Source organism: Myotis yumanensis, unplaced genomic scaffold, assembly GCF_028538775.1.
Source record: "Myotis yumanensis isolate MYYU_CA2020_CCGP unplaced genomic scaffold, mMyoYum1.0.hap1 SCAF_24, whole genome shotgun sequence".
NCBI lineage: Eukaryota > Metazoa > Chordata > Mammalia > Chiroptera > Vespertilionidae > Myotis > Myotis yumanensis.
This window is the reverse complement of record NW_027223775.1, coordinates 10,201,763-10,269,536: the sequence shown is the minus strand read 5'-3', so window position 1 is coordinate 10,269,536 and position 67,774 is coordinate 10,201,763. Positions and strand designations below refer to the sequence as shown.

At 46.0% G+C, this 67,774-nt stretch overlaps 8 protein-coding genes and 2 pseudogenes across 8 annotated transcripts; all 10 read left to right on the top strand.

The window, feature by feature from the left end:
• The first annotated feature begins 8,064 nt into the window (after nt 1-8,064).
• Nucleotides 8,065-8,412, top strand: LOC139000507 (protein p13 MTCP-1 pseudogene; annotated as a pseudogene).
• A 4,491-nt stretch (nt 8,413-12,903) lies between these two features.
• LOC139000506 (protein p13 MTCP-1-like) lies at nt 12,904-13,242 on the top strand. The gene has a single exon (XM_070402663.1). The coding sequence runs from the start codon at nt 12,904-12,906 to the stop codon at nt 13,240-13,242; it is 339 nt and encodes a 112-aa protein (XP_070258764.1).
• Nucleotides 13,243-22,764: 9,522 nt separating this feature from the next.
• On the top strand, nt 22,765-23,103 carry LOC139000505 (protein p13 MTCP-1-like). Its single transcript, XM_070402662.1, has one exon. The coding sequence runs from the start codon at nt 22,765-22,767 to the stop codon at nt 23,101-23,103; it is 339 nt and encodes a 112-aa protein (XP_070258763.1).
• Nucleotides 23,104-27,745: 4,642 nt separating this feature from the next.
• LOC139000504 (protein p13 MTCP-1 pseudogene) lies at nt 27,746-28,093 on the top strand (annotated as a pseudogene).
• Nucleotides 28,094-33,067: 4,974 nt separating this feature from the next.
• LOC139000502 (T-cell leukemia/lymphoma protein 1A-like) lies at nt 33,068-33,406 on the top strand. Its single transcript, XM_070402661.1, has one exon. It carries the CDS (start codon nt 33,068-33,070, stop codon nt 33,404-33,406), a length of 339 nt encoding a protein of 112 aa, XP_070258762.1.
• A 4,461-nt stretch (nt 33,407-37,867) lies between these two features.
• On the top strand, nt 37,868-38,206 carry LOC139000501 (T-cell leukemia/lymphoma protein 1A-like). The gene has a single exon (XM_070402660.1). The coding sequence runs from the start codon at nt 37,868-37,870 to the stop codon at nt 38,204-38,206; it is 339 nt and encodes a 112-aa protein (XP_070258761.1).
• Nucleotides 38,207-49,677: 11,471 nt separating this feature from the next.
• On the top strand, nt 49,678-50,013 carry LOC139000500 (protein p13 MTCP-1-like). The gene has a single exon (XM_070402659.1). The coding sequence runs from the start codon at nt 49,678-49,680 to the stop codon at nt 50,011-50,013; it is 336 nt and encodes a 111-aa protein (XP_070258760.1).
• Nucleotides 50,014-54,535: 4,522 nt separating this feature from the next.
• LOC139000499 (T-cell leukemia/lymphoma protein 1A-like) lies at nt 54,536-54,874 on the top strand. Its single transcript, XM_070402658.1, has one exon. The coding sequence runs from the start codon at nt 54,536-54,538 to the stop codon at nt 54,872-54,874; it is 339 nt and encodes a 112-aa protein (XP_070258759.1).
• A 4,453-nt stretch (nt 54,875-59,327) lies between these two features.
• On the top strand, nt 59,328-59,666 carry LOC139000498 (protein p13 MTCP-1-like). The gene has a single exon (XM_070402657.1). It carries the CDS (start codon nt 59,328-59,330, stop codon nt 59,664-59,666), a length of 339 nt encoding a protein of 112 aa, XP_070258758.1.
• Nucleotides 59,667-64,560: 4,894 nt separating this feature from the next.
• On the top strand, nt 64,561-64,899 carry LOC139000497 (T-cell leukemia/lymphoma protein 1B-like). Its single transcript, XM_070402656.1, has one exon. It carries the CDS (start codon nt 64,561-64,563, stop codon nt 64,897-64,899), a length of 339 nt encoding a protein of 112 aa, XP_070258757.1.
• The last annotated feature ends 2,875 nt before the right edge of the window (nt 64,900-67,774 follow it).

The window sequence follows — 67,774 nt, the reverse complement described above, 5'->3', positions numbered from 1 at the left end:
ACACTGGTGCAGGAATTCTTGCACCGGTCCTTTAGTAAAAATATATTAAACAGAGAAAGACAAAGAAAAAAAAAGTGAAGCTTGAAAATCTAAGCCCAGCCCCAGTAGACAAGGCTTGAAGACATCACTGGAAATAGTTTTCATTTCAATGACCAGCGTTCTCATTGTTTGACTCCTGAGCTTCTTCAACCGATACTACCCGCTCCAAAAAAAGAATGAGTGATTGGGGGATTACTGGTGTTTTATGCTGATCATCTCTTTCCTTTGAGGAATTACGAGGGATGCCAGGGATCGTCTACTGAAGGCTTGAGCCGGTTCTGTGTATGGCTTTAGCATCTAGCTCTGGATGCATTTGGGTTTTTATTTGTGTTTAGCACTAAACAGCCCCAAACAAAGCCCAGCGATCATAAAATTCATCTAGCATCGCACCAGAGAGAGGAAGCTGGAGAGGGAGCTAGAGGGAGCCCCAGAAATCAATCTTAGGGCATCCATAGTTGCATTAAAGAGATCACTGAATGCTGATTAAATTCTCCTCTTGCAGGAAAGTGTTTGCAAATGCAAATTGACACCTTTAAGGCTGAGGAGTGGTTAGCGTGAGGGACGTGTTTTCAAGATACGTTTCTCTTATTCAAAATATTGCAATTCCGGCTCGGCCTTTGTGGCTCAGTGGTTGAGCATGAACCTATCAACCAGGAGGTCATGGTTCAATTCCCGGGCAAGGGCACATGCCCGGGTTGCAGATTCGATCGCCAGTACGGGGCATGTGGGAGGAGGACGATCCGTGATTCTCTCTCATCATGGGTGTTTTTCTCCCTCTCGATTTCCCTTCCTCTCTGAGTCAATAAAATCATTAAAACAAATATTAGCCTTTGTTGCATTCGGATGGCATGCACATTGTTTTAAAATAGTTTATTATTTTTTTGGTTTAACATACCAGGTGGGTAGTCATTCAAAGGCAACCTACCGCCTGAGTTGTATTGACTCAGTGGATAGAGCATCAGTCTTTTTTTCAAATATATTTTTATTGATTTAAGAGAGGAAGGGAGAGGGAGAGAGTTAGAATCATCCATGATGAGAGAATCATGGATCGGCTGCCTCCTGCAAGTCCCTCACCTGGGGATCTAGCCCACAACCTGGGCATGTGCCCTTGACCGGGAATCGAACCAGAGACCCTTCAGTTCGCAGGCCTACACTCTATCCACTGAGCCAAACCAGCTAAGGCCAATTTGACTTTGTTAAAGGGTGGAAACGCCTTGAAGAAGAATTAAGCATCTCAGCATTCATGTCACAGTGAGAATTACAACTCACCTCACCATTCTTTCCACATTGTTCCTGTAAATGCAGACTCTGACTAATTATGAAGCTTGTAGGTAAACAGCATGTTTGTATAAGAATCCTAGGAAGTAATTTTAGAAGATATAAACTCGGACCTTCCCAGTGCTGGGAGATTTGCTGACCTTCAACGTTAGAACCAGGAGGACAAAATCTTCAATGACGCACACTGGACTGACACCTGACCACTTGCAAGATCCTTATCAGATTGGACTGTGCCTGTAGTCACCTAGAGAACTTCTCAAGCCCCGCCCCCTGACCTCTTTGCTCTGTTTGGCCTCTCCCTCCCTCAGTGCAAGAAGAACAGGCATGAAAAAGATGGATGGGAGGAAGAGGAGGAAGGATTGAGGATGGAGTCTGACCTGAGGGAGGAATTTGGCCTTCATGGACTGAAGTGAGTTTAGCAGTGAAACCATACAGCTTTTGAGAAGAGTATGGCTGAGGTTTGGAGAAGTGAGAGATCATTCTATAAGTGATGTCATGAGACCTCAGGAATCCTCGGTGCTCTTTCACCTGTCACTTTGCTTACTGTTTTCCCGATCACCTGTCACAGTATCTGTCCGTCCCTGAATATTTTGGTCTTGCCTCTCTCACCAGCACTTGAGAAGCAAGACCGCTGTCAAGAAGCCCACTTGGATGTAGATGGTAGCTTTGGTCCTCTGCCAGATGATAAAGTTAAAGCATACTATTTGCATGGGGTGGGTTGTTCTATGGTTTGTGAGTTCCCTCTGAAATGATCAGAAAAATGGTGGTGGTGTCAGGACAAAAACAAAAGTTGAACCAACTACAAAGTTTTAATTAAGAAAAAAAGAAAAGGAAAGGAAAGAAAAGGGCCTAGCAGGCATGGCTCAGTTGTTTAGCTTAAACCTAGGAGCCAGGTGATGTCTATTCGATTCACAGTCATGGCATATGCCAGGGTTACAGTCTTGATTTCCAGTAGGGGGCATGCAGGAGGCAACCAATCCGTGAGTCTCTGTCATCATTGATCTTTCTCTTTCTCTTCCTCTCTCTTCTCTGAAATCAGTAAAACTATATGAAAGAAATGAAAGAATAGTCATGGCACAGTAAAGTAGAGCATTGAGTCAATCCCATATAATAAAAGGCTATATGCAAATTGACCAAATGGCAGAACGACAGGTTGCTATGACATGCACTGATCACCGGGGGCAGATACTCATGGCAGGAGCTGTCCACCCGTGGTCAGTGCACTCCCAAAGGGGGAGCTCCGCTCAGCCAAAAGCCAGGTGAACAGCTGTCGAGCACAGGTGTTGGTAGGAGCATCCACGGCAGCACTAAACTGGCCTAAGCGGTCAGTTGGAAATCCCTCAAGGGATCCCAGACTGGGAGCAGCCCCAGGGTTGGCTGAGTGCATAGATTTTTGTGCACTGAAACTCTAGTAATATTATAACTATGTATGGTGTCAGATGGGTATGAGACTAAATGCATGATTTCTTAGTCCATTATATAATGTCTAAACATTGGGGTGTACCCCTGAAATGAACCTAATGTTCTATGTTAACTGTCATTTAAAAATATTTTTAAAAATCCATAGGAACATGTTACCTTCATAGAGTGATATTTTACATTAAGTACGTTTAGTACAGTTTGTTCAAGAAGAAAGATCTAAAGCTAAAAAAGAAAGAAAAGTTGAGATTTATAAATTGGAACCAAAGGCCACCACAAACACAACCGTAAAAACCATAAAGATAAAAGCTGAGGTAAAATGCGTTTGGAGACCCGATCCCCTCTCTTTCGATTCCAGGACCGAAGTAGCGAGAGGCTCTGAGAAGCTGTGGCTGATTCTCCTTGGACCAAGGAGGGGTCATGGCTGAGCTCTCATTGAAGGTGCACCTCACCTAGCACCCCATCTGCCTGAGGCGTGGGCCCTGGGTGTATGAGGACGAGGACCAGCGCACGTGGCTGCATCACTTCATGGAGTTAGGAGGTGTACTGCAAGTACTGTTGTGCCAGGAAGACATCCCCATTGCACATATAGCAATCACCCAAAGCTGGCTCACCTCGAGCATCATACCTTTGATGTGGACACTCCACCCTGGAGGCCAGTATGTGGACCACATTTGCCGGTACTGGTGAATCGTGCACCACGTCAAGGTGGATGGAGTGGAGGAAATGATCCTTGAGCTGATGGACGACTCGTAGACACGTGATAGGGTCCCTGGCTCTTCTGAACCTGAGCCCCAGTCCTGCTGGCCTGCTGGTGGGACGTGTATAGTTCTGTTCACCTTTTTACTAAGCTATCTTGTTCTATCTGCCACCCGCTGTGTGCAAGGGCACATTGATGTCTCTCTCTCTCTCTCTTCTCTCTATCACTCTTTCTTCTTCTTGTTCTTATTCTTCTTGTTGATGTTGTTGTTGTTGTTGTTGTTGTTCTTCCTCTTCTTCTTCTTCTTCTTCTTCTTCTTCTTCTTCTTCTTCTTCTTCTTCTTCTTCTTCTTCTCCTCCTCCTCCTCCTCCTCCTCCTCCTCCTCTTCCTCCTCCTCCTCCTCCTCCTCTCTCTCTCTTTCTCTCTGTGTCTTTGTTTCCCTGTATCTCTCTGTCTCTCTCCCTCTCTCTCAAATCAATAAAAGCATTTTGAGCCAAGCTGGAGTTTCTCAGTGGTTGAGGGAAGACTTATGAACCTGCAGGTCATGGTTCAATTCCTGGTCAGGGCACAGACTAGAATTAACCAATGAGCCCTAGCTTGTTTGGCTCAATGGATAGACGGTTGGACTGCGGACTCTGGAAGGTCCCAGGTTCGATTCTGTTCAAGGGCACACACTCTGGTTGTGGGCTCGTTCCGCAATACAGGATGTGCAGGAGGCTCCTGATGTATGATTCTCTCTCATCATTGATGTTTCTCACTCGCTTCCTGTATGAAATCAATCCTATATAATAAAAGCCCAATATGCTAAGTGTCCAGTTGACCAGTCATCTGTTCAATCAATCAAATCATAATATGCAAATGATATACTTAGGTTGCTCAACTGCTCACTATGACATGAATTGACCACCAGGAGTCAAGACATTCAGACAGGTAGGTGAGCATGCTGCTGAGTTCTGGCAGATCGGGACTGAGTGAAACATGCTGGACACACCCTCGAGCCCTCCCATCGTCCCTCCCCAGCTGGCCAACCTGATGGGGCACCGGTGGGTTGCCTTGGCCTGGCCTGTGCCCTCTCACAATCTGGGACCCCTCGGGCGATGTCAGAGAGCCAGTTTCGGGAAATCCCCCCAGGGCAGGCCGAGGCACCACACTGGTGCATGAATTCGTGCACTGGGCCTCTAGTAAGAATATATTAAACAGAAAAAGACAAAGAAAAATACCTTAAGCCTGAAAATATTCGCCCAGCCCCAATAGAGAAGGCTCAAAGACATCCCTGGAAATAGTTTTCATTTCAATGACCAGCATTCTCATTGTTTGACTCCTGAGGTTCATCAACTGATACTACCCTCGCCAAAAAAACAACCAATGTTAGGGTGATTATGGGTGTTTTATGCTGATCATCTCTTTCCTTTGAGGAATTACCAGAGATGCCAGGGCTCCTCTCCTGAAAGCTCGAGCCGGCTCTGTGTGTGGCTTTAAAATTAAATCTACATCTGTGTGCATTTGGGTTTTTAATTGTGTTTAGCACTAAACAGCCCCAAACAAATCCCTGTGATCATAAAATTCATGTAGCATCGCACCAGAGAGATGCGGCTGGAAAGGGAGCTGGAGGGAGCCCCAGAAATCAATTTCAGGGCATCCATGGTTGCATTAAAGAGATCACTGACTGCTGATTAAATTTTCCTCTTGCAGGAGAGTGTTTGCAAATGCACATTGCGACCTTTAATGCTGAGGACTGGGGAGCGTGAGGGATGTGTTTCTAAGTTGCGTTTCTCATATTCAAAATATTGCACTTCCGGCCGGGCCAGCGTGGCTCAGTGGTTGAGCATAGACCTATCAACCAGGATGGCATCGTTCAATTCCCGGTCACGGGCACATGCCCAGGTTGTGGGCTTGATTGCCAGTAGGGGGGATGGGGGAGGTGGCCGATCCATGATTCTCTCTCATCATGGATGTTTCTCTCCCACTCGATTTCCCTTCCTCTCTGAGTCGATAAAATCATTTAAAAAATATTAGCAATTGTTGCTTTCAGATGGCATCACATTGTTTTAAAAGAGTTTATTATTATTTTTGGTATCACATACCAGGTGGGTAGTCATTTAAACTTGACCTAGCACCTGAACTGGTTTGGCTCAGGGGATAGAGCGCCGGCCTTTTTTTTCAAATATATTTTCATTGATTTCAGAGTTGAAGGGAGGTGGAGAGAGTTAGAAACATCCATGATGACAGAATCATGGATAGGCTGCCTCCTGCATGTCCCTCACTGGGGATCAAGCCCACAACTTGGGCATGTGCCCTTGACCGAGAATCAAACCAGGGATCCTTCAGTTCACAGGCCGACACTCTATCCATTGAGCCAAACCATCTAGGGCCTATTTGACTTTTTCAAAGGGAAGAAAAGCCTTGAAGAAGAATGAAGCATCTCAGCATTCATGTCACAGTAATTACAGGAATTCATGTAATTCATGGGAATTACAACTCACCTCACTATTCTTTCCACATTGTTCCTGTAAATGCAGACTCTGACTAAAAATGAATCATGTAGATAAACAGCATGTTTGTATAAGAATCCTAGGAACTAATTTTAGAAGATATGAACTCTGACCATCCCAGTTCTGAGAGATTTGATGACCTTCAACATTAGAATCAGGAGGACAAAGTCTAGGATGATGCACACTGGACCATCACCTGACCCTTTGCAAGATCCTTATCAGATTGGATTGTGCCTGTCGTCACATAGAGAACTTCTCACGCCCCACCACCTGATCTCTTCGCTCAGTTTGACCTCTCCCTCTTTATAAAAGCCTCTGCCTGCACTGAGATGTGCAGATGGGTTTTGGGACGTGCTTCCCCCATCTACTCAAATTTCAGCACCTGAATAGACCTCTATCCTTCCTCACCACCACCTGTCTCACGGGACTGGTTTCTGGGGTGTGAGTCAGGGGAACCTGTTTTTTTCTGGACACATTCTTGATACATGGACTCCCTGGAACAGGTGAATCATGGCCATGCTCTTTCTTCTGCAGGTGACAGTGGGAAGAAGAGACCGGTCACAGAGGAAAGGAGCAAAGAACGGTGCTTTGCCTTCCGAGAAAGAAGAACAGGTAAGGAAATGAGTTATGGGAGGAGGAGGACGAAGGATTGGGGATGGAGTTTCATATGAGGGAGGAATTTGGACTTGGTGGACTGAAGTGAGCTTAGCAGCAAAACCATACAGCTCTTTCCAAGGACATGGCTGAGGTTTGGGGAAGGGAGAGATCATTCTATAAGTGATGTCATGAGACTTCAGGAATCCTACTTGCTATTTCATCTGTCACTTTGCTTTCTGTTTTCCCGACCAGCTATCCCAGGTATCTCTTTGTCCCTGAACATTTTGGTCTTGCCTCTCTCACCAGCACATAAGAAGGAAGACCACTGTTAAGAAGCCCACCTGGACACAGAAGTTAGCTTTGTTCCTCTGCAAGCTGTTAAAGGTAAAGCATATTATTTGCATGGGGTGGGTTGTTCTATGGTTCGTGAGTTCCCTATGAGATGATCAGAAAGAAGATGTTGTTGTCAGGACAAAAAGAAAAGTTGAACCAACTAAAAAGATTTAATTAAGAAAAAAAGAAAAGAAATGAAAAGAGCCTAGCTGGCCTGGCTCCGTTGTTTAGCTTAAAACTAGGAACCAGGAGATGTCGATTCGATTCCCAGTCATGGCACATGCCCGGGTTACAGCCTTGATCCCCAGTAGGGGGCATGCAGGAGGCAACCAATCCATGATTCTCTGTCATCATTGATCTTTCTCTTTCTCTCCCTCTCCCTTCCTCTCTGAAATAAGTAAAACTTTATGAAAAAAATGAAAGAATAGTCATGGCACAGTAAAGTAGAGCATTAGTCAATCAATATAACAAATGGCTAATACGGCAGATCGACTGATCTCTATAAACCCACTGACTACCAGGGGCAGATGCTCATGGCAGGAGCTGTCCACAGGTGGTCAGTGCACTCCCACAAGGGGAGCACCGTGCAGCCAAACCCCAGGCTCACAGCTGCCAATGACAGGGGGGTGGTGGGAGCCTCCACGGCAGCACTACAGCTGTCCTAAGCCGTCAGTTGGACATCCTCCTGGGGTCCCGGACTGCGAGAGGCCACAGCGCTGACTGAGGGACGCCCCCCAAGTGCATGAATTTTGTACACTGAGCCTCTAGTAATATTATAATAACTGTGTATGGTGTCAGATGGCTATGAGATTAATTGCACGATTTCTTAGTACATTATATAATATCTAATCATTGGGGAGTACCCCTGAAATGAACCTAAGGTCGTATGTCAACTGTCATTTAAAAAATATTTTAAAAATTCTATAGGACAATGTTACCTTCACAGAGTCACATTATACTTCAAGTATGTTTTGTACAGTTTGTTCTAGAAGGGAGATCTAAAGCCAAAAAAGAAAGAAAAGTTGAGATTTATAAATTTTCAAAATAAGCCAAAGGCAACCACAAACACAACCTTAAAAACCATAAAGATAAAAGCCGAGGTCAAATGTGTTTGGAGTCCCGATCCCCTGTCTTTTGATACCAGGACCAAAGTGGCAAGAGGCTCTGAGAAGCTGTGGCTGTTGCTCCTTGGACCACGGAGGTGTCATGGCCGAGCTCCCATCGAAGGTGCACCTCACCTCGCACCCCATCTGCCTGAGGATCCGTGGGCCCTCGGTGTATGAGGATGAGAACCAGCGCACATGGCTGCATCTCTTCTTGGACACAGAAGGTGTCCTGCAAGTACGGTTGCGCCAGGAAGACATTCCCAGTGGGCATATCACACGCACCACCAGTCTGCTGACCTCGAGCACCATGCCTTGGATGTGGAACCTCCACCCTGGCAACAAGTACATGGACGGCTTGTACCAGTTCTGGCGCATCGTGCACCACGTCAAGGAGAATGGCGTGGAGGAAATGATCCTTGAGTTGATGGAAGGCTCGGAGGACATGTGATGGGGTCCCTGGCTCTTGTCAACCTGAGCCCCAGACCTGCTGGCCTGCCGATGGGATGTGTATAGTTATGTTCACCTTTTTAATAAGCTCTTTTATTCTATCTGCCGCCCCCCGGGTGCGAGGGCACATTGATGTCTCTCTCTCTCTCTCTCTCTCGCTTTACCTCTCTCTCTCCTCTCTCTCTTTCTTCATGTTCTTGTTGTTATTGTTGTTGTTGTTGTTGTTGTTCTTCTTCTTCTTCTTCTTCTTCTTCTTCTCCTCCTCCTCCTCTTCCTCCTAATCTTTTCTTTCTCTCTCTCTGTCTCTCTCCTTCTCTCAAATCAATAAAAGCATTTTCATCCAAGCTGGTCTTTCTCAGTGGTTGAGAAAGGACCTCTGACCCTGAGGTCACGGTTCGATTCCTGGTCAGGGCACAGGCAAGAATTAACCAATGAGCCTTAGCATGTTTGGCTCAGTGGATAGAGGGTTGGACTGTGGACTCTGGAAGGTCCCATGTTCGATTCTGATCAAGGGCACATGCTCTGGTTGTGGGCTCGATCCCCAGTAGGGGCCGTGCAGGAGGCACACGATGTATGATTCTCTCTCATCATTGATGTTTCCTGCTCCCTTCCTGTATGAAATCAATCCTGTATAATAAAAGCGTAATATGCTAAGTGTCCAGTCGAATGGTCATTTGTTCAACCAATCTAAGCATAATATGCAAATGATATAATAAGTTTTCTCAACTGCTCACTATGACATGCATTGATCACCAGGGAGAAGACATTCAGATTGGTAGGTCAGCTTGCTGCTGGGGTCTGGATGGTCTGGACTGAGTGAGACATACTGGACACACCCTGGAGCCCTCCAATGGTCCTGCCCCAGTTGGCCTACCTCTCACATCCCACTCAGGCCCCGATCGTGCACCGGTGGGGTCCCTTGGCCTGGTCTGTGCCCTCTAGCAATGTGGGACCCCTTCAGAGGATGTCAGAGAGCCAGTTTTGGCCGATCCCCGCAGGCCAGGCCAAGGCACCACACTGGTGCACAAATTCGTGCACCGGTCCTCTAGTAAAAATATATTAAACAGAAAAAGAAAAAGAAAAAGATTTTAAGCTGGAAAATATTAGCCCAGTCCCAGTAGACAAGGCTCCAAGAGATCACTGATAATAGTTTTCATTTCAATGACCAGCGTTCTCATTGCTTGATCTCCTGAGGTTCATCAACGAATACTACCCTCTCTAAAAAGAGAACGAATGTTTGGGGGTTTAGGGGTGTCTTATGCTGATGATCTCTTTCCTTTGAAGAATTACCAGGGATGCCAGAGCTGGTCTCCTGAAGGCTAGAACCGGCTCTGTGTGTGGCTTTAGTGTCCAGCTCTGGATGTATTTGGGTTTTTAATTGTGTTTAGCACTAAACAGCCCCAAACAAAGCCCAGCAATCATAAAATTCATCTAGCATCGCACCAGAGAGGCAGCTGGAGAGGGAGCCAGGGGGATCCCCAGAAATCAGTTTCAGGGCATCCATGGTTGCACTAAAGAGATCACTGACTGCTGATTAAATTCTCCTCTTGCAGGAAAGTGTTTGCAAATGCAAATTGACACCTTTAAGGCTGAAGAATCTGGAGCGTGATGTACTTGTTTCCAAGTTGCTTTCTCATATTTCAAATATTGCACTTCCGGCCCGGCCGGTGTGGCTCAGTGGTTGAGCATCGCCCTATCAACCAGGAGGTCATCGTTCGATTCCGGGTCAAGGGCACATGCCCGGGTTTTGGGCTCGATCGCCAGTAGGTGGCGAGCGGGAGGCAGCTTATCCGTGATTCTCTCTCATCATGGATGTTTCTCTCCCTCTCAATTTCCCTTCCTCTCTGAGTCAATAAAATCATTAAAAAAATATTAATCAATTGTTGCATTCAGATTAAATGCACATTGTTTTAAAATAGTTTTTTTTTTTTTTTTTTTGGTATCACATACCAGGTGGGTAGTCATTTAAAGACGACCTAGCGCCCGAACAGGTTTGGCTCAGGGGATAGAGTGTCGGCCTTTTTTTTCAAATATATTTTCATTGATTTCAGAGAGGAAGGGAGAGGGAGAACGTTACAAGCATCAATGATGAGAGAATCATGGATCTGCTGCCTTCAGCAAGTCCCTCACTTGTAATCAAGCCCACAACTTGGGCATGTGCCCTTGACTGGGAATCAAACCTGGAACCCTTCAGCACTCTATCCACTGAGCCAAACAGGCTACGGTCTATTTGACTTTTTCAAAGGATGGAAACGCCTTGAAGAAGAACAAAGCATCTCAGCATTCATGTCACAGTAATTACATGAATTCATGGAATACTTGGGAATTATGACTCACCTCACCATTCTTTCCACATTGTTCCTGTAAATGCAGACTCTGACTAATAATGAATCATGTAGATAAACAGCCTGTTTGTATAAGAATCTTAGGAACTAATTTTAAAAGATATGAACTCTAACATTCCAAGTTCTGGGAGATTTGTTGACCTTCAACCTTAGAACCAGGAGGACAAATTCTAGGATGACAAACACTGGACCATCACCTGACCACTTGCAAGGTCCTTATCAGATTGGTCTGTGTCTCTGGGCACGTAGAGAACTTCTCAAGCCCCGCCCCCTGACCTCTTTGCTCTGTTTGGCCTCTCCCTCCTTATAAAAGCCTCTGCATGCACTGAGATGTGCAGATGGGTTTTGGGATGAGCTTCCCCGATCTTCTCAGGTTGCCAGCACCTGAATAAACCTCTTATCTTTCTCACCACCATCTGTCTCACGGGACTGGTTTCTGGGGTGTGAGTCAGTGGTATCTTGTTTTTTCTGGACACATTCCTGGTACATGGACTCCTGGGAATATGTGTATCATGGTCATGTTCTTTCTTCTGCAGGTGACAGCGCGAAGCAGAGACCAGTAACAGAGGAAAGGAGCGAAGAATGGTGCTTTGCCTTCAGGGGAAGAAGAACAGATAAGAAAAAGATGGATGGGAGGAGGAAGAGGAAGGATTGGGGATGGAGTCTGATCTGAGGGAGGAATTTGGACTTTGTGGCCTGAAGTGAGTTTAGCAGCAAAACCACAAAGCTGTTGTCAAGAGCATTGCTGAGGTTTGGGGAAGGTAGAGATCATTCTATAACTGATGTTATGAGACCTCAGGAATCCTACTTGCTGTTTCACCTGTCACTTTGCTTCCTGTTTGTCCGTTCAGGTACTATTGGTTTCTGTCTCTCCCTGAATATTTTGGTCTTGCCTCTCTCACCAGCACCTGAGAAGCAAGACCGCTGGTAAGAAGCCCAACTGGACACTGACGTTAGCTTTGTTCCTCTGCCAGCTGTTAAAGGTAAAGCATATTATTTACACGGGGTGGGCTGTTCTATGGTTTGTGAGTTCTCTCTGAGATGATCCGATAGAAGGTGGTGTTGCCAGGACAAAAAGAAAAGTTGAACCAACTAAAAAGTTTTCATTAAGAAAAAAAGAAAAGAAATGAAAAGAACCCGGCTGGCATGGCTCAGATGGTTAGCTTAATCCTAGAAACCAGGAGATGTCGATTAGATTTCCAGTCATGGCAAAAGCCCGGGTTACAGTCTTGATCCCCAGTAGAGGGCATGCTGGAGTCAACCAATCCATGATTCTCTGTCATCATTGATCTTTCTCTTTCTCTCCCTCTCCCTTCCTCCCTGAAATCAGTAAAATTATATGAAAAAAATGAAAGAATAGTCATGGCACAGTAAAGTAGAGCATTGAGTCAATCCTATATAATAAAAGGCTAATATGCAAATCGACCAAATGGCAGAACAACTGGTCGCTATGACACACACTGACCACCGGGGGCAGATACTCATGGCAGAAGCTGTCCACTGGTGGTCAATGCACTCCCACAGGGGGAGCACCGCTCAGCCAAAAGTCAGGCTCACAGCTAACAAGCACAAGGGTTGGTGGGAGCCTCCACGGCAGCACTAAAGCGGGCCAAAGCCGTCAGTTGGACATCCCTCAAGGGGTCCCAGATTGGGAGAAGCTGCAGGGTTGGCTGAGGTAGCCCCCTGAGTGCATAGATTTTGTGCACTTAGCCTCTAGTAATATTATAACTGTGTATGATGTCAGGTGGGTATGAGATTAATTGCATGATTCTTAGAACATTATCTAATGTCTAATGATTGGAGTGTACCCCTGAAATGAACCTAATGTTCTATGTTAACTGTCATTTAAAAAATGATTTAAAATTCCATAGGACCATGTTACCTTCATAGAGTCATATTAAACATGAAGTACGTTTTGTACATGTAGTTTGAGAAGAGAGATCTAAAACTAAAAAGAAAAAAAGTTGAGATATATAAATTTGCAAAGTAAACCAAAGACATCCACAAACACAACTGTAAAAACCATAAAGATAAAAGCCGAGGTGAAATGCGTTTGGAGATACCATCTTCTGTCTTTCGATACCAGGACGGAAGTAGCGAGAGGCTCTGAGAACTTTAGCTCTTGCTCCTTGTACCACTGAGGGGTCATGGCCGAGCTCCCATCGAATGTGCACCTCACCTCGCCCCCCATCTGCCTGAGGATCCGTGGGCCCTCGGTGTATGAGGACGAGAACCAGCGCACGTGGCTGCATGTCGTCATGGACACAGGAGGTGACCTGCAAGTACGGTTGTGTCAGGAAGACATTCCCACTGGGAATATCGCACTCACCACAAGCCCGCTGACCTCGAGCTCCATGCCTTTGCTGTGGACGCTCCTCCTTGGCAGCCTGTACGTGGACTCCATGGGCCGGTTCTGGCGCATCGTGCACCATGTCAAGGAGGATGACATGGAGGAAATGATCCTTGAGCTGATGGACCACTCATAGGTCAAGTGATGGGGTCACTGGCTCTTGTCAACCTGAGCCCCAGTCCTGCTGGCCTGCCGATGGGATATGTATAGTTCTGTTCACCTTCTTAATAAGCTCTGTTGTTGTACCTGCCCCCCCTGGGTGCAAGGGCACATTGATCTCTCTCTCTCTCTGTCTCTCTCTTTCTATATCTCGCTCTCTTTCTTCTTCTTCTTGTTCTTGTTCTTCTCCTTTCTCTTTGTCTCTCTGTCCTTCTGTCTCTCTCTGTCTCTCTCCCTCTCTCTCAAATCAAGAAAACCATTTTGATCCCAGCTGGTGTTTCTCAGTGGTTGAGGGTCAACCTATGAACCCGGAGGTCACGGTTCGATTCCTGGTCAGGGCACAGACAAGAATTAACCAATGAGCCCTCGCTTGCTTGGCTCAGTGGATAGAGGGTTGGACTGTGGACTCTGGAAGGTCCCAGGTTCGATTCTGCTCTAGGGCACATACTCTGGTTGTGGGCTCCATCACCAGTAGGGGGTGTGCAGGAGGCAACCGATGTATGATTCTCTCTCATCATTGAAGTTTTTCGCTCCCTTCCTGTATGAAATCAATGCTATATAATAAAACCGTAATATGCTAAGTGTCCAGTCAACTGTTCATCTGTTCAACCAATCAAAGCATAATATGCAAATGATATACAGAGGTTACTCAACTGCTCACTATGACATGCATTGACCACCAGGGACCAGACATTCAGACTGGTAGGTCAGCTTGCTGCTGGGTTCTGGCTGGTCTGGACTGAGTGAGACATGCTGGACACACCCTAGAGCCCTCCCATGGTCCTGCCCCAGCTGGCCAACCTCCGACATCCCACCCCAGCGCCGATCATGCAACGGTGGGATCCCTTGGCCTGGCCTGTGCCCTCTTGTTATCTGGGACCCCTCGAGGGATGTCAGAGAGCCGGTTTCGGCCGATCCCCGCAGGCCAGGCCAAGGCACCACACTGGTGCATGAATTCGTGCACCGGCCCTCTAGTAAAAATATATTAAACAGAAAAAGACAAAGAAAAAGACCTTAAGCCTGAATATATTAGCCAAGGCCCGGTAGACAAGGTTCGAAGACATCACTGGAAATACTTTTCATTTCAATGACCAGCGTTCTCATTGTTTGAACTCCTGAGGTTCGTCAACAGATACTACCCTCTCCAAATAAAAAACAAAACAAACAAAAAAAAAACATGAATGTTTGGGGGATTACAGGTGTTTTATGCTGATCATCTCTTTCCAGTCAGGAATTCCGAGGAAGCCAGGCCTCATCTCCTGAAGGCTCGAACCGGCTCTGTGTGTGGCTTTAGCGTCTAGCTTTGGATGCATTTGGGTTTTTAATTGTGTTTAGCACTAAAGAGCCCCAAACAAAGCCCAGCAATTATAAAATTAATGTACCATCGCACCAGAGATAGGCGGGTCCAGAGGAAGCCTGGGGGAGCCCCAGAAATCAATTTCAGGGCATCCATGGTTGCATTAAAGAGATCACTGACTGCTGATTAAATTTTCCTCTTGCAGGAAAGTGTTTGCAAATGCAAATTGACACCTTTAAGGCTGAGGACTGGGGAGCGTGAGGGACGTTTTTCCAAGTTGCATTTCTCATATTCAAATTATTGCACTTCTGGCCCAGTCGGCGTGGCTCAGTGGTTTAGCATCGACCTATCAACCAGGAGGTCATGGTTCGATTCCCGGTCAAGGGCCCAAGCCAGTGCTCATAGCCAGTAGGGGGCGTGTGGGATGTGGCCAATCCCTGATTCTCTTTCATCATGGATGTTTCTCCCTCTCAATTTCCCTTCCTACCTGAGTCAATAAAATAATTTAAAAAAATATTAGTAATTGTTGCATTCAGATGGCATGAACATTGTTTTAAAATAGTTTATTATTTGTTTGGTTTAACATCCCAGGTGGGTAGTCATTTAAAGATGACCTAGTGCCCGAGAAGGTTTTGGCTCAGTGGGTAGTGGGTTGGCCTTTTTTTTCAAATATATTTTTATTGATCTCAGAGAGGAAGAAGAGGGAGAGAGTTAGAAACAGCCATGATGAGAGAATCATGGATCGGCTGCCTCCTGAAAGTCCCTCATTGGGGATCAAACCCACAACATGGGCATGTGCCCTTGATCAGGAATCGAACCTGGGACCCTTCTGTTTGCCTGCCAACACTCTATCCACTTAGCCAACCTGGCCAGGGCCAATTTAACTTTTATAAATGGGTGCAAATGCCTTGAAGAAGAACGAAGCATCTCAGCATTCATGTCACAGTGGCAATTACAACTCACCTCACCATCCTTACCACATTTTTCCTGTAAATGCATACTCTGACTAATAATGACGCTTGTAGGTAAACAGCATCTTTGTATAAGAATCCTAGGAACTAATTTTAGAAGTTATGAACTCTGACCTTCCCAGTTCTGGGAGATTTGTTGACCTTCAACCTTAGAACCAGGAGGAGAGAGGCTAGGATGACTCACACTGGACCAACACCTGACCACTTGCAATATCCTAATCAGATTAGACTGTGCCTGTCAGCACGTAGAGAAATTCTCAAGCCATGCCTGCTGACCTCTTTTCTCCGTTTGGCCTCTCCCTCCTTATAAAAGCCTCTGCCTGCATTGAGATCTTCAGATGGGTTTTGGGACAACCATCCTCCATCTTCTCAGTGTGCCAGCACCTGAATAAACCTCTTTCCTTCCTCACCACCACATATCTCAAAGGACTGGATTCTGGGGTGTGAGTCAGGGGAAACGATTTTCTGGACACATTCCCGGTACATGGACTCCCTGGAACAGGTGTATCATGGTCATCTTCTTTCTTCTGCAGGTGACAGGGGGAAGCAGAGAAGGGTCACAGAGGAAAGGAGCAAAGAATGGTGCTTTGCCTTTAGAGCAAGAAGAACAGGTAAGAAAAACGTGGATGGGAGGAGAAGGAGCAGGAGGAGGAGGAAGGTTTGAGGATGGAGTCTGATCTGAGGGAGGAATTTGGACTTTGTGGACTGAAGTGAGATTAGCAACAAAACCATACAGCTCTTCCCAAGACTGTGACAGTGGTTTCAGCAGAGGGTAGATCATTCGACAAGCGACATGATGAGACCTCAGGAATCCTACTTTCTGTTTCACCTGTCTCTTTGCTTCCTGTTTGCTCAATCAGCTATCCCAGGTCTCTGTCTTTTCCTGAATGTTTTGGTCTTGCCTCTCTCACCAGCACCTTTGAAGCAAGACCGCTGTTAAGAAGCCCACCCGATGCTGACGTTAGCTTTGTTCCTCTACCAGCTGTGAAAGGTAAAGCATAGTATTTGCATATAATTTGCATGGGGTGAGTTGTTCTATGGTTTGTGAGTTCCCTCTGAGATGATCAGAAAGAAGTTGGTGGTGTCAGGAGAAAAAGAAAAGTTGAACAAACTACAAAGATTTAATTTAGAAAAAAAGAAAAGAAAAGAAGAGGAAAGAAAACAAAAGAATAGAATAGAATAGAATAGAATAGAATAGAATAGAATAGAATAGAATAGAAAAGAGTCTGGCTGGCATGGCTCAGTTGTGAACTTGAACCTGGGAACAAGGAGATGTCGATTTGATTCCCAGTCATGGCACATGCCCGGGTTACAGTCATGATCCCCTGTAGGGGGCATGCAGGAGGGAACCAATCAGTGATTCTCTGTCATCATTGAACATTTTTTCTCTCCCTCTCCCTTCTTCTCTGAAATCAGTAAAACTATGTGAAAAAAACGAAAGAATAGTCATGGAACATTAAAGAAGTGCATTGAGTCAATGCAATTCTATATAATAAAAGGCTAATATGCAAATCGAACAAATGGCAGAACAACTGGTTGCTATGACACACACTGACCACCAGGAGCAGATGCTCATGCCAGGAGCTTTCCATCGGTGGTGAGAGCACTCCCACAGGGGGATCACCGCTCAGCCAAAAGCCAGGCTCACAGCTGCAGAGCACAGAGGGATATGGGAGCCTCTACAGCAGTACTAAAGCGGGACTAATCCATCAGTTGGACATCCCTCAAGGGGAACCAGACTGGAGAGGCCCCAGGGTTGGTTGAGGGACCCCCCAGAGTGCATAAATTTTGTGCACTTAGCCTCTAGTAATATGATAACTGTGTATGGTGTCAGATGGGTATGAGATTAATTGCATGATTTCTTAGTCCATTATATATTGTCTAATCATTGGGGTGTACCCCTGAAATGAACCTAATGTTCTATGTTAACTGTCATGTAAAAAATGTTTTTAAAATTCCATAGGACCCTGTTACCTTCATAGAATCATATTTTACATGAAGTACGTTTTGTACAGGTTGTTTGAGAAGAGAGATCTAAAGCTAAAGAGAAAGAAAAGTTGAGATTTATAAATTTGCAAAATAAACCAAAGGCAACCACAAACACAACAGTAGAAAGCATAAAGAGAAAAGCCGAGGTAAAATGCATTTGAAGAACCCATCCTCTGTCTTTCGATACCAGGAACGAAGTAGTGAGAGGCTCTGAGAAGCTGTGGCTGTTGCTCCTTGGACCACGGAGGGGTCATGGCCAAGCTCCGGTCAAAGGTGCACCTCACCTCTCACCCTATCTGCCTGAGGATCCGTGGGCCCTTGGTGTATGAGGATGAGAACCAGCACACGTGTGTGCATATTGTCATGGACACAGGAGGTGTCCTGCAAGTACAGATGTGGCAGTACGACATCCAAAGTGGGTCTTTCGCACTCAACACAAGCAGCTGACCTCGAGCACCATGCCTTTGAGGTGGACGCTCCTCCCTGGCAGCTCCAGCCTGTACGTGGACTCCAGGGGCCGGTTCTGGCTCATCGTGCACCATATCAAGGAGGATGACATGGAGGAAATGATTCTTCAGTTGATGGACAACTCTTAGGACACGTGATGGGGTCCCTGGCTCTTGCCAACCTGAGCCTCAGTCCTGCTGGCCCGCTGGTGGGACGTGTATAGTTCTGTGCACCTTTTTACTAAGCTCTGTTGTTCTATCTGCTACCCATGGGTGCGAGGGCACATTGATGTCTCTCTCTCTCTCTCTCTCTCTCTCTCTCTCTCTCTCTTTCTTCTTGTTCTTGTTCTTATTCTTCTCCTTTCTCCCTCTCTGTCTCTTTGTCTCCCTGTCTCTCTCCCCCTCTCTCAAATCAATAAAATCATTTTGGTCCAAGCTGGTGTTTCTCTGTGGTTGAGGGACGACCTATGGACCCGGAGGTCACTGTTCGATTCCTGGTCAGGGCAGAGACAATAATTAACGAATGAGCCCAGGCTTGTTTAGCACAGTGGATAGAGGGTTGGACTGTGGACTCTGGAAGGACCCAGGTTTGATTCTGGTCAAGGGCACATGCTCTGGTTGTGAGCTCTATCCCCAGTAGGGGCATGCAGGAGGCACACGATGTATGATTCTCTCTCATCATTGATGTTTCTTGCTAACTTCCTGTATGAAATCAATCCTATATAATAAAAGCCTCATATGCTAAGTGTTTTGTCGACAGGTCACCTGTTCAACCAATCATAGCATAATATGCAAATGATATGTGAAGGTTGCTCAACTGCTCACTATGACATGCATTGATCACCAGGGACAAGACGTTAAGACTGGTAGGTCAGCTTGCTGCTGGGGTCTGGCTGATCGGGAGAGTGTGAGATGGTCTGGCCATGCCCTGGAGCCCTCCCATGGTCCCTCCCTGGCTGGCCAACCTCCCATGTCCTTCCCCACACCTAATGGTGCACCGGTGGGGTCCCTTGACCTGGCATGAGCTCTCTGGTAATCTGGGACCCCTCGGAGGATGTCAGAGAGCCAGTTTCGGCTCATCCCCGCAGGCCAGGCCGAGGCATCACACTGGTACATGAATTCATGCACCGGGCCACTAGTAAAAATATAGTAAATAGAGAAAGAAATAGAAAAAGACCTTAAGCCTAAAAATATTAGCCCAGTCCTGGTAGAAAAGGTTCGAAGACATCACTGGAAATAGTTTTCATTTCAATGACCAGCGTTCTCATTGTTTGATATTCTGACGTTCATCAACCAATACTACCCTCTCCAAAAACAGAACGACTGTTTGGGGGATTATGGGTGTTTCATGCCCATAAAATCATTTTGGTCCAGAGCATGTGCCCTTGACCAGAATCAAACCTGAGTCCTTCCAGAGTCCACAGTCCAACCCTCTATCCACTGTGCTAAACAAGCCTGGGCTCATTTGTTAATTATTGTCTCTGCTCTGACCAGGAATCGAACAGTGACCTCCCGGTTCATAGGTCATACCTCAACCACAGAGAAACACTCATCTCCTGAAGTCTTCAGCTGGCTCTGTGTATGGCTTTAGCATCTAGCTCTGGATGCATTTGGGTTTTTAGTTGTGTTTAGCACTAAACAGCCCCAAACAAATCCCAGCTATATAAAATTCATGTAGCATCACACCAGAGAGAGGCAGCTGGAGAGGGAGCTGGAGGGAGCCACAGAAATCAATTTCAGGACATCCATGGTTGCATTAAAGATATCCCTGACTGCTGATTAAATTCTCCTCTGACAGGAAAGTGTTTGCAAATGCAAATTGAGACCTGTAAGGCTGAGGACTGGGTAGCGTGAGGGATGTGTTTCTAAGGTTTGTTTCTCATATTCAAAATAATGCACTTCGAGCCGAGTTGGCATCGTTCAGTGGCTGAGTGTCGACCTCTCAACCAGGAGGTCATGGTTCAATTTCCGGTCAAGGTCACATGACTGGGTTGCGCGCTCGATCCCCAGTAGGGGGCGTGTGTGAGGCCGCAGATCCAGGATTCTCTCTCATCATGGATGTTTCTCTCCCTCTCGCTTTTACTTCCTCTCTGAGTCAATAAAAACATTTAAAAAATATTAAGGAAGTGTTGCATTCAGATGACATGCACACTGTTCTAAAATAGTTTATTATTTTTTTTGGTTTCACATACCATGTGGGTAGTCATTTAAAGACGACCTTGCGACCCAGGTGGTTTGGATCAGTTGATAGAGCGTTGGCCTTTTTTTTCATATATATTTTTATTGATTTCAGAGACAAAGAGATAGGGAGAGAGTTAAAACATCCATGATGATAGAATCATGGATCGGGCACCTCCTGAATGTCCCTCACTGTGAATCAAGCCCAACCTGGGCATGTGTCCATGATCGGGAAACAAACCCGAGACCCTTCAATTCTAAGGCTGACACTCTATCAAATGAGCCAATCCGGCTACCGCCTATTTGACTTTTTCAAAGGGTGGAAACGCCTTGAAGAAAAACGAAGCATCTCAGCATTCATGTCACAGTAATTACATGAATTCATGTAATTCATGGGTATTACAACTTACCTCACCATTCTTTCCACATTGTACCTGTAAATGTGGACTCTGACTAATAATGAAGCTTGTTGGTAAACAGCCTGTTTGTATAAGAATCCTAGGAACTAAATTTACAAGATATGAACTCTGACCTTCCCAGTTCTAGGAGGTTTGATGACCTAGAACCAGGAGGACATAGTCTAGGATGACGCACACTGGACAGACACCTGACCACTTGCAAGATCCTTATCAGATTGGACTGTGCCTGTGGGCACGTAGAGAACTACTCAAGCCCCGCCCCCTGACCTCTTTGCTCTGTTTGGCCTCTCCCTCCTTATAAAAGCCTCTGCCTGCACTGAGATGTGCACATGGGTTTTGGAACGAGCTTTCCCCATCTTCTCAGGTTGCCGGCACCTGAATAAACCTCTTTCCTACTTCACCACCACCTGTATCACAGAACTGGTTTCTGGGGTGTGAGTCAGTGGTACCTTGTTTTTTCTGGACACATTCCTGGTACATGGACTCCTGGGAATATGTGTATCATGGCCAAGTTCTTTCTTCTGCAGTTGACAGTGGGAAGCAGAGACCAGTCACAGAGGAAAGGAGCAAAGAATGGTGCTTTGCCTTCAGAGCAAGAAGAACAGGCTAGAAAAAGATGGATGGGAGGAGAAGGAGGAAGGATTGGGGATAGAGTCTGATCTGAGGGAGGAATATGGACTATGTGGACTGAAGTGAGTTTAGCAGCAAAACCATACAGCTCTTGCCAAGAGCATGGCTGAGGTTTGGGGAAGGGAGAGATCATTCTATAAATGATGTTATGAGACCTCAGGAATCCTACGTGCTCTTTCACCTGTAAATTTGCTTCCTGGTGGCCCAATCAGGTATCCCAGTCCCTGAATATTTGGTCTTGTCTGTCAGTCCCTGAATATTTGGTCTTGTCCCTCTCACCAGCACTTGAGAAGCAAGACAGCTGTTAAGAAGCCCACCTGGACGCTGTCGTTAGATTTGTTCCTCTGCCAGCTGTAAAAGGTAAAGCATATTATTTACATATTATTTGCACAGGGTGGGTTGTTCCATGGTTTGTGAGTTCCCTCTGAGATGATTAGAAAAAAGGTGGTGTGTCAGGACGAAAAGAAAAGTTGAACCAACTACAAAGTTTTAATTAAGAAAAAAAGAAAATAAAAGAAATGGAAAGAAAAAAAAAAGAAAAGAAGAAAAGAAAAGAGCCCGGCTGGCCTGGCTCAGTTGTTTAGCTTAAACCTAGGAACCAGGAGATGTGGATTTGATTCCCAGTCATGGTACATGCCCGGGTTACAGTCTTGGTCCCCAGTAGGGTGCGTGCAGGAGGCAACCAATGGGTGATTCTCTGTTATCATTGATCTTTCTTTCTTTCCCTCTCCCTTCCTATCTGAAATCAGTAAAACTATATTAAAAAAACACAAAAGAATAGTCATGGCACAGTAAAGTAGAGCATTGAGTCAATCCAATAAAATAAAATGGCTAATATGCAAATCCACAAAAGGTCAGAACAACTGGATGCTATGACACGCACTGACCACCGGGGGAGATGCTCATGGCAGATCCTGTCCACCAGTGGTCAGTTGACTCCCACAGCGGGAGCGTCACTCAGTCAAAAGCCAGGTTCACAGCTGCCGAGCACATTGGGGTGGCTGGAGCCTCCATAGCAGCACAAAAACAGGCCTAAGCCATCAGTTGGACATCCCTCAATGGGTCCTGGACTGGGAGAGGCTCCAGGATTGGCTGAGGGACCCCCCTGAATACATATATTTTGTGCACTGAGCCTCTAGTAATATTATAATAACTGTGTATGGTCTCAGATGGGCATGAGATTAATTACATGATTTCTTAGTCCATTATATCATGTCTAATCATTGGGGTGTACCCCTGAAATGAACCTAATGTTCTATGTCGACTGTGATTGAAAAAATGTTTTTAAAATTCCATAAGACCATGTTACGTTCACAAAGTCATATTTTCCATTAGGTACGTTTAGTACAGTTTGTTCTACAAGAGAGATCTAAAGCTAAAAAAGAAAGAAAAGTTGAGATTTATAAATTTGAACCAAAGGCAACCACAAACACAACCGTAAAAACCATAAAGTTAAAGCCAAGGTAAAATGCGTTTGGAGACCCAATCCCCTGTCTTTCCATACCAGGACGGAAGTAGCGAAAGGCTCTTAGAAGCTGTGGCTGTTGCTCCTGGTACAACTGAGGGGTCATGGCCGAGCTCCCTTCAAAGGCGCACCTTAACTCCCACCCCATCTGCCTGAGGATCCGTTGGCCCTCGGTGTACCAGGACGAGAAGCAGCGCACGTGGCTGCACCACGTCATGGAGACAGGAGGTGTCCTGCAAGTACGGTTGCGGCAAGAAGACATCCCCTGTGCGCTTATTGCACTCACCACTTGCCCGCTGACCGCGAGCACCATGCCTTTGTTGTGGACGTGCCACCCTGGCAGCCAGTACCTGGACTCCATGGGCCGGTTCTGGCGCATCATGCACCACGTCAAGGAGAATGGCGTAGAGGAAATGATCCTTGAGCTGAAGGAAGACTCATAGGACACGTGATGGGTCCCTGGCTCTTGTCAACCTGAGCCCCAGTCCTGCGGCCTGCTGGTGGGACGTGTATAGTTCTGTTCACCTTTTTACTAAGGTCTGTTAATCTATCTGCCACCCCCTGGGTGTGAGGGCACATTGATGTCTCTCTCTCTCTCTCACTCTCTTTTTCTTTTCTTCTTCTTCTTCTTCTTCTTCTTCTTCTTCTTCTTCTTCTTCTTCGTCTTCTTCTTCTTCTTTCTCTGTCTCTCTGTCTCTCTCCATCTCTCAAATCAATAAAAGCATTTTGAGCCAAGCTGGTGTTTCTCAGTGATTGAGGGATGACCTAGGAACCAGAGGTTACGGTTCTATTCCTGATCAGGACACAGACAAGAATTAACCAATGAGCCCTAGCTTGTTTGGCTCAGTGGATAGAGGGTTGGACTGTGGACTCTGGAAGGTCCCATGTTCGATTCTGGTCAAGGGCACATGCTCTGGTTGTGGGCTTGATCCCTTGTAGGGGGCGTGCAGGAGGCACCTGATGTATGATTCTCTCTCATCATTGATGTTTCTCGCTCCCTTCCTGTATGAAATCAATTCTATATAATAAAAGCCTAATATGCTAAGGGTCCAGTCGACTGGTCATCTGTTCAACCAATCAAAGCATAATATGCAAATGATATACTAAGGTTGCTCTACTGCTCACTATGACATGCATTGACCACCAGGGACAAGACATTCAGATTGGTAGGTCAGCCTGCTGCTGGGGTCTGGCTGATCGGGATTGAGTGAGACATGCTGGACACACCCTGGGGCCCACCCATGGTCCTTCATCAGCTGGCCAACCTCCCGTGTTCCTCCCCAGACCTAATGGGACACCATTGGGGTGCCTTGGCCTGGCCTGCACCCTCTCACAATCTGGGACCCCTCAGGGGATTTCAGAGAGCAAGTTTTTCCTGATCCCCACAGGCCAGGTCGTGGCACCACACTGGTGCAAGAATTCACCCAAACATTCATTCTTTTTTTGGAGAGGGTAGTATTGGTTGACGAACCTCAGGAGATCAAACAATGAGAACGCTGGTCATTGAAATGAAAACTTTTTCCATTGATGTTTTCCAGCCTTGTCTACCAGGGCTGGGCTAATATTTTCAGGTTTAAGGTCTTTTTCTTTTTCTTCCTCTGTTTAATATATTTTTACTAGAAGCCCAGGTTTCAGGGTCGATCGCCAGTAGAGGGCACGTGGGAGGCTGCCGATCTCTGATTCTCTTTAATGCAAACATGGATATCCTGAAATTGATTTCTGGGGCTCCCTCCGACTCCCCCTCCAGCCTCCTCTCGCTGGTGCAATGGTAGATGAATTTTATGTTAGCTGGGCTTTGTTTGGGGCTGTTTAGTGCTAAACACAATTATAAATCCTATTGCACAGAGAGCTAGAAGCCTAAGCCGTGATTCTCTCTCATCCTAGATGTTTCTCTCCCTCTCTATTTCCCTTCTTATCTCAGTCAATAAAATCATTTAAAAAATATTAGCAATTGTTCCATTCAGATGGCATGCCCATTGTTTTAAAAGAGTTTATTATTTTTTTTGCTTTAACATACCAGGTGAGTAGTCATTTAAAGACAACCTAGGACCCTAGCTGTTATGGCTCAGTGGATAGAGTGCGCACCTGTGGGCTGAAGGGTTCCGGGTTTGATTCCAGTCAAGGGCACAGGCCGGGGTTGTGTGCTCGATCCCCAGTGGGGGGCGTGCAGGAGACAGCCGGTCCATGATGCTCTTTCATCATCATCGATGTTTCTATCTCTCTCTCCCTTCCTCTCTAAAATAAAAAAATATATATATATATATATATATATATATATATATATATATATATATTTATTTATTTATAAAAGAGCCCACGCCTCAAGGTGTGTCACATGTTGCACTGCAGACACTCTGTCTCATGACCCTTTTGGGCTCGATCCCTTCGAGGGTTGTATGAGGGTAAAATTTGAATTATGTTTTTTTTCTCCCCTGTTTTCTTTTTTCTTTTTATTTTGCTTCTCCTAAATGACAACAGGCAGATATCTGACATTTCCTTAGGACCCCATGCATCTTTCCTTCCTGATTGGAGAAGAGTTTGCCTCAGTCCAGGTCATTCAGCTGGGAGTTGTTTTTAATTTTTTTTTTTCATAGAGGAATGGAGAGGGAGAGAGTTAGAAACATCCATGATGAGACAATCATGGATCGGCTGCCTCCTGCACCTCCCTCATTGGGGATCAATTCCACAAACTGGGCATGTGCTTTTGACCAGGAATCGGACACAGGCCCCTTCAGTTCGCAGGCCTACACTCTATCCACAGAACCAAACCGGTCAGGGCCAATTTGACTTTTTCAAAGGGTGGAAACTCCTTGAAGAAGAACGAAGCATGTCAGCATTCATGTCACAGTGAGAATTACAACTCACCTCCCCATTCTTTCCACATTGTTCCTGTAAATGCAGACTCTGACTAATAATGAATCTTGTAGGTAAACAGCATGTTTGTATAAGAATCCTAGCAACTCATTTTACAAGATATGACCTCTGACCTTCCCAGTTCTTGGAGATTTGATGACCTTCAACCTTAGAACCTGGAGGACAAAGTCTAGGATGACAAACACTGGACCGACACCTGACCACTTGCAAGATCCTTATCAGATTGGACTGTGCTTGTGGGCATGTAGAGAACTTCCCAAGCCCCGCCCCCTGACCTCTTTGCTCTGTTTGGCCTCTCCCTCCTTATAAAAGCCTCTGCCTGCACTGAGATGTGCAGATGGGTTTTGGAACGAGCTTCCCCCATCTTCTCAGGTTGCCGGCACCTGAATAAACCTCTTTCCTACTTCACCACCACCTGTATCACAGAACTGGTTTCTGGGGTGTGAGTCAGTGGTACCTTGTTTTTTCTGGACACATTCCTGGTACATGGACTTCTGGGAATATGTGTATCATGGTCATGTACTTTCTTCTGCAGGTGACAGCGGGAAGCAGAGACTGGTCACAGAGGAAAGGAGCAAAGAATGGTGCTTTGCATTCAGAGCAGGAAAAACAGGTTAGAAAATGATGGATGGGAGGAGGAAGAGGAAGGATTGGCGATGGAGTCTGATCTGAGGGAGGAATTTGGACTTTGTGGACTGAAGTGAGTTTAGCAGCAAAACTCTACAGCTCTTGCCAAGAGCATGGCTGAGGTTTGAAGAATGAGCGATCATTCTATAAGTGATGTTATGAGACCTCAGGAATCCTACTTTCTGTTTCACCTGTCTCTTTTCTTCCTGTTTGCTTGATCACCTAACCCAGTATCTGCCTGTTCCTGAATATTTTGGTCTTGCCTCTCTCGCCAGCACCTGAGAAGCAAGACCGCTGTTAAGAAGACCACCTGGTCGCTGATGTTAGCTTTGTTCCTCTGCCACCTCTTAAAGGTAAAGCATATTATTTGCATATTATTTGCATGGGGTGCCTTGTTCTATGGTTTGTGAGTTCCCTCTGAGTTGATTAGAAAGAAGGTGGTGTTGTCAGGACAAAAAGAAAATTTGAACCAACTGCAAAGTTTTAATTAAGAAAAAAGGAAAAGGAAAGTAAAGAAAAGGAATGAAAAGAAAAGAAAAGAAAAGAAAAGAAAAGAAAAGAAAAGAGCCCGTCTGGCATGGCTCAGTTGTTCAGCTTAAACCTAGGAACCAGGAGATGGCAATTCGATTCCCAGTCATGGCACATGCCCAGGTTACAGTCTTGATCCCCAGTAGGGTGAGTGCAGGAGGCAACCTTTCCATGATACTCTGTCATCAGTGATCTTTCTCTTTCTCTCCCTCTCCCTTCCTCTTTGAAATCAGTAAAACTATATGAAAAAAATGAAAGAACAGTCATGGCACAGTGAAGTAGAGCATTGAGTCAATCCTATATAATAAAAGGCTAATATGAAAATCGACCAAACGGCAAAACGACTGGTCACAATGACAGGCACTGACCACCGGGGGGAGATAGTCAGGGCAGGAGCTGTTCACTGGTGGTCGGTGCACTCCCACAGGGGGAGTTCCGCTGAGCCAAATGCCAGGCGCACAGCTGCTGAGCACAGGGGGGTGGTGGGAGTCTCCACGGCAGCACTAAAGTGAGCCTAAGCTGTCAGTTGAACATCCCTCAAGGGGTCCCGGACTGGGAGAGGCAGCAGGGCTGACTGATGAACCCCTAAGTGCATGAATTTTGTGCACTGAGCCTCTAGTAATATTATAATAACTGTGTATGGTGTCAGATGGCTCTTATATTAATTGCATGATTTATTAGTCCATTATATAAAGTCTAATCATTGAGGTGTACCCCTGAAATGAACCTAAGGTTGTATGTCAAATGTCATTTTAAAAATATTTTAAAAATTCAATAGGACCATGTTACCTAACAGAGTCACATTTTACTTCAAGTATGTTTTGTACAGTTTGTTCTAGAAGAGAGACATAAAGCTAAAAAAGAATAAAAAGTTGAGATTTATAAATTTGCAAAATAAACCAAAGGCAACCACAAATACAACCGTAAAATCCATAAAGAAAAAAGCCGAGGTAAAATGCATTTGGAGACCCTATCCCCTCTCTTTTGCTACCAGGACCGAAGTAGCAAGAGGCTCTGAGAAGCTGTGGCTGTTGCTCTTTGGACCACGGAGGGGTCATGGCCGAGTTCCTGTCAAAGTTGCACCTCACCTCACACCCCATTTGCCTGAGGATCCATGGGAACTCGGTGTATGAGGACGATAAGAAGCGCACGTGGATGCATCTCGTCATGGAAACAGGAGGTGTCCTCCAAGTACGGTTGCGCCAGGAAAAAAACCCCAGTGGGCATATCGCACTCACCTCCAGCCTGGAGCCCTCGAGTACCATGCCTTTTATGTGGACGCTCCACCCTGGCGACCAGTACCTTGACTCCTTGTGCCGGTTCTGGCGCATCGTGCACCACATCAAGGAGAATGGCGTGGAGGAAATGATCCTTGAGCTGATGGAAGACTCAAAGGACACGTGATGGGGTCCCTGGCTCTTGTCAACTGACCCCCAATTCTGCGGCCAGCCTGTGGGACTTATATAGTTCTGTTCACCTTTTTACTAAGCTCTGTTATTCTATCTGCCACCCTCTGGGTTCGAGGTCACATTGATCTCTCTCTCTCTCTCTCTCTCTCTCTCTCTTTCTTCTTCTTCTTCTTCTTCTTCTTCTTCTTCTTCTTCTTCTTCTTCCTCTTCTTTCTCTGTCTCTCTCTGTCTTTCTCCATCTCTCATATCAATAAAAGCATTTTGAGCCAAGCTGGTGTTTCTCAGTGGTTGAGAGACGACCTATGAACCTGGAGATCATGGTTCAACTCCTGGTCAGGGCATAGAAAAGCTTTAACCAATGATCCTTAGCTTGTTTGGCTTAGTGGATAGAGCATTGGACTGTGGACTTTGGAAGGTCACAGGTTTGATTCTGGTCAAGGGCACATGCTCTGGTTGTGGGCTTGATCCCCAGTAGAGGGCATGTAGGAGGCACCGGATGTATGATTCTCTCTCATCATTGATGTTTCTCGCTCCCTTCTTGTATGAAATCAATCTTATATAATAAAAGCCTAATATGCTAAGTGTCAATTCAACGCGTCATCTGTTCAACCAATCAATGCATAATATGCAAATGATATACTAAGGTTCCTCAACTGCTCACTATGACATGCATTGACCATCAGGGAGAAGACATTCAGACTTATAGGTCAGCTTGCTGCTGTAGTCTTGATGATCGGGAGTGAGTGAGACATGCTGGACACACCCTGGAGCCCTGCCATGGTCCCTCCCCAGCTGCCCAACCTCCCGTGTCCCTCCCAGATCTAATGGTGCACCGGTGTGTTCCCTTGGCCTTGCCTGTGGCCTCTTATAATCTGGGACCCCTCGGGGGATGTCAGAGAGCCAGTTTTGGCCTATCCCTGCAGACCAGGCCAAGGCACCACACGGGTGCATGAATTCGTGCACCAGGCCTCTAGTAAAAATATATTAAACAGAGAAAGACAAAGAAAAAAACCTTAAGCCTGAAAATATTAATCCAGCCCAGGTAGACAAGGGTCAGAGACATCACTGGAAATAGTTTTCATTTCAATGACCAGCGTTCTCATTGTTTGATCTCCTGAGGTTCGTCAACCAATACTATCCTCTACAAAAAAAGAACGAATGTTGGGTGGATTACGGGTGTTTTAAACTGATCATCTTTTTCGTTTGAGGAATTACGAGGGATGCCAGGGCTCGTTACCTGAATGCTCGAGCTGGCTCTGTGTATGGCTTTAGCATCTAGCTCTGGATGCATTTGGGTTTTTAGTTGTGTTTAGCACTAAACATCCCCCCCAAAACCCCAGTGATCATAAAATTCATCTTGCATCGCACCATAGAGAGGTGGCTGGAGGGGGAGCCAGAGGGAGCCCCAGAAATCAATTTCAAGGCATCCATGGTTGCATTAAAGAGATCACTGAGTGCTGAATAAATTTTTTCTCTTACAGGCCCTAACTGGTTTAGCTCACTGGATAGAGATCCGGCCTGCAGACTGAATGGTCCCAGGTTCGATTCCAGTAAAGGGCATGCACCTTGGCTGTGGGCGCATCCCCAGTAGGGAGTGTGCAGGAGAAAGCTGATCGATGTTTCTGTCTCATCGATGTTTCGAACTCTCTCTCCTTCTCCCTTCCTCTCTGTAAAAAATTAATAAAATGTAATTAAAAAAAAATAAATTCTCCTCTTGCAAGAAAGTGTTTGCAAATGCCAATTGAGACCTTTAAGGCTGAGGACAGGAGAGCGTGAGGGATGTGTTTCTAAGGTGTGTTTCCCATATTCAAATTAATGCACGTCGGGCCCAGCCAGAGTGGTTCAGTGGCTGAGTGACGACCTATTAACCAGGAGGTCACGGTTCGATTCCCAGTCAAGGGCCCATGCCCGGGTTGTGGGCTCGATCCACAGTAGAGGACGTGTGGGAGGCGTCCTATCCATGATTCTCTCTCATCATGGATGTTTCTCTCCTTCTCACTTGTCCTTCCTCTCTGAGTCAATAAAAACATTTAAAAAAATATTAAGCAAGTGTTGCTTTAGGATTAAATGCACATTGTTTTAAAATAGTTTATTATTTTTTTTGGTTTAACATACCAGGTGGCTAGTCATTTAAAGATGACATAACGCCCGAGCTGGTTTGGCTCAGTGGATAGAGACTCGGCCATTTTTTTCAAATATATTTTTATTGATTTCAGAGAGGAAGGGAGAGGGAGAGAGTTAGAAACATCCATGATGAGAGAATCATGGATGGCCACCTCCTGTATGTCCCTCACTGGGGATCAAGCCCACAGGTTGGGCATGTGCCCTTGACCGGGAATCAAAACCTGTATCCTTCAGTTCTAAGGCCGACACTCTATCCACTGAGCCTAACTGGCTAGGGCCTATTTGACTTTTTCTTTCTTTTTTTTTTTTAAATATATTTTATTGATTTTTTACAGAGAGGAAGGGATAGAGACAGAGAGTCAGAAACATCGATGAGAGAGAAACATCGATCAGCTGCCTCCTGCACATCTCCCAAGGGGGCCTGCCCGCAACCAAGGTACATGCCCTTGACCAGAATCGAACCCGGGACCCTTCAGTCCGCAGGCCGACGCTCTATCCACTGAGCCAAACCGGTTTTGGCGCCTATTTGACTTTTTCAAAGGGTGAAAACGCCTTGAAGAAGAATGAAGCATCTCAGCATTCATGTCACAGTAATTACATGAATTCATGTAATTCATGGGAATTACAACTCTCCTCACCATTCTTTCCACATTGTTTCTGTAAATGCAGACTCTGACTAATAATGAAGCTTGTAGGTAAACAGCATGTTTGTATAAAAATCCTGGGAGCTAATTTTACAAGATATGAACTCTGACCTTCCCAGTTCTGGGAGATTTGATGACCTTCAACCTTAGAACCAGGAGGACAAAGACTAGGATGACACACACTGGATTGTCACCTGACCACTTGCAAGATCCTTATCAGATTGGACTGTGCCTGTCCGCAAGTAGAGAACTTCTCAAGCCACGCCCTCTGACCTCTTTCCTCTGTTTGGTGTCTCCCTCCTTATTAAAACCTCTGCCTCCACTGAGATGTGCAGATAGGTTTGGACCGAGCTTACCCCATCATCTCAGGTTGCCGGCACCTGAATAAACCTCTCTCATTCCTCACTACCACCTGTCTCACGGGACTGGTTTCTGGGGTGTAAGTCAGGGAAACCTTGTTTTTCTGGACACATTCCTGGTACATGGACTCCCGGGAACAGGTGTATCATGGCCATTTTCTTTCTTCTGCAGGTGACAGTGTGAGTCAGAGACTGGTCACAGAGGAAAGGAGCGAAGAACGGTGCTTTGCTTTCAGAGCAAGAAAAACAGGTAAGAAACAGATGAATGGGAGGAGGAAGAGGAAGCATTGGGGATGAAGTCTGACCTGAGGGAGGAATTTGGACTTTTTGGACTGAAGTTAGCTTAGCAGCAAAACCATACACCTCTTGCCAAGAGCATGGCTGAGGTTTGGGGAAGGGCGAGATCATTCTATAAGTGATGTCATGAGACCTCAGGAATCCTACTTGCTGTTTCACCTGTCTCTTTGCTTCCTGTTTGCCTGATCAGCTATCCCAGGTGCCTGTCTGTCCCTGAATATTTTGGTCTTGCCTCTCTCACCAGCATTTGAGGAGGAAGACCGCTGTTAAGAAGCCCACCTGAAAGCTGACATTAGCTTTGTTCCTCTGCCAGCTCTTATAGGTAAAGCATATTACTTGCATATTATTTGAATGAGGTGGCTTGTTCTATGGTTTCTGAGTTCCTTCTACGATGATCACAAAAAAGTTGGTGTTGTCAGGACAAAAGGAAAATTGAACCAACTACAAAGTTTGAATTAAGAAAAAAAGAAAACAAAACAAAGGAAAATAAAAGAAAAGAAGGAAAGAAAAGAAGAACAAAGAGCCTAGCCAGCATGGCTCAGTTGTTTAGCTTAAACCTAGGAACCAGGAGATTTCCATTCGATTCCCAGTCATGGCACATGCCTGGGTTACAGTCTTGATCCCCAGTAGGGGGTATGCAGGAGGCAACCAATCCCTGAATCTCTGTTATCATCGATCTTTAACTATCTCTCACCCTCTCCCTTCCTCTCTGAAATTAGTAAAAGTATATGAAAAAAACGAAAGAATAATCATGGAACAGTAAAGTAGAGCATTGAGTCAATCCTACATAATAAAAGGCTAATATGCCAATCGACCAAACGGAAGAACGACTGGTCGCTATGACACACAGTGACCGCCAGGGGCAGATGCTCATGGCAGGAGCTGTCCACCGGTGGTCAGTGCGATAGCACAGGGGGAGGGCCGCTCAGCTAAAAGCCAGGCTAACAGCTGCCAAGCACAGGGGGGTGGTGGGAGCCTCCACGGCAGTGCTTAAGTGGGCCAAACTTTTAGTTGGACATGCCTCAAGGGGTCCTGGAATGGGAGAGGCCACGGTGCAGACTGAGGGATCCACCCCAAGTGCATGAATTTGGTTCACTGAGCCTCAAGTAATATTATAATAACGGTGTATGGTGTCAGATGGCTATGAGATTAATTGCATGATTTCTTGGTCCATTATATAAAGTCTAATCATTGAGGTGTACCCCTGAAATGAACCTAAGTCTGTATGTCAACTGTCATTTAAAAAATGTTTTAAAAATTCTATAGGACCATGTTACCTTCACCGAGTCACATTTTACTTCAATTATGTTTTGTACACTTTGTTCTAGATGAAAGATCTAAAGCTAAAAAAGAATAAAACGTTGAGATTTATAAATTTTCAAAATAAACCAAAGGCATCCACAAACACAACCTTAAAAACCATAAAGATAAAAGCCGAGGTAAAATGCGATTTGAGACCCTATCCCCTGTCTTTCGATACCAGGACCAAAGTAGCGAGAGGCTCTGAGAAGCTGTGGCTGTTCCTCCTTGTACCTCAGAGCGGTCATGGCCAAGCTCCCTTCGAAGGTGAATCTCACCTCGCACCCCATCTGCCTGATGATCCGTGGGCACTCGGTGTATGAGGACGAGAAACAGCGCATGTGGGTGCATGTCGTCCTCGACATAGGAGGTGACCTGCAAGTACGGTTGTTGCAGGACGACATCCCAATTGGGGATATCGAACTCACCACAAGCCGGCCGACCTCGAGCACCATGCCTTCGAGGTGGACGCTCCTGCATGGCAGGCTGTACGAGGACTCCATGGGCCGGTTCTGGCGCATCGTGCACCACATCAAGGACGAAGGAGTGGAGGAAATGATCCTTGAGCTGATGGACGACTCCTAGGACAAGTGATGGGGTCCCTGGCTCTTGTCAACCTGAGCCCCAGTCCTGCGGCCTGCCGGTGGGACTTGTATAGTTCTGTTCACATTTTACTAAGCTCTGTTATTCTATCTGCCACCCTCTGGTGCGAGGGCACATTGATGTCTCTCTCTCTCTTCCTTCTTCTTCTTGTTCTTGTTCGTCTTCTCCCCCTTTCTCTCTGTCTCTCTGTCTCTCTATTTCTCTATGTCTCTCTCCCGCTCTCTCAATTCAATAAAAGCATTTTGAGCCACGCTGGTGTTTCTCAGTGGTTGAGGGATGACCTGTGAACCCTGAGGTCACGGTTGGATTCCTAGTCAGGGCACAGACAAGAATTAACCAATGAGCCCTCGCTTGTTTGGCTCAGTGGATAGAGGATTGGACTGTGGACTCTGGAAAGTCCTAGGTTCAATTTTGGTCAAGGGCACGTGCTCTGGTTGTGGGGTCGATCCCCAGTAGGGGGCGTGCAGGAGGCACCAGATGTACGATTCTCTCTCATCATTGATGTTTCTCGCTCCCTTCCTTTATGAAATCAATCCTGCATAATAAAAGCCTAATATGCTAAGTGTCCAGTCGACCGGTCATCTGTTCAACCAATCAAAGCATAATATGCAAATGATATACTAAGGTTGCTCAACTGCTCACTATGCCATGCATTGACGACCAGGGACTAGACATTCAGACTGGTAGGTCAGCTTACTGCTCGCGTCGGGCTGATTGGGACTGAGTGAGAAGTGCTGCACTCGCCCTGGAGCCCTCCCATGGTCCCTCCCCAGCTGGCCAACTTCACACATCCCACTCCAGCCCAGATCCTATGCCGGTGGGGTGCCTTTGCCTGGCCTGTGCCCTCTCGTGACCTGGGACGCCTCGGGGGATGTCAGAGAGCAATTTTTGGCAGATACCCACAGGCCAGGCCCACGCACCACACTAGTGCATGAATTTGAGCACTGGGCCTCTAGTAAAAATCTATTAAACACAGAAACAGAAAGAAAAAGACCTTAAGAATGAAAATATTAGCCCAGCCATGGTAGACAAGGCTCTGAGACATCACTGGAAATAATTTTCATTTCAATGACCAGTGTTCTCATTGTTTGATCTCCTGAGGTTCGTCAACCAATACTACCCTCTCCAAAAAAAGAACAAATGTTTGGGGGGTAGGGGTGTTTTATGTTGATCATCTCTTTCCTTTGAGGAATTACCAGGGATGCCAGGGCACGTCTCCTGAGGGCTCGAGACGGCTCTGTGTGTGGCTATAGTTTCTAGATCTGGATGCATTTGGGTTTTTTATTGCGTTTAGCACTAAACAGCCCCAAACAAAGCTGAGCTATCATAAAATTCATCTCCCATCACACCAGACAGAGGCGGCTGGAGGGGGGCCCAAGGGGAGCCCCAGAAATCAATTTCAGGGAATCCACGGTTGCATCAAAGATATCCCTGACTGCTGATTAAATTCTCCTCTTGCAGGAATGTGTTTGCAAATGCCAATTGTCACCTTTAAGGCTGAGGACTGGGGATCCTGAGGGACGTGTTTACAAGTTGTGTTTCAAATATTTAAAATTTTGCACTTCAGGCCCGGCCGGCGTGGCTCAGTGGTTGAGCATCAACCTATCAACCAGAAGGTCCTGTTCGATTCCTGGTCAAGGGCACATGTCCAGGTTGTGGACTTAATCGCCGGTAGGGGGCGTGCGGGAAGCGGCCGATCCGTGATTCTCAATCATCATGGATGTTTCTCTCCCTCTCTCTTTCCCTTCCTCTCTAAGTCAGTAAAATCATTTAAAAAATATTAAGCAAGTGTTGCATTCAGATTAAATGCACATTGTTTTAAACTAGTTTATTATTTCTTTTGGTTTAACATACCAGGTGGGTAGTTATTTAAAGACGACTGAGTGCCTGAGCTGGTTTCGCTCTGTGGATAGAGCGAAGGCCTTTTTTTTCACATATATTTTCATTGATTTCAGAGAGGAAGGGAGAGGGAGAGAGTTAGAAACATCCATGATGAGAAAATCATGGACAGGCTGCCTGCTGCAAGTCCCTCACTGGGGATCAAGCCCACAACCTGGGCATGTGCCCTTGACTGGGAATCAAGTCCGGGTCCCTTCAGTTCGCAGGCCGACACTCTATCCACTGAGCCAAACTGGCTAGGGCCTATTTGACTTTTTCAAAGGATGGAAACGCCTTAAAGAAGAACAAAGCATCTCAGCATTCATGTCACAGTAATTACATGAATTCATGTAATTCATGGGAATTACAACTCACCTCACCATTCTTTCAACATTGTTCCTGTAAATGCAGACTCTGACTAATAATGAAGCTTGTAGATAAACAGCTTGTTTGTATAAAAATCCAAGGAACTAATTTTAGAGGATATGAACTCTGACCTTTCCAGTTCTGGGAGATGTGATGATCTTCAACCTTAGAACCAGGAGGACAAACTATTGGATGACGCACACTGGACCGACACCTGACCACTTGCAAGATCCTTATCAGATTGGACTGTGCCTGTCGTCACGTAGAGAACTTCACAAGCACTGCCCCCTAACCTCTTTGCTCTGTTTGGCGTCTCCCTCCTTATAAAAGCCTCAGCCTGCACTGAGATGTTAGATGGGTTTTGGAACTAGCTTCCCCCATGTTCTCAGGTTTCCGGCACCTGAATAAACCTCTTTCCTTCCTCACCACCACCTTTCTCACAGGACTGGTTTCTGGGGTGTGAGTCAGGTGAACCTTGTCTTTTCTAGACATATTCCTGGTACATGGACTCTGGGAATATGTGTATCATGGTCATGTTCTTTCTTCTGCAGGTGACAGGGGGAAGAGGAGACCAGATACAGAGGAAAGGAATGAGGAACAGTGCTTTGCCATCACTGCAAGAAGAACAGGTAAGAAAAAGAAGGATGGAAGGAGGAGGAGGAAGGTTTGGGAATAGAGTCTGACTTGAGAGAGTAATTTGGACATTGTGGACTGAAGTGAGTTTAGCAGCAAAACTATACAGCTCTTGCCAAGGGCATGGCTGAGGTTTAGGTAAGGGAGAGATTATTCTATAAGTGATGTAATGAGACCTCAGGAATCCTACTTGCTGTTTCACCTGTCACTTTGCTTCCTGTGTGCCCGATCAGCTATCCCAGGTATCTCTCTGTCCCTGAACATTTTGGTCTTGCCTCTCTCACCAGCACCTCAGAAGTAAGACCGCTGTTAAGAAGCCCACCTGGACGGAGACTTTAACTTTGTTCCTCTGCCAGCTGTTAAAGGTAAAGCATATTATTTGCATGGGGTGGGTTGTTCTATGGTTTGTGAGTTCCCTCTGAGATGATCAGAAGGAAGGTGGTGTTGTCAAGACAAAAAGAAAAGTTGAACCAACTACAAAGTTTTAATTAAGAAAAAAAGAAAAGGAAAGACAAGAAAAGAAAAGAAAGAGAAAAGAGAAATGAAAAGAGCCTGGCTGGCATGGCTCAGATGTTTAGCTTAAACCTAGGAACCAGGAGATGTCTATTGGATTCCCAGTCATGGCACATGCCCGGGTTACAAACTTTATCCCCAGTAGGGGGCATGCAGGAGGCTACCAATCAATGATTCTCTGTCATCATTGATCTTTCTCTTTCTCTCCCTCTCTCTTCCTCTCTGAAATCAGTAAAACTGTATGAAAGAAACAAAAGAATAATCTGGCACAGTAACGTAGAGCACTGAGTCAATCAATATTATAAATGGCTAATATGCAAATCGACCAAACTGCAGAAAGACTGGTCTCTATGACACCCACTTACTACCTGGGGAGAATGCTCATGGCAGGAGCTGTCCACCGGTGGTCAGTGCACTCCCACAGGGAGAGCACGGCTCAGCCAAAAGCCAGGCTCACAGCTGCCGAGCACAGGGGTGTGGTGGGAGCCTCCATTGAAGCACTCTAGCTGACCTAAGTTGGCAGTTGTAAATCCCTCAAGGGGACCCGGACTGGGAGAGGCTGCAGGGTTGGCTGAGGTACCCCCCTGATTGCATAAATTTGTGCACTGATCCTCTTGTTATATTATAATAACTGTGTATGGTTTCAGATGGGGATGAGATTAATTGCATGATTTATTAGTCCATTATATAATGTCTAATCATTGGGGTGTACCCCTGAAATGAACCTAAGGTTCTATGTTAACTTTCATTTAAAAAATGGTTTTAAAATTCTATACGACCATGTTACCTTCATAAAGTCATATTTTACATTAAGTACGTTTTGTACAGTTTGTTCAAGGAGAGAGATCTTAAGCTAAAAAGAAAGAAAAGTTGAGATTCATAAATTTGAAAAATAAACCAAAAGCAATCACAAACACAACGTTAAAATCCATAAAGATAAAAGCCCAGTGAAATGCGTTTGGAGACCCCATCCCCTGTCTATCGATGCCAGGACCGAAGTAGCGAGAGGCTCTGAGAAGCTGTGGCTGTTGCTCCTTGGACCACGGAGGGGTCATGGCCGAGCTCCCCTCGAAGGTGCACCTCGCCTCCCACCCCATCTGCCTGAGTATCCGTGGGCCTTCGGTGTACGAGGACGAGAACCAGCGCACTTGGCTCCATCTCGTCATGGACACAGGAGGTGACCTTCAAGTACGGTTGTGCCAGAAAGACATCCCCAGTGGGTATATTGCACTCACCACCAGCCCGATGACCTCGAGGCCCATGCCTTCATGGTGGATGCTCCACCTTGGCAGCCAGTACCTGGACTCCTTGGGCTGGTTCTGGAGTATCGTGCAGCACGTCAAGGAGGATGACATGGAGGAAATGATCCTTGAGCTGATGGACGACTCATAGGACATGTGATGGGGTCCCTGGATCTTGTCAACCTGAGCCCCAGTCCTGCTGGCCCCCTGGTGGGAAGTGTATAGTTATGTTCACCTTTTTACTAAGCTCTGTTGTTCTATCTGCCACTCCCTGGGTGCGAGGGCACATTGATGTCTCTCTCTGTGCCTCTCTCTCTCTCTATCTCGCTCTCTCTTCCTCCTTCTCCTTCTCCTTCTCCTTCTCCTTCTCCTTCTCCTTCTCCTTCTCCTTCTCCTTCTCCTTCTCCTTCTCCTTCTCCTTCTCCTTCTCCTTCTCCTTCTCCTTCTCCTTCTCCTTCTTCTTCTTCTTCTTCTTCTTCTTCTTCTTCTTCTTCTTCTTCTTCTTCTCCTTCTTCTCATTTCTTTCTCTCTCTCTGTCTCTTTTTCTCTCTGACTTTCTCTGTCTCTCTCCCTCACTCTCTAATCAATAAAAGCATTTTGAGCCAAGCTGGTGTTTCTCAGTGGTTGAGGGATGACCTAGGAACCCGGAGGTCACAGTTCAATTCCTGGTCAGGGCACAGACAAGAATTAACCAATGAGCCCTAGCTTGTTTGGCTCAGTGGAGAGAGGGTTGCACTCTGGACTCTGGAAGGTCCCAGGTTCGATACTGGTCAAGGACACATGCTCTGGTTTTGGGCTCGATCCCCAGTAGGGGGCGTGCAGGAGGCACCCGATGTATGATTCTCTCTCATCATTGATGTTTCTCGCTATCTTCCAATATGAAATCAATCCTATATAATAAAAGCCTAATATGCTAACTGTCCAGTCGACCGGTCATCTGTTCAACCAATCAAAGCATAATATGCAAATGATATACTAAGGTTGCTCAACTGCTCACTATCACATGCATTGACTACCAGGGAGAAGACATTCAGACTGGTAGGTCAGATTGCTGCTGGGGTCTGGCTGATCAGGACTGAGGGAGAGGGGCTGGAAACACCATGGATTTGTCCCATGATCCCTCCCCAGCTGTCCAACTTCCCGTTCCCTCCCCAGAACAATTGGGGCACTGATGGGGTGCCTTGGCCTAGACAGTGCCCTCTCGTAATCTGGGACCCCTCGGGGGATGTCAGAGAGCCAGTTTCGGCCTATCCCCACTGGCCAGGCCAAGGCACGACACTGGTGCACAAATTCCCCCAAACAATCATTCTTTGCTTGGAGAGAGTAGTAGCGGTTGAGGAACCTCAGGAGATCAAACAATGAGAACGCTGGTCAGTGAATTGAAATCTATTTCCAGTGATGTTTTAGAGCCTTGTACAGGGGCTGGGATAATATTTTCAGGCTTAAGGACTTTTTCTTTTTCTTTCTCTGTTTAATATATGTTTACTAGACTCCCAGGTTTCAGGTTTGATCGCCAGTAGGGGGCGTGTTGGAGGTGGCCGATCCATGAATCTTTTTAATGCAACCATTGATGTCCTGAAATTGATTTCTGGGGCTCCCTCTGGCTCCCCCTGCAGCTTCCTCTCTCTGGTATGATGTTACATGAATTTTATGATCGCTGGGCGTTGTTTGGGGCTGTTTAGTGCTAAACACAATTAAAAATCCAAATGCATCCAGAGGTAGAAGCAAAAGCTGTGATTTTCTCTCATCATGGATGTTTCTCTCCCTCGCGATTTCCCTTCCTCTCTGAGTCAATAAAATCATTTAAAAAATATTAGCAATTGTTGCATTCAGATGGCATGCACATTGTTTTAAAATATTATATTATTTCTTTGGTTTAACATACCAGTTGGGTAGTCATTTAAAGACGACCTAGCACCCGTACAGGTTTGGCTCAGTGGATAGAGCATCGTTCTGTGGACTGAAGGTTCCTGGTTTTGATTCCAGTCAAGAGCACATGCCTGGGTTGCGGGTTCGATCCACAGTGGAGGCTTGCAGGAAGCAGCCGGTCAATGATTCTCTCTCATCATCACTGATGTTTCTATCTCTCTCTCCCTTCTTCTTTAAAATCAATAAAAACAATATATATATTTTTTTAATAAAGGAGCCCACACCTCAAGATTTGTCATGTGTCCCAATGAAGATACTCTATTCGTGACCCTTTTGGGCTCGATTCCTTCGAGGGCAGTCTGAGGGTTACATTTGAATTATGTTTTTTTTCTCCCCTTTTATCTTTTTTCTTTTTATTTTGCTTCCCCTACATGCAAACAGGCAGATGTCTGACATTCCCTTACGGCCCCATTAATCTTTCCTTCCTAACAGGAAGAGTTTGCCTCAGTCCAGGACATTGCACTGCGAGTTGCACTTAATTTTTTTTTTCAGAGAGGAATGGAGAGGGAGAGAGTTAGAACCATCCATGATGAGAGAATTATGGATCGGCTGCCTCCTGCAAGTCCCTCACTGGGGATCAAGCCCACAACCTGGGCATGTGCCCTTGACTGGGAATCCAACTTGGGACACTTCAGTTCCCAGGCCGACAATCTATCCACTGAGCCAAACTGGCCAGGGCCACTTTGACGATTTCAAAGGGTGCAAATGCTTTGAAGAAGTACAAAGCATCTCAGCATTCAAGTCCCAGTGGGAATTACAACTCCCTTCCCCATTCTTTCCACATTGTTCCTCTAAATGCAGACTCTGACTAATAATGAAGCTTGTTGATAAACAGCATGTTTGTTTAAGAATCCTAGGAACTAATTTTACAAGATGTGAACTCTGACCTTCCCAGTTCTGGGAGATTTGCTGACCTTCAACCTTAGAACCAGGAGAACAAAGGCTAGGATGACACACACTGGACCTACACCTGACCACTTGCAAGATCCTTATTTAATTGGATTGTGCCTGTGGGCAGGTGGAGAACTTCTCAAGCCCCGCCCCCTGACCTCTTTGCTCTGTTTGGCCTCTCCCTCCTTATAAAAGCCTCTGCCTGCACTGAGATGTGCAGATGGGATTTGAGACGAGTTCCCCCATCTTCTCAGGTTGCCGTTACCTGAATACATCTCTTTCCTTCCTCACCACCACCTGTCTCAAGGGATTGGTTTCTGGAGTGTGAGTCAGGGGACCCTTCTTTTTTCTGGACACATTCCTGGTACATGGACTCCCGGGATCATGTGTATCATGGCCATTTTCTTTCTTCTGCATTGGACAGATGGAAGCAGAGACCGGCCACAGAGGAAAGGAGCGAAGAACGGTGCTTTGCCTTTAGAGCAAGAAGAACAGGTAAGAAACAGAAGGATGGGAGGAGGAGGAGGAAGGATTGGGGATGGAGTCTGACCTGAGGGAGGAATTTGGACTTTGTGAACTAAAGTGAGTTTAGCATCAAAACCATACAGCTCTTGCCAAGAGCATGGCTGAGGTTTGGGGAAGGGAGAGTTCATTCTATAAGTGATGTTATGAGACCTCAGGAATCCTATTTGCTGTTTCACCTGTCTCTTTGCTTCCTGTTTGCCCGATCAGCAATCCCAGGTGTCTGTCTGTCCCTGAATATTTTGGTCTTTCCTCTCTCACCAGCACCTGAGAAACAAGACCTCTGTTAAGAAGCCCACCTGGACGCAGACCTTAGCTTTGTTCCTCTGCCAGCTGTTAAAACTAAAGCATATTATTTGCATGGGGTGGGTTGTTCTATGGTTTGTGAGTTCCCTCTGAGATGATCAGAAAGAAGATGGTGGTGTCAGGACAAAATGAAAAGTTGAACCAACTACAAAGTTTTAATTAAGAAAAAAAGAAAAGGAAAGAAAAAAAGAAAAGGAAAGAAGATAAATGAGCCCAGCCAGCGTGGCTCAGTTGTTTAGCTTAAACCTAGGAACCAGGAGATGTGGATTCGATTCCCAGTCATGGCACATGCCCGGGTTACAGTCTTGGTCCCCAGTTGGGGTCATGCAGAAGTCAAGCAAGCCATGATTCTCTGTCATCATTGATCTTTCTTTCTCTCCCTCTCCTTTCCTCTCTGAAATCAGTAAAATTATGTGAAAAAAAAAGAAAGAATATTCATGGCACAGTAAAGTAGAGCATTGAGTCAATGCAATCCTATATAATAAAAGGCTAATATGCAAATCGACCAAATGGCAGAACAACTGGTCGCTACGACACACAATGACCAACATAGGCAGATGCTCATGGCAGGAGCTGTTCACCAGTGGTGAGTGCACTCCCACAGGGGGAGTTCCCCTCATCCTAAAGCCAGGCTCACAGCTGTAGAGCACAGGGGGATGGTGGGAGCCACCACCGCAGTACTAAAGCGGGCCTAAGCCATCAGTTGGACATCCCTCAAAGGGTCCCAGGCTGGGAGAGGCTGCAGGATAGGCTGAGGGACCCCCCAAGTGCATAAATTTTGTGTACTGAGCCTCTAGTTATAATGTAACTGTGTGTGGTGTCAGATGAGTATGAGATTAATTGCATGATTCCTTAGTCCATTATGTAATGTCTAATCATTGGGGCGTAGCCCTGAAATGAACCTATTGTTCTATGTCAACTGTCATTTAAAAAATGTTTTTAAAATTCCATAGGACCATATTACCTTCAAAGAGTCATATTTTACATTAAGTACATTTAGTACAGTTTGTCAAGAAGAGAGATCTCAAGCTAAAAAAGAAAGAAAAGTTGAGATTTATAAATTTGCAAAATAAACCAAAGGCAACCACAAAAACAACCATAAAAACCATAAAGATAAAAGCCTAGGTAAAATGCGGTTGGAGACCCGATCCCCTCTCTTTCGATTCCAGGACCGAAGTAGCGAGAGGCTCTGAGAAGTTGTGGCTGATTCTCCTTGGACCAAGGAGAGGTCATGGCCGAGCTCCCATGGAAGGTGTACCTCACCTCGCACCCCATCTGCCTAAGGCGTGGGCCCTCGTTGTATGAGGACGAGAATAATCGCACGTGGCTACATCATTTCATGGAGACAGGAGGTGTCCTGCAAGCACTGTTGCGCCAGGTAGACATCCCCATTGGGCATATCGCAATCACCCAAAGCCTGCTCATCCCAAGCATCATGCCTTTGATGTGGACGCTCCACCTTGGAAGCCACTACCTGGACCACATGTACCGGTTCTGGCGCATTGTACACCACGTCAAAGTGAATGGAGTGGAGGAAATGATCCTTGAGCTGGTGGACAACTCGTTGGACACATGATAGTGTCCCTGGCTCTTGTCAACCTGATCCCGAGTCCTGCTGGCCCACTGGTGGGACATGTATAGTTCTGTTCACCATTTTACTAAGCTCCGTTGTTCTATCGGCCACCCCTTGGGTGCGAGGGCACATTGATGTATCTTTCTCTCTGTCTCTCTCTCGATCTCCCCCCCTCTCTTTCTCCTTCTTCTTCTTCTTCTTCTTCTTCTTCTTCTTCTTCTTCTTCTTCTTCTTCTTCTTCTTCTTCTTCTTCTTCTCCTTCTTCTCTTCCTCCTACTCCTTTCTCTCTCTATCTCTCTGTGTCTTTGTCTCCCTGTATCTCTCTGTCTCTCTCCCTCTCTCTCAATTCAATAAAAGCATTTTGAGCCAAGCTGATGTTTCTCAGTGGTTGAGGGACAACCTATGAACCTGGAGGTCACGGTTCGATTCCTGGTCAGGGCACAGACAAGAATTAACCAATGAGCCCTAGCTTGTTTGGCTCAGTGGATAGAGGGTTGCACTGTGGACTCTGCAAGGTCCCAGGTTGGATACTGGTCAAGGGCACATGCTCTGGCTGTGGGCTCGATCCCCAGTAGGGGCCGTGCAGGAGGCACCTGATGTATGATTCTCTCTCATCATTGATGTTTCTCACTTCCTTCCTGTATGAAATCAATCCTACAAAATAAAAGCCTAATATGCTAAGTGTCCACTTGACAGGTCATCTGTTCAACCAATCAAAGCGTAATATGCAAATGATATACTAAGGTTGCTTAACTGCTCACTATGACAAGCTTTGACCACCAGGGACAAGACATTCAGACTGGTAGGTCAGCTTGCTGCTGGAGTCTGGCTGATCAGGACTGAGTGAGACAGGCTGGAAACACCCTGGAGCCCTCCCACGGTCCCACCCCAGCTGGCCAACCTCCTGTGTCCCTCTCCAGACCTAATCGGTCACCGGTTGTGTGCCTTGGCCTGGCCTGTGCCCTCTCGTAATCTGGGACCCCCCGGAGGATGTTTAGAGAGCCAGTTTCGGCTGATCCCAGCAGGCCAGGCCGAGGCACCACACTGGTGCACGAATTCGTGCACCAGGTCTCTAATAAAAATATATTAAACAGAGAAAGACAAAGAAAAAGACCTTAAGCCTGAAAATATTAGCCCACCCCCGGTAGACAAGGCTCGAAGACATCACTGGAAATAGTTTTCATTTCAATGACCAGCGTTCTCATTGTTTGATCTCCTGAGGTTCATCAACCGATACTACCCTCTCCAAAAAGAGAACGAATGTTTGGGGGATTACAGGTGTTTTATGCTGATCATCCCTTTCCTTTGAGGAATTACAAGGGATGTCAGGTAACATCTCCTCAAGGCTCAAACTGGCTGTGTGTGGCTTTATCGTCTATGTCTGTGAGCATTTGTGTTTTTAATTGTGTTTAGCACTAAACAGCCCCCAACAAATCCCAGTGCTCATAAAATTCATCTAGCATCGCACCCTGGAGAGGTGGCTGGAGGGGGAGCCCGAGGGAGCCCCAGAAATATATTTCAGGACATTTATGCCTGCATTAATGAGAACACTGACTGCTGATTAAATTCAGTTGCTGAGCGTCGACCTATCAACCAGGAGGTCACGGTTTGATTTTGCACATGCCCAGGTTTCGGGGTCCATCGCCAGTAGGGAGCATGCGGGAGGCGGCCCATCCGTGAGTCTCTCTCCTCATGGATGTTTCTTCCCCTCTCTATTTCCCTTCCTGTCTGAGTCAATAAAAACATTTAAAAAAAAATATTAAGCAAGTGTTTCATTCAGATTAAATGCACATTGTTTTAAAATAGTTTATTTTTGGGGTTTAACATACCAGGTGGGTAGTCATTTAAAGACGACATAGCTCCCTTGCTGGTGTGGCTCAGTGGATAGAGCGTCAGCCTGCGGATGGAAGGGTCCTGGGTTCAATTCCAGTCAAGGGCACATCCCTGGGTTGCAGGCTCTATCTGCAGTGGGGGGTGTCCAGTAGGCAGCCGACCCATGATTCTCTCTCATCATCAATGATGTTTCTATCTCTCTCTTGTTCCTTTCCAAAATCAATAAAAAAAAATATATATATTTTTTAAAAAAGAGCCCACACCTAGAGATCCGTCATGTGTCCCCCTGCAGACACTCTGTCTCCTGACCCCTTTGGGCTCGATTCCTTCGAGGGCAGTATGAGGGTGACATTTTAATTATGTTTTGTGTTTTTCTACCCTTTTTTATTTTTTCATTTTCTTCTCCTAAATGCCAACTGTCAGATGCCTGACATGGCCTTATACCCCCATTCATCTTTCCTTCCTAATTGGGGAAGAGCTTGCCTCAGACCTGGTCATTGAGTTGGGAGTTTTTTTTGTTTGTTTTTTATTTCAGAGTGGAAGGGAGAGAGAGAAACATCCCTGATGAGAGAGAATCATGGATCGGCTGCCTCCTGCAGGCCTCCACCTGGGCATGGAGCCCGCAGCCCGGGCATGTGCCCTTGACTGGAGTCAAACCCAGAACCGATCAAGCCGAAGCTCTATCCAGTGAGCCTAACCAGCTAAGGGTGCATATCTATACTAATAAAAGTGTAATATGCTAATTAGACCAGGTTGACCGGACACCTTCCTGATGTCCGGCTCCCTTCTGGACAAAGCCACAGTGGCCGGGACTGAGGTAGAGGTGGTTAGGGGCTATCAGGCTGGCAGGGGAGGGCAACTGGGGGCAATCAGGCCTGCAGGGGAGGGCAGTTGGGGGCGATCAGGCCTGCAGGGGAGGACAGTTGGGGGCGATCAGGCTGGCAGGTGAGGGAAGTTAGGGGGATCAGGCAAGCAGGGGAGGGCAGTTAGGGGCAATCAGGCCTGCAGGGGCAGGCAGTTAGGGGCTATCAGGCCAGCAGGGGAGGGCAGTTGGAGGCAATCAGGCCAGCAGACAGGTGAGTCGTTAGGAGCCAGGATTATGACATTAATCCTGGATTAATCTCAGTACCTGGATTATGAGAGGGATGTCCGAGGAGTCCCAGATTGGAGAGGGTGCAGGCCTGGCTGAGGGACACTCTCCCCCACCCCCGTGCACAAATTTCATGCACTGGGCCTCTAGTCATTTTATAATTCTCTGAGGGATTTTGCCACGGATAGGGCTTGAGTTGCTGTGAGAAGGGATGTGCCTCGAAGCTCCCTCCCCATGTCCTTCTGTTCATTTACTGACACGGTCTGGCCTGTGTCAATAAGATAAGTGCTTTCTTGCAAAAGGGCCTGTAAATCAGCAGACAATTCCCTGAGGGGAATGAGTCATATGCTTCCCCTGTTTCAGAGTAAATTTGCAGACGATGGCTGGAAATCTGAGGTGGGCATGAGAGTTTGTTATTTAGATACTGAGCTCTGGTGACTTTATTTCAGTTTATTTTTAAAAATATATTTCTATTGATTTCAGAGAGGAGGAGAGATAGAGGGAGAGAGAAAGAGAGAGAGAGAGTGAGAGAGAGAGAAACATCTAAGATGAGAGAGAATCATGGACCAGCTGCCTCCTGCATGCCCCCTGCTGGGGATCGAGCCCACAACCCAGGCATGTGCCCTTGACCACAATCGAACTGTGACTCCTGGTTTGTAGGTCGATGCTCAACCACTGAGCCACACTGGCCATGCTGAGTGGCTCAGTGATTTATGAAATCAGATGATCCACAATCTAGGAATATATTCCTCAGTAAACCTCAAGCTTTATGATGAGTAGAATGAAAATGGAAGTTTGAATGGGGTAGTACAAACAGAAAGAATTCTATTGGAAATTAAGGTGAGAATTCCTTTTGTCATTGGAGGATGAAGGGCAAAATAGATGTCACAAATGTTTATAAATATGATGAGTCTTTTCCCGCTAGCGTGGCTCAGTGGCTGAAAATCGACCTATGGACCAGGAGGTCACGGTTCGATTCCCGGTCAAGGGCACTTGCCTGGGTTGCGGGCTCCATCCCCAGTAGGGGGAGTGCAGAAGGCAGCCGATTCATGTTTCTCTCTCATCATCAATGTTTCTCTCCCTCTCATTCTCTTCCTTTCGGAGTCAATAAAATCATTTAAAAAATATTAAGCAAGTGTTGCATTCAGATTAAATGCATATTGTTTTAAAATAGTTAATTATTATTTTTTTGGTTAGCATACCAGGTGGGTAGTCATTTAAAGATGACATAGCACCCTAGCTGGTGTGGCACAGTGGATAGAGCATCAGCCTTTTTTTCCAAATATATTTTTATTGATTTCAGAGAGGAATGGAGAGGGAGAGTGTTAGAAACATCCATGATGGGAGAATGATGGATCGGCTGCCTCCTGCAAGTCCCTCACTTGGGATCAAGCCCACAAACTGGACAGGAGCCCTTGACCGGGAATCACACCCGGGACCCTTCAGTTTGAAGGCCGACACTATCCACTGAGCCAAACCGGCTAGGGCCTATTTGACTTTTTCAAAGGGTGGAAATGCCTTGAAGAAGAACATAGTAACTAAGCATTCATGTCACAGTAATTTCATGAATTCATGTAATTCATGGGAATTACAACTCACCTCACCATTCTTTCCACATTGTTCCTGTAAATGCTGACTCTGACTAATAACAAAGCTTGTTAGATAAACAGCATGTTTGTGTAAGAATCCTAGGAACTAATTACACAAGATATGAACTCTGACCTTCCAAGTTCTGGGAGATTTGCTGACCTTCAGCCTTAGAACCAGGAGGACAAAGGCTAGGATGACGCACACTGGACTGTCACCTGACCACTTGCAAGAACCTTATCAGATTGGACTGTGCCTGTGGGCAATTAGAGAACTTCTAAAGCACAGCCCCCTGACCTCTTTTTCCTGCTTGGCCTCTTCCTCCTTATAAAAGCTCCTGCTTGCACTGAGGTGTGCAGATGTGTTTTGGGACGAGCATCCTCCATCTACAAAAGTAGCCGGCACTTGAATAAACCTCTTTCCTTCCTCACCACCACCTGTCTCATGGGACTGGTTTCTGGGGTGTGAGTCAGGGGAACCTTGTTTTTTCTGAAAACATTCCTGGTACATGGACTCCTGGGAATATGTGTATCATAGCCATTTTATTTATTCTGCAGGTGAGAGGGAGAAGCAGAGACCAGTCACAGATGAAATGAGCTACGAACGGTGCTTTGCCTTCAGAGCAAGAAGCACAGGTAAGAAAAAGGTGGATGGGAGGAGGAGGAGGAAGTATTGGGGATAGAGTCTGATCTGAGGGAGGAAGTTGGACTTTGTGGACTGAAGTGAGTTTAGCAGCAAAACCATACAGCTCTTGCCAAGAGCATGGCTGAGGCTTGGGTAAGGGAGAGATCATTCTATAAATGATGTTATGAGACCTCAGGAATCCTATTTGCTGTTTCACCTGTACCTTTGCTTCCTGTTTGCCTGATCAGCTATCCCTGATATCTGTCTGTCCCTGAATATTTTGGTCTTGCCTCTCTCACCAGCACTTGAGAAGGAAGACCGCTGTTAAGAAGACCACCTGAAAGCTGACATTAGCTTAGTTCCTCTGCCAGCTGTCAAAGGTAAAGCATATTATTTGCATACGATTTGCATGTGGTGGCTTTTTCTATGGTTTGAGTTCCCTCTGAGATGATCAGAAAGGAAGTGGTGTTGTCGGGACAAAAAGAAATGTTGAACCAACTACAAAGTTTTAATTAGAAGAAAAGAAAAGAAAAGAAAAGAAAAGAAAAGAAAAGAGAAAAGAAAAGGAAAGGAAAGGAAAGGAAAGAAAAGAAAAGAAAAGAAAAGAAAAGAAAAGAAAAGAAAAGAGAAAAGAAAAGGAAAGGAAAGGAAAGGAAAGGAAAGGAAAGGAAAGGAAAGGAAAGAAAAGAAAAGAAAAGAAAAGAAAAGAAAAGAAAAGAAAAGAAAAGGAAAGAAAAGAAAAGGACATCCCTCAAGTGGTCCTGGACTGAGAGAGGCTGCAGGATTGGCTGAGGGACCGCCCTGAGTGCATAAATTTTGAGCACTGAGCCTCTAGTAATATTATAACTGAGTATGGTGTCAGATGGGTATGGGATTAATTGCATGATTTCTTAGTCAACTATATAATGTCTAATCATTGAGGTGTACCCCTGAAATGAACCTAACATTCTATGTCAACTGTCATTAAAAACATGTATTAAAAATTCTACAGGACCATGTTACTTTCATAGAATCATATTTTACATTAAGTACGTTTTGTACAGTTTGTTCTAGGAGAGAGATCTAAAGCTAAAAAGAAAGAAAAGTTGAGATTTATAAATTTGCAAAATAAACCAAAGGCAACCACAAACAAAACCGTAAAAACATAAAGATAAAAGCCGAGGTAAAATGTGTTTGGGGACCCCATCCCCTGTCTTTTGATACCAGGTTCGATGTAGGGAGAGGCTCTGAGAACTGTGACTGTTGCACCTTGGACCACGGAGGGGTCATGGCCGAGTTCCCGTCGAAGGTACACCTCACATCGCACCCCAAGTGCCTGAGGATCCGTGGGCACTTGGTATATGAGGACGAGAATCATCGCACATGGCTGCATCTCGTCATGGACTCAGGTGTCATGCATGCACGCTTGCTCCAGGAAGACATACCCAGTGGGCATATTGCACTCACTACCAGCCCGCTGACCTTGAGCCCCATGCCTTGGATGTGGACGCTCCTTTTGGGCAGCCGGTACGTGGACCCCATGGGCCGGTTCTGGCGCATCGTGCACCACATCCAGGAGAATGGTGTGGAGGAAATGATCCTTGAGCTGATGGACCACTCGTAGGACACGTGCTGGTGTCCCTGGCTCTTGTAAACCTGAGCCCCAGTCCTGCTTCTGCCAGTGGGGTGTGTATAGTTCTGTTCACCTTTTTAGTAAGCTCTGTTGTTCTATCTACCACCCCCTGGGTTCCAGGGCACATTGATGTTTCTCTCTCTCTCTCTCTCTCTCTCTCTCTCTCTCTCTCGTTCTTCTTGTTGTTCTCGATCTTCTTCTTCTTCTTCTTCTTCTTCTTCTTCTTCTTCTTCTTCTTCTTCTTCTCCTCATCCTCCTCCTTTCTCTTTCTCACTCTGAATCTATGTCTTACTGTCTCTCTCTGTCTCTCTCCTTCTCTCTCAAACCAACAAAAGCATTTTGAGCCCAGCTGGTTTTTCTCAGTGGTTGAGGGACAACCGATGAACCTGGAGGTCACAATTCGATTCCTGGTCAGGGCACAGACAAGAATTAACCAATGAGCCCTGGCGTGTTTGGCTCAGTGGATAGAGGGTTGGACTGTGGACTCTGGAAGGTCCCAGGTTGGATTCTGGTCAAGGGCACATGCTCTGGTTGTGGGCTCGATCCCTAGTAGGGGGCGTGCAGGAGGCAACCGATGTATGATTCTCTCTCATGATGGATGTTTCTTGCTCCCTTCCTGTATGAAATCAATCCTATATAATAAAAGCTTAATATGCTAAGTGTCTAGTCGACCTGTCATTTGTACAACCAATCAAAGGATAATATGAAAATGATATACTAAGGTTCCTCAACTGCTCACTATGACATGCATTGACGACCAGGGATATGACATTCAGACTGGTAGGTCAGCTTGCTGCTGGGGTCTGGATGATTGCGACTGAGTGAAACATTCTGGACACATCTTGGAGCCCTCCTATGGTCCCTCCCCAGCTGGCCAACCTCCCACATCCCACCCCAGCCCCGATCGTGCACCAGTGGGGTCCCTCAGCCTGGCCTGCACCCTCTCGTATTATAGAACAACTATAATGTCAGAGAGCCAGTTTCAGCCAATCCCCGCAGGCTAGGCTGAGGCACCACACTAGTGCACGAATTTGTGCACCAGGCCTCTAGTAAAAATATATTAAACAGAGAAAGACAATGAAAAAGAACTTAAGCCTAAAAATATTAGCCCAGCCCCAGTAGACAAGGCTCGAAGACATCACTGGAAATAGTTTTCATTTCAATGACCAGCATTCTCATTGTTTGATCTCCTGAGGTTCGTCATCCAATACTCCCCTCTCCAAAAAAAGAATGAATGTTTGGGGGATTACGGGTGTTTTATGCTGATCATCTCTTTCCTTTGAGGATTTACGAGGAATGCCAGGGCTCGTCTCCTGAAAGCTTGAACCGGCTCTGTGTGTGGCTTTAGTGTCCAGCTCTGGATGCATTTGGGTTTTTAATTGTGTTTAGCACTTAACAGCCCCAAACAAAGCCCAGCAATCATGAAATTCATCTAGCATCGCACCAGAGAGAGGCGGCTGGAAAGGGAGGCGGGAGGATTCCCAAAAATTAATTTCAGGGCATCCATGGTTGCATTAATGAGATCACTGACTGCTGATAAAATTCTCCTATTACAAGAAAGTGTTTGCAAATGCAAATTGAGACCTTTAAGGCTGAGGTCTCGGGAGTGTGACAGTGGTGTTTCCAAGTTACTTTTCTCATATTCAAAATATTGCACTTCCGGCCCCGCGGGCGTGGCTCAGAGGTTGAGCGGCAACCTATCAACCATGAAGCCATGGTTTGGTTCCCAGTCAAGGGCACGTGCCCGGGTTGCGGGCTCCATCCCCAGTAGCGGGCGTGTGGGAGGTGACCGATCCGTGAGTCTCTCTCTTCATGTATGTTTCTCTCCGTGTCGATTTCCCTTCCTCTCTGAGTGAATAAAAACATTAAAAAAAATCAAGCAAATGTTACATTCAGATTAAATGACATTGTTTTAAAATAGTTTATTATTTTTTTGGTTTAACATACCAGGTGGGTAGTCATTTAAAGTGGACCTAGCTCCTGAGCTGGTTTGGCTCAGTGGATAGAGCATTGGCCTTTTTTATTCAAATATATTTTTATTGATTTCAGAGAGGAAGGGACAGGGAGAGAGTTAGAATCATCCATGATGAGACAATCCTGGATTGGCCACCTCCTGCAAGTCCCTCACTGGGGATCAAGTCCTCAACCTGGGCATGGGCCCATGACCAGGATTCAAACCCGGGACCCTTGCGTTCCCAGGCCGACACTGTATCCACTGAGCCACACTGGCTAGGGCCTATTTGACTTATTAAAATGGTGGAAACGCCGTGAAAAAGAACGAAGCATCTCAGCATTCATGTCACAATAATTACATGAATTCATGTAATTCATGGTAATTACAACTCACCTCACCATTCTTTCAACATTGTTCCTGTTAATGCAGACTCTGACTAATATTGAATCTTGTAGATAAACAGCATGTTTGTATAAAAATCCTAGGAACTAATTTTACAATTATGAACTCTGACCTTCCCAGTTCTTGGAGATTTGATGACCGTTATCCTTAGAACGAGGAGGACAAAGTCTGTGATGATGCACACTGGACCGACACCTGACCACTTGCAAGATCCTTATCAGATTGGAATGTGCCGTTCGTCACGTAGAGAACTTCTCAATCCACGACCCCTGAACTCCTTGCTCGGTTTGCCATCTCCCTCCTTATAAAAGACTCTGCTTGCACTGAGATGTGCAGATGGATTTGGGACAAGCTTCCTCCATCTTCTCAGGTTGCCAGCACCTGAATAAACCACTTTCCTTCCTCACCACGACCTGTCTCATGGGACTGGTGTCTGGGGTGTGAGTCTGGGGAACCTTGTTTTTTCTGGACACATTCCTTGTACATGTACTCCTGTGGATCATGGTCATGTCCTTTCTCCTGCAGGTGACAGGGGGAAGCAGATACTGGTCAGAGGAAAGGTCACAAAAAACAGTGCTTTGCCTTCAGAAGAAGAAAAACAGGTAAGAAAAATGTAGATGGGAGGAGGAGGAGGGAGGATTGGGGATGGAGTCTGATCTGAGGGAGGAATTTGGACTTTGTGGACCGAAGTGAGTTTAGCAGCAAAACCAAACAGGTCTTGCCAAGAGCATGGCTGAGGTTTGGGGAAGGGAGAGATCATTCTATAAGTGATGTTATGAGAACTCAGGAATCCGAATTGCTGATTCAACTGTCTCTTTGCTTCTTGTTTGCCTGGTCAGCTATCCCAGGTGTCTGTCTGTCCCTGAATATTTTGGTCTTGCCTCTCTAACCAGCACTTGAGAAGCAAGACCACTGCTAAGAAGCCCACCTGCACGCAGGCGTTAGCTTTGTTCCTCTTCCAGCTGTTAAAGGCAAAGTATATTATTTGCATGGGATGGTTTGTTCTGTTGTTTGTGAGTTACCTCTGAGATGACTAGAAAGATGGTTGTGGTGTCAGGACAAAAAGAAAAGTTGAAGCAACTACAAAGTTTTAATTAAGAAAAGAAGAAAAGAAAAGTAAAGAAAAGCAGAGAAAAGAGCCCGGGTGGCATGGCTCAGTTGTTTACCTTAAACCTAGGAACCAGGAAATGTAGATTTGATTCCCAGTCATGGCACATGCCCGGGTTACAGTCTTGATCCACAGTAGGGGGCATGCAGGAGGCAACCAATCCATGATTCTCTGTCATCATTGATCTTTCTTTCTCTCCCTCTCCCTTCTTCTCTGAAATCAGTAAAACTATGTGAAAAAAATGAAAGAATAGTCATGGCACAGTAAAGTAGAGCATTGAGTCAATGCAATCCTATATAATAAAAGGTAATATGCAAATCACCCAAATGGCAGAACAACTGGTCGCTATGACACACACTGACCACCAGGGGCAGATTCTCATGGCAGGAGCTGTCCACTGGTGGTGAGTGTGCTCTCACAGGGGAAGTGCCACTCAGTCTAAAGCGAGGCTCACAGCTGCAGAGTAGAGGGGGATGGTGGGAGCTTCCATGGCAGCACTATAGCGGGCCTGAACTGTTAGTTGGACATTCCTCACGGGGTCCTGGACAGGAAGAGGCGGCAGGGTTGGCTGAGCGACCCCACTGTGTGCATAAATTTTGTGCACTGAGCGTCTAGTAATATTATCAGAACTCTGTATGGTGTCAGATGGGTTTTGAGATTAATTACATGATTTCATAGTCCATTATATAATGTAATCATTGGGGTGTACAACTGAAATGAACCTAAGGTTCTATGTTAACTGTCATTTAAAAATGTTTTTAAATTCCGTAGGACCATGTTATGTTCATACAGTCATATTTTACCTTACGTAGTTTTTGTACAGTTTGTTCTAGAAGAGATCTCTAAAACTGAAAAGAAAGAAAAGTTGAGATTCATAAATTTGCAAAATAAACCAAAGGCAACCACAAACACAACCGGAAAATCCATAAAGATAAAAGCCGAAGTAAAATGCGTTTTGAGAACCCATCCCCTGTCTTTCGATGCCAGGATCAAAGAAGTGAGAGGCTCTGAGAAGCTGTGGCTTTTGCTCCTTGGACCACGGAGGGGTCATGGCCGAGCTCCCATCGATCGTGCCACTCACCTCACACCCCAACTGCCTGAGTATTTGTGGGCCCTCGGTGTATGAGGACGAGAACCAGCGCATATGGCTGCATCAAGTCATGGACACAGGAGGTGTCCTGAAAGTAAGGTTGTGCCAGGTAAACATCCCCAGTGATCATATCCCACTGACCATCAGCCCGGTGACCTCGAGCACCATGCCTTTGATGTGGACGCTGCACCTTGGCACCCAGTATGAGGACTCCAGGGGCCAGTTCTGGCGCATCGTGCACCACGTCAAGGAAGACTACATGGAGGAAATGATACTTGAACTGATGGAAGACACATAGGACATAGGATGGGGTCCCTGGCTCTTGTCAACCTGAGCTCCAGTCCTGCTGGCCCGCCGGTGGGATGTGTATAGTTCTGTTGACCTTTTTACTAAGATCTGTGGTTCAATCTGCCACCCTGTGGGTGCAAAGGCATGTTGATCTCTCTCTCTCTCTCTCTCTCTCTCTCTCTCTCTCTCTCTCTCTTTCTTCTTGTTCTTCATCTTATCCTTTCTCTCTGTCTCTCTGTCTCTCTGTCTCCCTTTCTCTCTCTCCCACTCACTCAAATCAATAAAAGCATTTTGAGCCAAGCTGGTGTTTCTCAGTGGTTGAGGGACGACCCATAAACCAGGAGGTCCAGGTTCAATTCATGGTTAGGGAACAGACAAGAATTAACCAATGAGGCCTAACTTGCTTGCCTCAGTGGATAGAGGGTTGGACTGTGGAATCGGGAAGGTCCCAGGTTTAATTCTGGTCAAGGGCACATGCTCTGGTTGTGGGCTCAATCCTCAGCAGGGGGCGTGCAGGAGGAACCTGATGTGATTCTCTCTCATCATTGATGTTTCTTGCTCCCTTCCTGTATGAAATCAATCCTATTTAATAAAAGCATCATATGATAAGTGTCCAGTCGACTGTTCATCTATTCAACCAATCAAAGCATAATATGCAAATGATATACTAAGGTTGCTCAACTGCTTGCTGTGACATGCATTGACCCCCAGGGATAAGACATTCAGACTGGTAGGTCAGCTTGTTGCTGGAGTCTGGCTGAACGGGACTGAGTGAGACATGCTGGACACACCCCGGAGCCCTCCCATGGTCCCTCCCCAGTTGGCCAACCTCCCGTGTCTCTCCCCAGACCTAATGGGGCACAGGTGAGGTGCCTTGGCCTGGCCTGTGTTCTCTCGTAATCTGGGACACCTCGGGGGATGTCACAGAGCCAGTTTTTGCCGATCCCCGCATGCCAGGCTCAGGCCCCACACTGGTGTTCCAATTCGTGCACCAGGCATCTGGTAAAAATATATTAAACAGACAAAGACAAAGAAAAAGAACTTAAGCTTGAAAATATTACCCTAGCCCCGGTAGACAAGGCCCTCAGACATCCCTGGAAATAGTTTTCCTTTCAATGACCAGCATTCTCATTGTTTGATCTCCAGAGGTTCATCAACTGATACTACCCTCTCCAAAAAGGAATGAATGTTAGGGTGATTATGGGTGTTTTATGCTGATCATCTCTTTCCTTTGAGGAATTATGAGGCATACCAGAGCTAGTCTCCTGAAGGCTAGAGTCGGCTCTGTATATGGCTTACCATCAAGCTATGGATGCATTTGGTATTTTAGTTGTATTTAGTACTAAACAGTCCCAAACAAAGCCCAGTGATCATAAATTTCTTCTAGCATCGCACCAGAGAGAGGCAGCTGGAGAGGGAGCTGGAGGGAGCCCCAAAATAAATTTCAGGGCATCCGTGGTTGCATTAAAGAGATCACTGCCTGCTGATTAAATTCTCCTCTTGCAGGAAAGTGTTTGCAAATGCAAATTGACACCTTTAAGGCTGAGGACTGGGGAGCGTGAGGAATGTGTTTCTAAGGTGTGTTTCTCGTATTCAAAATATTGCATTTTGGACCCAGCTGGCATGGCCAGTGGCTGAGTGTGGACCTATCAACCAGGAGGTCACGGTTCGATTCCTGGTCAAGGGCACATGCCCGGGTTGCGGGCTGGATCCCCTATAGGGGGCGTGTGGTAGGCGGCCAATCCATGATTCTCTCTCATCATGGATGTTTCTCTCCCTCTTGCTTTCCCTTCCTCTCTGTGTCAATAAAAACTTTAAAAAAAATATTAAGCAAGTGTTGCATTCAGATTAAATGCACATTGTTTTCAAATATGATATATATATTTTGGTTTAACATACCAAGTGGGTAGTCATTTAAAGACGACCTAGCGTCCGAACTGGTTTGGATCAGGAGATAGAGTGTCAGCCTATTTTTTCAAATATATTTTCATTGATTTCAGAGAGGAAGGGAGAGGGAGAGAGTTAGAAACATCCATGATGAGAGAATCATGGATAGGCTTCCTCCTGCATGTCCCTCACTGGGGATCAATCCCACAACCTGTGCACGTGCCCTTGACCCAGAATCAAACCAGGGACCCTTCAGTTCGCAGGCCAAAACTCTATCCACTGAGCCAAACTGTCTTGAGAAAATTTGACTTTTTCAACGGGAGGAAACGCCTTGAAGAACAATGAAGCATCTCAGCATTCATGTCACAGTAATTACATAAATTCATGTAATTCATGGGAATTACAACTCACCTCACCATTCTTTCCACATCGTTCTTGTAAACACAGAGTATGACTAAAAATGAATCATGTAGATAAACAGCATGTTTGTAAACGACTCCTAGGAGCTAATTTTACAAGATATGAACTCTGACCTTTCTAGTTCTGGGAGATTTGATGACCTTCAACCTTAGAATCAGGAGGGCAAAATCTAGGATGACGCACACTGGACTGTCACCTGACCCCTTCAAGATCCTTATCAGATTCGACTGTGCCTGTCGGCACGTAGAGACCTTTTCAAGCCCCGCCCCCTGACTTATTTGCTCTGTTTGGCCTCTCCCTCCTTATAAAAGCCTCTGCTTGCACTGAGATGTGCAGAAGGGATTTGGAATAAGCTTCCCCATCTTCTCAGGTTGCCTGCACCTGAATAAAGCTCTTTCCCTCCTCACCACCACCTGTCCCACGGTACTGGTTTCTGGGGTGTGAGTCAGGGGAACCTTGTTTTTCTGAACACATTCCTGGTACAAGGACTCCATGGAACTGGTGTATCATGGCCATGTTCTTTCTTCTGCAGGTGATAGGGGGAAGCAAAGACCAGTCACAAAGAAAAGGAGCAAAGAAAGGTGCTTTGCCTTCAGAGCAAAAAGAACAGGTAAGAAAAAGATGGATGGGAGGAGGAGGAAGTATTGGGGTTGGAGTCTGATCTGAGGGAGGAATTTGACTTTTTGGACTGAAGTGATTTTAGCAGCAAAACCATACAGCTCTTGCGAAGAGAATGGCTGAGGTTTGGGGAAGGGAGGGATCATTATATAAGTAATGTTATCAGACCTCAGGAATCCTACGTGCTCCTTTAGCTGTCAATTTTGCTTCCTGTTTTCCCGTTCAGCTATCCCAGATGTCTGTCTGTCCCTGAATATTTTGGTCTTGCCTCTCTTTCCAGCACTTGAGAAGCAAGACCACTGTTAAGAAGCCCACCTGGACTCTGACCTTAGCTTTGTTCCTCTGCCAGCTGTTAAAGGTAAAGCATATTATTTGCATGGGGGTGGCTTGTTCTATGGTTTGTGAGTTCCCTCTGAGATGATCAGAAAGAAGGTGGTGTTGTCAAGACCAAAAGAATAGTTGAAACAACTACAAAGTTTTAATTAAGAAAAAGAAAAGAAAAGAAAAGAAAAGAAAAAAAGCCTGGCGGGCATGGCTCAGTTGTTTAGCTTAAACCTAGGAACCAGGAGATGTCGATTTGATTCTCAGTCATGGCACATGATGGGGTTACAGTCTTGATCCTCACTAGGGAGCATGCGGGAGGCAAACAATCCATGATCCTCTGTCATCATTGATCTTTCTTTCTCTCCCTTTCCCTTCCTCTGTGAAATCAGTAAAACTATGTGAAAAATTCGAAAAAATAATCATGGTGCAGATAAGTAGAGCATTGAGTAAATGCAATCCTATATAATAAAAGGCTAATATGCAAATCAACAAAATGGCAGAACAACTGGTCGCTATGACACACACTGACCACCAGGGGCAGATGCTTATGGCAGAAGCTGTTCACCAGTGGTGAGTGCACTCCCAAAGGGGTAGTGCTGCTCAGCCAAAAGCCAGGCACACAGCTGCCGAACACAGGGGGGTGGTGGTAGCCTCCACAGCAGCACTAAGGCGGGCCTAAGCCATCAGTTGGACATTCCTCAAGGGGTCTCGGAGTGAGAGAGGCCTCAGGGTTGGCTGAGGGACCCCCAAGAGTGCACTGATTTTTGTGCACTGAGCCTCTAGTAATATTATAAGGGTGTATGGTGTCAGATGGGTATGAGATTAATTGCATGGTTTATTAGTCCATTATATAATATCTAATAATTGGGGTGTACCCCTGGAATGAACCTAACGTTCTGAATTAACTGTCATTTAAAAACATTTTTAAAATTCCATAGGACCATGTTACCTTCATAGAGTCATATTTTACATTAAGTACGTTTGTTACAATTTGTTCTAGGAGAGAGATCTAAAGCTAAAAGAAAGAAAAGTTGAGATTTATAAATTTGCAAAATAAACCAAAGGCAACCACAAACACAACCATAAAATCATAAAGATAAAAGCTGAGGAAATATGTGTTTGGAGACCTCATCCCCTGTCTTTCGATACCAGGACAGAAGTAGCAAGAGGCTCTGAGAAGCTGTGGCAGTTGCTCCTGGGACCACGGAGGGGTCATGGCCGAGCTCCCATCGAAGGTGCACCTCACCTCGCACCCCACCTGCCTGAGTATCTGTGCGCACTCGGTGTATGAGGACGAGAACCAGCGCACGTGGCTGCATCTCGTCAAGGACACTGGAGGTGTCCTGCAAGTACAGTTGTTCCAGGATGACATCCCCAGTGGGTATACCGCACTCTCCACCAGCCTGCTTCCCTCGAGCACCATGCCTTCATGGTGGACGCTCCACCTTGGCAACCGGTACCTGGACTCCATGGGCCGGTTCTGGCGCATCGTGCACCACATCATGGAGGATGACATGGAGAAAATGGTCCTTGAGCTGATGGACGACTCGTAGGACATGTGATGGGGTCCCTGGCTCTTGTCAACCTGAGCCCCAGTGCTGCTGGCCTGCCGGTTGGACGTGTATTGTTCTGTTCACCTTTTTACTAAGCTCTGTTGTCCTATCTTCCATCCCATGTGTGTGAGGGCACATTGATGTCTCTCTCTCTCTCTCTTTCTCTCTCTCTCTCTTCTTGTTCTTCTTCTCATTTTTCTTCTTCTTCTCCTTTCTCTCTGTCGCTCTGTCTCTTTGTCTCTCTCTGTTTCTCTCCCTCTCTATCAAATCAATAAAAGCTTTTTTAGCTAAGCTGGTGTTTCTCAGTGGTTGAGGGATGACCTATGAACCCGGATGTCATGGTGCGAATCCTGGTCAGGGTACAGACATGACTTAACCAATGAGCCCTAGTTGTTTGGCTCGGTGGATAGAGGGTTGGACTGTGGACTATGAAGGTCCCAGGTTCGATTCTGGTCAAGGGCCGTTGCTCTGGTTGTGGGGTCGATCACAAGTACGGGCGTGCAGGAGGCACCCAATGTATGATTCTCTCTCATCATTGATATTTCTCGCTTCCTTCCTGTATGAAATCAGTCCTATATAATGTGTCCAGTCGACCGGTCATCTGTTCAACCAATCAAAGCATAATATGCAAATGATATACTACAGTTGTTCAACTGCTTGCTATGACATGCATTGACCACCAGGGACAAGACATTCAGACTTGTAGGTCAGCTTGCTCCTGGGGTCTGGCTGATCGGGACTGAGTTGGATACACTGGCCACACCCTGGAGCCCTCCCTTGTTCCCTCCCCAGCTGGCCAACCTCCTGTGTCCCTCCCCAGACCTATTTGGGCACCGGTGCGATCCCTTGGCCTGGCCTGTGCCGTCTAGTAATATGGGACCTATCGGGGGATGTCAGAGAGCCGGTTTTGCCCAATCCCCAAAGGCCAGGCCGAAGCACTACACTGGTGCATGAATTCGTGCACTGGGCATCTAGTAAAAAAATATTAAACAGAGAAAGACAAAGAAAAAGACCTTAAGCTTGAAAATATTAGCCCAGCTCCTGTTGTAAAGACTCGAAGACATCACTGGAAATAGTTTTCATTTCAATGACCAGCGTTCTCACTGTTTGATCTCCCGTGGTTGGTCAACCGATACTACCCTCTCCAAAAAAAGAACGAATGTTTGGGGGATTATGGGTGTTTTATTCTGATGATCTCTTTCCTTTATGGAATTATGAGGGAATCCAGGGCTCATCTTCTGAAGGCTTGAGATGGCTCTGTGTATGGCTTTAGCATCTAGCTCTGTATGCATTGGGTTTTTAGGTGTGTTTAGCACTAAACAGCCCCAAACAAACCCAGTTATCATAAAATTCATCTAGCATTGCACCAGAGCGGCGGCTGGAGGGGGAGCTGGAGGGAGCCCCAGAAATCAATTTCAGGGCATCTGTGGTTGCATTAAAGAGATCACTGACTGCTGATTAAATTCTCCTATTGCAGACCCTAACTGGTTTGGCTCAGTGGATAGAGCGTCTGCCTGCAGACTGAATGGTCCCAGGTTCAATTTCAGTCAAGGGCAAGTAACTTAGCTGTGGGCACATCTCCAGGAGGGAGTGTCCAGGAGGAAACTGATCTATGTTTTCCTCTCATCGATGTTTTGAACTCTCTCTACCTCTCCCTTCCTCTCTGTGAAAAATCAATAACATATAATTTCTAAAAAAAAAAAAAATTCTCCTCTTGCAAGAAAGTTATTGCAAATGCAAATTAAGACTTTAAGGCTGAGGACTGGGGAGCGTGAGGGATGTGTTTCTAAGCTTTGTTTCTCATATTCAAAACATTGCACTTCCAGTCTAGCCGGCGTGGTTCAGTGGCTGAGTGTCAACCTATCAACCAGGAAGTCACGGTTCGATTCCCGGTCAAGGTCACATATCCTCATTATGGGGCTTGTGGTGGGTGGCCGATCCATGATTCTCTCTCATCATGGATGTTTCCCTCCCTCTCTCTTTTCCTTCCTCTTTGAGTCAATAAAAACATTTAAAAAATATTAAGCAAGTGTTGCATTCAGATCCAATGCACATTGTTTTAAAATAGTTTATTATTTTTTTGGTTTTACATATCAGGTGGGTAGTCATTTAAAGACGACCTAGCACCCTAGCTGGTTTTGCTCAGTGGATAGAGCGTCAAACTTTTTTTCAAATATATTTTTATTGATTTCAGAGAGAAAGGGAGAGGGAGTGAGTTAGAAACATCCATGATGAGAGGATCATCGATTGGCCGCCTCCTGCAAGTCCCTCACTGGGGATCAAGCCCACAACCTGGGCATGTCCCCTTGACTGGAAATCAAACTCGGGACACTTCAGTTCACAGGCCAACATTCTGTCAACAGAGCCAAACTGGCCAGGGTCACTTTGACTTTTTCAAAGTGTGCAAATGCCTTGAAGACGTATGAAGCATCTCAGCATTCATGTCACAGTGGGAATTACAACTCCCCTCCCCATTCTTTCCACATTGTTCCTATAAATGCAGACTCTGACTAATAATGAAGCTTGTTGATAAACAGCATGTTTGTTTAAGAATCCAAGGAAATAATTTTACTAGATATGAGCTCTGACCTTCCCAGTTCTGGGAGAATTGCTGACCTTCACCCTTAGAACCAGGAGGACAAAGTCTAGGAATACGCACACTGGACTGACACCTGACCATTTGCAAGATCCTTATCAGATTGTACTGTGCCTGTCGTCACATAGAGAACTTCTCAAGCCACTCCCCCTGACCTCCTTCCTCTGTTTGGCCTCTCCCTCCCTACAAAAGCCTCTGCTTGCACTGAGATGTGCACATGGGATTTGGGACAAGTATCCTCCATCTTCTCAGGCTGCCGGCACCTGAATAAACCTCTTTCCTTCCTCACCATGCCCTGTCTCATGGGACTGGTTTCTGGAGTGTGAGTCAGGGGACCCTTCTTTTTTCTGGACACATTCCTGGTACATGGAATCCTCGGAAGATGTGTATCATGGTCATTTCTTTTCTTCTGCAGGTGAGAGGGGGAAGCAGAGACCGATCACAGAGTAAAGGAGCGAAGAACAGTGCTTTGCCTTCAGAGCAAGAAGACCAGGTAAGAAAACGGTGGATGGGAGGAGGGGGAGGAAGGATTTGGGATGGAGTCTGATCTGAGGGAGGAATTTGGACTTTGTGGACTGAAGTGAGTTTAGCAGCAAAATCATACAGCTCTTGCCGAGAGCATGGCTGAGGATTGGGGAAGGGAGAGACCATTCTATAAGTGATGTCATGAGACCTCAGGAATCCTACCTGCTGTTTCACCTGTCACTTTGCTTCCTGTTTTCCCAACCATCTATCTCAGATGTCTGTCTCCCCCTGAATAATTTAGTCTTGTCTCTCTCACCAGCACCTGAGAAGCAAATCCGCTGTTAAGAAGCCCACCTGGACTCTGACATTAGCTTTGTTCCTCTGCCAGCTCTAAAAGGTAAAGCATATTATTTGCACATTATTTGCGTGGGTTGGGTTTATCTACGGTTTGTGAGTTCCCTCGGAGATGATCAGAAAGAAGGTGGTGTTGTCAGGACAAAAAGAAAAGTTGAACCAACTACAAAGTTTTAATTAAGAAAAAAAGAAAAGGAAAGGAAAGGAAAGGAAAGAAAATAAATAAAATAAAAAGAGCCCGGCTGGCATGGCTCAGTTGTTTAGCTTAAACCTAGGAACCAGGAGATCTCGGTTCGATTCCCGGTCTGGGCACATGCCCATGTTACAGTATATATATATATTATTGATTTTTTACAGAGAGAAAGGGAGAGGGATAGTGAGTTGGAAACATCGATGAGAGAGAATCATCGATCAGCCGCCTCCTGCACACCCCCCAGGGGATGTGCCCATAACCAAGGTACATGCCCTTGACTGGAATCGAACCCAGGACCCTTCAGTCCACAGACCGTCGCTCTATCCACTGAGCCAAATGGTTAGGGCGCCGGTTACAGTCTTGATCCCCAGTTGGGGGCATGCAGGAGGCAACCCATTCGTGATTCTCTGTCATCATTGATAATTCTGTTTCTCTCCCTCTCCCTTCCTGTCTGAAATCAGTAAAACTATATGAAAGAAACAAAAGAATAATCATGGCACAGTAAAGTAGAGCATTGAGTCAATCAATATAATAAATGGCAAATATGCAAATGGACCAAACGGCAGAATGACTGGTCTCTATGACACCCACTGACTAGTGGGGGCAGATGTTCATGGCAGGAGGGGTCCACTGGTAGTCAGTGCAATCCCACAGTGCGAGCACCGCTAAGCCAAAAGCCAGGCTCACAGCTGCTGAGCACAGTGGGGTGGTGGAATCCTCCATGTCAGCACTATAGCAGGCCTAAGGTGGCAGTTGGACATCCTTCAAGGGGTCCCAGACTGGGAGAGGCTGCAGGGTTGGCAGAGAGACATCCCGAATTGCATAAATTTTGTGCACTGATCCTCTTGTAATATTATCATAACTGTGTATGGTGTCAGATGGGTATGAGATTAATTGCATGATTTCTTAGTCCATTATATAATGTCTAATCATTGGGGTGTACCCCTGAAATGAACCTAACATTCTAAATTAACTATCATTTAAAAACATTTTTAAAATTCCATAGGACCATGTTACCTTCATAGAGTCATATTTTACATTAAGTACATTTGTTACAATTTGTTCTAGGAGAGAGATCTAAAGCTAAAAGAAAGAAAAGTTGAGATTTATAAATTTGCAAAATAAACCAAAGGCAACCACAAACACAACCATAAAATCATAAAGATAAAAGCTGAGGAAATATGCATTTGGAGACCCCATCCCCTGTCTTTCGATACCAGGACAGAAGTAGCAAGAGGCTCTGAGAAGCTGTGGCAGTTGCTCCTTGGACCACTGAGGGAGGGGTCATGGCCGAGCTCCTGTCAAAGGTGCACCTCACCTCGCACCCCATCTACCTGGATATCCGTGGACCTTCGCTGTATGAGGATGACAACCATCGCACATGGCTTCATCTCGTCATGGAGACAGGAGGTGTCCTGCAAGTACAGTTGTGCCAGGTCGACTACCCCAGTGGGAATAACACATTCACCACCAGCCAGCTGAGCTCGAGCACCATGCCTTCGTGGTGGGCACTCCACCTTGGCACCCAGTACCTGGACTCCATGGGCCGGTTCTGGCACATCGTGCACCATGTCATGGAGAATAGCGTGGAGAAAATGACCCTTGAGCTGATGGAAGACTCGTAGGACATGTGATGGGGTCCCTGGCTCTTGCCATCCTGAGCCCCTGTCCTGCTGACCTTCCAGAGGGACGTGTATAGTTCTGTTCACCTTTTTACTAAGCTCTTTTTTTCTATCTTCCACCCCCTCGGTACAAGGGTGCATTGATGTCTCTCTCTCTCTCTCTCTCTCTCTCTCTCTCTCTCATCTATCTCTCTTTCTTCTTCTTTTTCTTCTTCTTCTTCTTCTTCTTCTTCTTCTTCGTCTCTCCTCTCCTTTCTCTCTGTCTCTCTCTTACTCTCTTCCTCTCTCTCAAATCAATAAAATAATTTTGAACCAAGCTGGTGTTTCTCAGTGGTTGAGGGAAGACCTATGAATCCAGAGGTCATGGTTCAATTCCTGGTCAGGGCACAGACAAGAATTAACCAATGAGCACTGGCTTTTTTGGCTCAGTGGATAGAGGGTGGGACTGTGGACTCTGGAAAGTCCCAGGTTTGATTCTGGTCAAGGGCCGATGCTCTGGTTGTGGGCTCAATCCCAAGTACGGGGCGTGCAGGAGGCCCCGATGTATGATTCTCTCTCATCATTGATGTTTCTCGCTCCCTTCCTGTATGAAATCAATCCTTTATAATAAAAGCCTAATGTGCTAAGTGTCCAGTCGACCGGTCATCTGTTCAACCAATAAAAGCATAATATGTAAATGATATACTAAGTTTGCTCGACTGCTCGCTATGACATGCATTGACCACCAGGGACAAGACATTCAGATTGGTAGCTTAGCTTGCTGCTGGGGTCTGGCTGGTCAGGACTGAGTGAGACATGCTGGACACACCGTGCAGCCCTCCCTTGGTCCCTCCCTAGCTGGCCAAACTCCCGTGTCCCTCCCAAGACCTAATGGTGCACCGGTGAGGGGCCTTGGCCTGGCCTGTGCCCTTTCATAATCTAGGCCACCCCCGGGGATGTCAGAGAGCCAGTTTCGGCCGATCCCCACAGGCAAGGCCGAGGCACCACATTGGTGCACGAATTCGTGCACCGGGCCTCTTGTAAAAATGTATTAAACAGAGAAAGACAAGAAAAAGACCTTAAGCCTGAAAATATTAGCCCAGCCCCAGTGGACAAGGCTCGAAGACATCACTGGAAATGGTTTTCATTTCAATGACCAGCTTTCTCATTCTTTGATCTCCTGAGTTTCGTCAACCCATACTACCCTCTCCGAAAAAAAAGAACGAAATTTTGTAAAATTACGGGTGTTTTATGCTGATGATCTCTTTCCTTTGAGGAATTACGAGGGTTGCCAGGGTTCTTATCCTGAAGTCTCGAACCGGCTCTGTGTGTGTGGCTTTAGCGTCCAGCTCTAGATGCATTTGAGTTTTTTAATTTTTTTCAGCACTAAATAGCCCCAATAAAGTCTAGCGATCATAAATGTCATCTAGCATTGCAGCAGAGAGAGACGGTTGGAGACGGAGCTGGAGGGAGCCCCAGAAGTCAATTTCAGGACCTCCATGCTTGCATTAAAGAGATCACTGACTGCTGATTAAATTCTCTTAATGAAGGCCCTAACAGGTTTGGCTCAGTGGATCGAGCATAGGCCTGCAGACTGAATGGTCCCAGGTTCAATTACAGTCAAGGGCATGTACATTGGCTGTGAGCTAATCCCCAGTAGGGAGTGCGTAGGAGGCAGCTGATCGATGTTTCTCTCTCATTGATGTTTCTAACTCTCTCTCCTTCTCCCTTCCTCTCTGTAAAAAATAAATAAAATATATTTTTAAAATAAATAAATTCTCCTCTTGTAAGAAAGTGTTTGCAAATGTACATTGAGAACTTTAAGGCTGAGGACTGGGGAGTGTGAGGGACGTGTTTCTAAGGTGTGTTTCTCATATTTAAAATATTGCACTTTGGGCCCAGCCAGCGTGGTTCAGTGGCTGAGTGTCAACCTATCACCCAGGAGTTCACGGTTCGATTCCCGGTCAAGGGCACATGTCGGGGTTGCGGACTCGATCCCCTGTCGAGGGCGTGTGAGAGGCGGCAGATCCGTGATTCTCTCTCATCATGGATGTTTCCCTCCCTCTCGCTTTTCCTTCCTCTCTGAGTCAATAAAAACATTAAAAACATATTAAGCAAGTGTTGCATTCAGAAGACATGCACATTGTTTTTAAATAGTTTATTATTTTTTATGGTTTAACATACCAGGTGGGTAGTCATTTAAAGACGACCTAGAGCCTGAGCTGGTTTGGCTCAGTGGATAGAGCATGGGCATTTTTTTTGAAATATATTTTTATTGATTTCAGAGAGGAAGGGAGAGGGAGAGAGTTATAAGCATCCATGATGAGAGAATCATGGATCAGCCGCCTCCTGCAAGTCCCTCACTGCGGATCAAACCCACAACCTGGGTATGTGCCCTTGACAGGGAATCAAACCCGGGACCCTCCAGTTTGCAGGCCGACACTCTATCCACTGAGCCAAACTGGACATGGGAAATTTGACTTTTTGAAAGAGTGGAAACATCTTTAACAAGAACGAAGCATCTCAGCATTCATGTCACAGTGGGAATTACAACTCTCTGCACCATTCTTTCCAAATTGCTCCTATAAATACAGACTCTGACTAATAATGAAGCTTGTAGATAAACAGCATGTTGGTATAAAAATCCTAGGAACTAATTTTAGAAGTTATGAACTCTGTCCTTCCCAATTCTGGGAGATTTGATGAACTTCAACCTTAGAACCAGGAGGACAAAGGCTAGGATGACGCACACTGGACCGACACCTGACCACTTGCAAGATCCTTATCAGATTGGACTGTGCCTGTCGTCACGTAGAGAACTTCTCAAGCCCCACCCCCTGACCTTTTTGCTCTGTTTGGCCTCTCTCTCCTTAAAAAAGCCTCTGCCTGCACTGAGATG

Bases quoted from the DNA above. Each gene is read 5' to 3' on its own strand.
- LOC139000506 (XM_070402663.1), top strand. From the start codon at position 12,904: ATGGCCGAGCTCCCATCGAATGTGCACCTCACCTCGCCCCCCATCTGC.
- LOC139000505 (XM_070402662.1), top strand. From the start codon at position 22,765: ATGGCCGAGCTCCCTTCAAAGGCGCACCTTAACTCCCACCCCATCTGC.
- LOC139000502 (XM_070402661.1), top strand. From the start codon at position 33,068: ATGGCCAAGCTCCCTTCGAAGGTGAATCTCACCTCGCACCCCATCTGC.
- LOC139000501 (XM_070402660.1), top strand. From the start codon at position 37,868: ATGGCCGAGCTCCCCTCGAAGGTGCACCTCGCCTCCCACCCCATCTGC.
- LOC139000500 (XM_070402659.1), top strand. From the start codon at position 49,678: ATGGCCGAGTTCCCGTCGAAGGTACACCTCACATCGCACCCCAAGTGC.
- LOC139000499 (XM_070402658.1), top strand. From the start codon at position 54,536: ATGGCCGAGCTCCCATCGATCGTGCCACTCACCTCACACCCCAACTGC.
- LOC139000498 (XM_070402657.1), top strand. From the start codon at position 59,328: ATGGCCGAGCTCCCATCGAAGGTGCACCTCACCTCGCACCCCACCTGC.
- LOC139000497 (XM_070402656.1), top strand. From the start codon at position 64,561: ATGGCCGAGCTCCTGTCAAAGGTGCACCTCACCTCGCACCCCATCTAC.